Raw genomic sequence first — 72089 nt, 5'->3', positions numbered from 1 at the left:
GATTACATTTTGAGGATGAGGGCGTTTTGTATAGTTGTGCACCATTCTTTGTTCATGATCAGTCTTATGGGTGTTCCCAGTTCTCTTAGTATTGTGAATAATTCTCTACTATTGGAGCTGGCATTGGCGATACGGTTATTGTACATTGTAGCTGATTACAGGAGAGAATTGCTTTTTTTGTAAGAGCAGGCTGCTTTGACAAGTGCCAAAAAGTTCTCCGCAGAGGGAGGCTTTTTGCAGAGGTGTTCTAAAGATCTTTTTTCCCTGCGTATGTGGCAAGCTCTTCGGTAAACCAAGAGTTGTTTTGTTTGAGAGGTTTTGGGATTTTAGTTACGATCGGGGCATGCAGATCACGGGCCTGGAGCTGGCAGGCATGGTATTCAGTGGCAAGGCCGTGTGCTGTGTGTGTTTGAGATTGGACCATGGTATTGAGTCTGGTAAGGAGAGAAAGTTTAAGGTCCTCATGTTGTGACTTTTCCACCAGCAAGTCTTTTTAGCCAACAGTATCTTCCATGCTGGTAATTGCAGGTCCATGTTTAGAATGAAGAAAGTAGAACTACAAGTCCCAGCATGCAAAGATTTAGAAGGCTACAAAGGTAGGAGTGGAAGATGGTGACAATGCATGCGGCCATTGGGCAGCTATGGGAGAATACTCCATTTATGAAACATTATTAGTGTATATGCAGGATGTGTGCTAATTGCACAATTATATAAATATAAACCAGCATGTTTGAATGTGTTCACTCTAGGTTTCTTGGTAAAAGAAGAAAACATGAAGTCTATAAAATGCTCATCATGTACTACTGCGGAAAGAAGCAACAAAACAATAAGCATTGGCAAAGCCAATATATCTTGCTTTTCTTTTGCATGTGACTTGCAAAAGAAAAGCCAGACCTATTGGCTTTATCAATGATTGCAGATCCTAACCACTACACCACCAGTTATCAAGTATTGGGCTCAAATGCAGATGTCTAGCCTTGTTATATGGCCCTGCCAGCAAGGGGCGCTACATTTCCAACACAAGTAAAAATTATGGCCCGAATTCCTGGGAAAGGGGGAGGAATAGAGGTTCTGTGTATAAAATGATGCATTCAGCTCCCTATGTCACACTTATGTTAAAGCTTCAAAATGCTTATAGGACCTTAGCAGTATAATTGTACCTCATCTCTTTCAGAGTTAATTGCCAACTCTCATTGGAAGCACCATGCATAATGTATATCTTATACCTAAGAGAGTGTAACAGACACCTATAAATACTGCTAGGATGTCAACCTTGACTCTCTGACCGTGGCCACCATCTACAGGCTAACTGGCCAGGTCAGCCTTTTCCTCTCTGAATGGGCTGACCTCAACGCCTCCCCCCTTTCTTCTACCTCCCAGCTTCTCCTCCTTGGGGATCTCAACATCCACCTGGACTACTCAGACTCCTCTGGGCTTTTTTTAAACCTTTGCAACTCTCTTTCCCTCTCCATTCTACCCTCTGGTCCAACTCACTCTGCCGGCCACACCTTGGATGTTCTCATCTCTTCATCCATCCCCCTCTCTAATCCTCTCACTACTCCTCTCTGCTGGATTGACCACTTTCTTCTTTCTTCTGACTTGAAGCTTCCTGTTCCCTTGACAAAGACCCACCCAGCACTGCCCCCTCCCTGCACTGTCATTCGACCTATGAAGTGCGTGTCAGTGGTCGCATTTTCCTCCATTTCCTCTCCCCATCTACTCCTGCAGCTGACTCCCATCCTGACACTGCCCTTTCCAAGATCACCTTTCCATCTCTAACACTTTGGATATCCTTGCCCCTGTTATGAGGATCCAACTGAACCTGCCACCAAGTGCAATTGTTGGTATCACTCCAAGGGTGGAGCAAGAGAACCAATATTGTTCTTCTACTCCGATCTGGCCGCTCTGAAAGGCAAGTGCAGAGTAGCTGAACGGAAGTGGGGAGATTCGGGTGTTCCCTCTCACAAACTGGTCTACCGCTTGCTCCAAAGGCAATACAAACCCTCCATCTTCTCTAAGAGGGACCGTAGCCAAGCCTGCATCTCTGTGGCCTCTAACAACACTGCTGAACTTTTCAGAATCTGCAAAGTGCTGGCCAATCCTACTGCTGTAGTTACCTATTCTACACCTACCCAGGTCCTCTGCATGGCTCTGGCCTCTCATTTCAACACTAAAACCCAGGACATCCTGTCCGCACTCTCCTCCTCCACCTCTCGCAGGCTCTCCTTGGCCACTCCCCTCATCTCGTCCTCCCTCTCTCCTGTAACACCTGAAGATGTTATCAGACAAGTCCAATCCATGACAGTCTCATCCAAACAGATGACCCCAGGCTCCTCCAAAACCATTAAGAACAATATTGGTTCTCTTGCTCCACCCTTGGACCATTTCTGTAATAACAACTTCGCCACTGGATATTTCCCCTCTCTTCCCAAGCACTCCCTTGTGTATCCTGAACTAAAAAAAGCCTTCTGCCGACCCCTCCACTCCGGAAATCTCCAGCACTCCTTTCCTGGGCAGACTTCTGGAAAAGTTCGCTATCTCCCAGCTAACCCTCCATACTGAATCTGTTGGTTGTCTCTATGACCATCAGTCTAGCTCAAGAGCATCCAGAGACACGGAAACTGCACTCCTGAACACCCGTGAAGATCTGCTCTCTATTCTTGACTCTTGCTCTCCCTCTGTCCTCATTCTCCTTGACTTTTCCTCTGCATTTGACTCGGTCAACCACAAAATCCTGATTACTTGTCTCCACAAGACCCTTGGCATCATGGATCAGGCTCTGGTGTGGCTGACCTCCATCCTCTGGACCGACCTTCAGAGGTTCAGCTTGAGTCCTTTCTTCCCACCACCTCTCCCTTCACATGTGGTGTCCCCAGGGCTCTATCCTCTCTCCCTGGCTCTTCAATGTCTATTTGGCCCATATGGCCCTCCTGATCTCTACCTTGTCCTCTAACTTTCAGTGTTATGCGGATCACACGCAGCTCTCTTTCAGGCAACCCTCGGCTTTCATTGGCCAATAGGTCAAATACCACTGGGCACAGAGAGCTTACTCGGCAAAAACTCAAGAGGCCTGATTCACAGAATGTTTTCCAATGGGATTGCGCAATTATAAAAGGCTACTGGGAATCAGACCCAAGAAGTCTCGTCATCCACCATCTGTTCTACGGTGGTCCCACCGTTGCCTATTGTTTGGGCCCCAGATGCATGGAGGATGATACTATCAATAGATTCTTCAGGCTACCGGTCTTTCTCCATTGTAACAGCAGTGTTCACTAAGCTTGTGTGTTATGTACATGGCAGGTGTTGGATGCTGTTTAATGTTCCTGATAGCCACATTGGTGAGCATAGTTCAGGTGGAGGTACATGTGATTGGATTGAAGTACATGTCATAGATGCTCGGTCATCCAACCTCTCTTCTAAGTAGCTCATCATTTCATCCTTGCTCACAACGAGTGCATATTGCTCTGAGTGTTCATCCCTCTTCTCACTACCGTGCTTTAAAAAAATTGCTGTCTGCCTTTAAAGTGCGGTTTGAGCAATAAGGCCACCAAGATTTACATGTTCTACCCACTTCTTCCAGCAGAAAAGTTGAGAGCAGAAATCACACCAGCTACACTGTTCCTGGCCTGCTTCTCAAGTCATTCTTGCACTGTGTTGACCTGAATTAATTCCAGTAGGTTCACCTGCTACCACCTTGTTGAGTGGCGACATGCTGGGCGACCGCCGCAAACGGATGTAGCACAGATCAGACATTGGTAGGCAGTTAACACTGGGGTTTTGTGAGGTGTGCTCCTGGCTATTTCCAGCTGTAACTGTGACTTTTCATTCACAGCGTTGCTCTTCTCACTTAGGCTTGCCCGTACTTATAATGGATGGAACCCCAACATTTTAGCCCTGCCGCCTTTAGCTGGTTCATCACAAGCTGTGGCTCACCTGCACTTTGCGCCAACCCATTCCCAGCAGTGCGTTAGTGACGGAAACGAGAGTTGACCGTCTGTGCCACACTAATCTTCACATCTAGAGGATGGTGATGGCTGATAAAATGAGTGACAGCAAGGCGGAGGACCTGAGCATAGCAAGGGATATGCAAGGTCTTAGCACTCCTCAGTGTACTTATGACACTTGGACCCATCGTGAGCTGACGCAAATTCCAATTCCAACCCTTGTGGAATAAGCCATTGGACCACCATGCCGTCAACCTTCTGCCAGAGGTCTGCTCTGGGGTCAGATTGGCCACCAATCCCCGGCAGGAACACAATCGCCTGCTTTAGGATGGCGCGTCCTCTGCTGCAGCCATACGGAGTCTTGTGGAGTGGTTGGAGTCAAGGTGAACCAGCGTGCAGTGGTGGCCATGCAATCACTGTTCTGTTCAGTGGCCATTTCATGTTCCATAGGAGAGAGCCCACTCTTCAGAATAAGGGAAGTGCCCAGGGGGGATTTGTAGACTCTTCACCAGATATTACGGTTCTGGCCTATAGGGCAATAGGGCAACGCCCAGACCAAAAACACAAAATGCTAGTGTGGCCCAGTTTTTATTTTGGTCAAAGTGGCACAGTTTTATTCTTTAAATTGCGCAATTTGCATTACATTTTATCAAAAACCTCCCCCATGGGTACTAGTCTGTCACAAAAGGAATGAATTGCCATTTGCAACTGTTGTATGGGAACATTGCATGGGAGCCGGCAGGCGAATGCTGGCCTCCCACCTCAGGCCCACACACAAGGCCCTTTTTATGCCTTTTTGCACTGGTGGGTGCCAGGGTGACCGTCAACTTTGACAGGTACAGGTTGGAGACCCACCCATAGCATCCTATTCTTCATCAGAATCACTGCCCCAAGTTCAGCTCCTTTGTAACTATTGCGGGAGCACTCCTCATCCTCGCCAGTCCAAGGCACGCCAACTACGCACACCGACTCTGTCCATAAACTATTATTGCCCCTAGGAGATTGCCCAAACCCGCCGAGAGCTTACCCTTGGCAACCGTCACTGCTCAGAGCGTCTATCTGTTTTAACAAGAGCTGGTCAAAGTGCTCACTGTACTCGCAATTGCAGCGAGATCTTACACTGCTGTACTCTGACTGTGCACTGACCTATATGCAGCCTTGTATACTAATTGACTTTGCTTCATGCCACCAAGTGCATTCATCAATAGTCTAGTCATATCTGTTGACAGGAGTCGTTTCCACATCTAAATGCATCCCGCTATCTTCAAACTTTGAACGATTTATTTGCTTTGTCCTATACCACATTGCCTATGTAAACAGAATTTTCCTGCAAAAGTTTGCATTTTCTGTCTAGCAAAATTGCACAGGCTTCTGACTGAACGTTATATATGTCGCTGTTTCTGTTCACCTGTTTGCACTCCTGCCGCTAGCCTTAAACCCTCACCATCTGCCTCATGCGGCAGTGCTCAGTATTACTCTGTACACTTGTTGACTGCTTCCTAGTAGTATCCTACTTGCCTCGGATTATTGCAATTGAATCCATATCCTTAACATGTGCCGTTGTTGCTAGACGCGCTCTGTGTATTGCTTCCTTGTCAAAACAGGCCTATATTGCACTGTGATTTGCTGATTACACACGGGCTACAGCTAACCAGTCTCATCTTGCACTCTGACCATTGCATCCATGCTACTTTTAGCCAAATGGGCCGTAGCAGTTAGAGATGCTTGACGTTTTGCCCTCTTGTCAAATTTAGCTTGTTCCTACCAGCCTACCGGCTCCACCTGTGGCCTTTAACTCCACAGTTAACCCCACCAGGACAAATGCCTAATGATTTGCCTATTGTTTGTACTGTTTTAGCCTAACAAGTTGCACTAGACAATGCCTTATGATTACAATTAGCCTATGCATAATAATTAGCCCTTTGCTTTGTATTGTATTAGCTTATGCCTGCTGCATCAGCACATACCTGATTACCTGCCCACTGCGCAGATTGTAGTACTTCCTGCCCAACTATCAGCATTGGTAAATGACTGCCTTAATCCTTTGGCTGACTATTAGTCCACCAGACTCGAGTAATTACATAATTGAGAAACATGATCCCTAAGAACACCCATCGGTCCATATTTTCTCTCTTTATAGCAACTATCATCCTGCAGATTATAGCCCCTACAATGACCTACACTAAGAGCTCACCCTGCCCTCTATCTGCCAGAAACAACCGACTGAGGGCTAGACTATCCCGCCTCTATGAGCCTAGGGGCAGTACGAATATAAATCCCCGCCTTAACCACAACAACAATGCCCCTGGGCTTGAATCTGCATTCAGTCCAGTCAATGAGATCCTATCTAGAACTTCGACCGCAGCAGCCCACCCTCCTTACAAGACTTAAACTAAAATTAATCTACCAAAACCTGCTCTCAATAGACCACAGGATCCTAAACACATGACCACGATCTCTGGAGCTCCAATCAACGCCAGATCGTTGGTGGCACATGCCACTGAGATAGCAGACCTGATCTCCATGGACGACATTGATTTTCTGGCTGTCACTGAGTCATGGCTCTATGACACAGCTGGCCCAGCCCTTACGATAGCAATACCTGACAACTACCAAATACTCAGACCACATAGATCTAATGCTAGAGGTAGCGGTTTAGCCTTCATAGCTAAAGCCAACCTTGCTATAAGACTCATGCAAAACCTCCACTCAAATCCTGAGAAAGGCTCATTGCCAAACTCTCTATCTCCAATCGCCGCACTCTAACCATTTACCTCCTTTACAGACCTCCGGGCCCTATTGGTACCTTCAAGGAGGATATTTCCAGCATTCTTGCCAATAACACCAACAATTCCTCTCAAAATGTATTACTGGGTTACTTTAACCTAGGATTTAACAATCCTGTGGACGAAAATGCTCAGGCATAGAACAAGGACTGACCCAAAGAGTATCCCTACAGACCCACATCAAAGGGAGGACCTTAGATTGGGTGGCGGACCTGAACTGCAAACATTTATCACCACAATCATCCCACAACTGTGGACTGACCACCACCTGATTGCCTTTACCTTAGCAATAAACAGACAACTGGCCGGAAACAATGCCATGGCACCACCCTTCCCCACCAGAAGCAAAAAAAACATCACAGCGGAAAGGCTAATCCCACACATCCTACCCTCACTCAATTTACTCCCAAGTGCCTCTGACCTGAACCTCCTTGTTGAGGCATATAACAACACCATGTCCAAGGCCCTAGACATCATTGCACTCCTCAAAATGCACAGAAGCAAACAGCGTGCACATCTTAATGTCTGGTTCACACCACAACTTAAAACCCATAGACTACAAAAAAGGAAACTAGAATCTGTTTGGCAACATAATCCCACAGAAGAAAACAAGCTTCACCTGACCGACTTCGCAACAACTACAAAAAGGTAATCATTTTCCCAAAAAAGACCTTTATAACGAAAGAATCACCAATGCTAGTTCCAACACCAAGGAACTATTTATGATCCTACGAGAAATGGAATCCCCCATTCCTCCCACAGAAAACGTGCCCAAGGACAAACCATGGTGCACAGGCATACAAAATGTGCTAGCTTACAAAATAACACAACTCCAAAACAAAATAGCCAATAAAAAAGTCACCCTGCCTAATCTTGAACCACAATCCACCAGTCCTATTGAATCTGCCAGCACCCTCGAACCATTTAGATTCTCCAAAATATCCATCCTTGAAACTGAAAAAATGATCTCATCTTTGAAACCTTCTAACTGCCAGGGTGACAACTACCCTGCCCAAATAATCAAAGATGCAGCGAGAGACCTAGCGCCATTCATCTCAAAATGAATTAACTCTTCCTTTGCGAATAACATGATCCCTAACAACCTAAAAGAGTCCTGGGTCCTACCCCTGCTAAAAAAACAGACCCTGGACCCCTCAATCCCAACAAATTACAGGCCTATCACCACGGTGCCCTTCCTTCCAAAATAATTGATAAAGTAGCATACTTACAAATACAGAACTACCTCGCGGCTAACAATCTCTTAGCCAATCCGCCAATCTGGTTTTAGGGCACAACATGGCATGGAAATGGCACTAAATGATTTAAAAACCCAAATTGATGAGCTTAAGGACAAAGGGAAAACTGCTATGCTACGCCACCTTCGACCTGGTTGACCAAACACCTGGCCTCTGCGTCCCACTTCTCGAGTGATGCAATAGCTTGCATCCAATCCTTCTTAAACAACAGAACAATGAGAGTTTTCTCCCCATCAGCATCTGCAGACCTTATCCAGACTATGGGCCTCATTACGACCCAGGCGGTAAGTTACCGCCTGGGCCGTGACTTTACCACCATGGCGTAAACTACGTTTACGCCATGGTGGTTGGCGGACTTACCGCCCCATTCCGACCTTGGCGGGGCGGTAAGTCCCCAATCCCCATTTACCCTTCCCCATTCCCATTTTTGCCCCATAGGGCATAATGGGAGTGGGGAAGGCGTTAATTACGCCACCGTAAATTACGGTGGCGTAATTAACTCCATGGTCCCTTAGCGCCATGGATTTTAACACCTGCTAAAAGCAGGTGTTAAGTCCGCCATGGCGCTAAGGGACCTCGTACTCAGGCGGTAAGGGTCGGCGCTGTTTACGCCGCCGTAAAACCCTTACCGCCTGAGTCGTAATGAGGCCCTATATGTGGCATTCCACAAGGATCTTGTGTATCACCGACCATGTATAATATATTTACAAAGCCTCTGTTTGACAAATTGGACAGGCTGGGTGTCACCTACACTAACTATGCAGACGATTCACAGATCCTTATTCCCCTTTCAGGCAATTATGGCAAGGACACGGCTTTGGCAAATGAAATCTACCTCCTCATTCAGGCATGGATGGTAACCCATGGCCTCTGCCTGAATGAGGACAAAACAGAACTCCTGATACATTGATCTGCAGCTAACCTAAAAAAAATGAACACCAACTATTCTGCCTTTATCATAGACGGAATCACAATCAAGGTAGTCAAAGAAGTAAAAACCTTCGTTTTTTACCTTGACTCCGCTCTTTCCTTAAGCAAACAGGTAAACTCCATGGCATCTTCAACCGCCTACACGTGCAAGCTTATCAGGGCTTGTAGGCCTTTCTTATCCAAAACTAGCTGCATTATCCTTGCCAACGTACTAATACTCTCAAAATTGGATTATTGTAATACCCTATACTTAGGTGCCAACAAGTATATCCTAGACAAGATCCAAATTCTACAGAACAATGTGGTAAGAACTGCTCTGAACATACCCACTAGAAAACATGTCTCAGAAATCAGAAAAGAACACCATTGGCTGAAGATCAGCGATAGAATTTTGCTTAAAACAGTTTCCCTCACGTTCAAATGCCCTAACAATGCAGCACCTCCCTACCTAACTGAGAGAATCATTAGGAAAACCTCTACCCGCCCCTTGAGAGACGCTAAATCCTTCTGTCTGGACATTCCTAAATTTAAGCTAAAAAAATCTGGAGGAAGTAGCTTCCCACAGAAAGCCACCCAATCATGCAATGCATTACCTCTCTCTCTCAGAGCCGACCAATCCTTTCTTAGCTTTAGACGTAACTCTTTGAACTGGCTACGATCCAATGACATATGATCTTTACTGTACTTACACTCTGCACTTGTCCTACGTACGTACTGTATAATTCCTTTGTATTCCTCCCGAATTATTTCTGCTGCTTTCCCATCCTACTATGTAACCTTCCTACTATGTAACCATCTTACAATGTAACCTATATCTGTCTCACCTTGTAACCTAAGCTTTAAGTATTCTCGTACTCATTGCGCCCAGTTACCTATGGGTTCAGTGCACACTACAAATCAATAAAACAAACAAAACAAAACAAACTGTTGGCCACATTTTCATTGGTCCCCTAGACAATTTTATTCCCCGGTCTGGCCCTGCTGTTCTGTACATTTAAAGTGGGGCTCCTCAGTGATCAACAGTTATTCTATAAGAAGTGGAGACTCTGCTTTATCTTGTCCTCTAAAAATACAGAAGACGTAGCTTGCCACAACTAACAATCCCAATAGAGGGTAAGTGTTCACAGGTAGGTGATTAATATGGAAACATTGCATGAAGCAGGTCATATCAGGTGTTCAATACATTTTATTTTTAATACATACAGTCAACAGTTGCAGGCCATAAACTCTTTATATACAATGGGCATACAATAATGTATGCCCAAAGAACATAAGAAAGCAAACTGGGATGATAGACCGGTACATGTGCATTGACAAGAAAATACATCTCCTCAGAAGTAAGTCAATTTTCCCCAATATTGTCAGTAAGAGGGTCCTACTCCAAATGTAATATTTCTCCTTTGAAGGGCAGCCAACAACATACAGCAAATCTTGGCAGGATGCTTTTCTGCTCATAATATTTAAACAGCCAGCATAAGAAGTGTGAGGGGAGAAAATGGCGTCAGCGCCAACGTTTCGATGCAAACCTGCATGCATGTTAACTCGCCCCGTGGCATTCAATGGATGCTTATTCAGTTGTGGTTCTTTGCATTTTTGTATGTTTTTATGATGTTGACAACAAAACTACAAGTCTCTGAAAGGACATAAAAAAAGCCTGAAGAAGCATCTCCTGTATGAAGTGGAGCGAGTTGACATGTATCAACCAGTATATAATTTATAATTGTTCATTTATAATGCGCTTCATACCAACGCGTGATTTCTAAGCACGGGATCTGGATTCTAAACTGTGTTGCCAAGACAAGCGTGTTGCCCCTGAGCTATCCCTCTTCCCCCTTTAAGGCTTTAAGTCTTTAAAGCACTGGAGCCAAACTATGCCATGAAATGGTCCTGAAGCAGGACTGTTTTCTTTCTATGGTTGTTCACCTTTACGACACCTCTCACGACATCTACAGACTCATTCATGTTTCCACGCTATAAAATCCATCACTGTTACTGAGAATTGCGCAGAAACTCGGCATCAATAAACCATGCTATAGCAGTACTGCTCTTATGTCATCATAGAACTGTTCATTAACCCTACATCAATAACCCATGCAACAACCAAACTACTGTCATGTCACCAGGGAATGGGCAGGAAGCTACCACCAATAACCCATGCAACAACCAAACTACTGTCATGTCACCAGAGAATACCATCAATAACCCATGCAACAACAAAACTACTGTCATGTCACCAGAGAGTGGCCAGGATCCCAGCACCAATAACCCATGTGTCACGCCATTTACCAGGATGGCCTGCCACGTTCTTCTTCTGTGGCGGGCCCAATGGCGGCTTCCCGATCGCGGTCCCCGATGGACGCAGCTTGGTCTTTCCCCTCTCATGGGGCCACTATGTTGCCAACTATGCTCACGCGTCAGTGATTCTTTCGTTATAAAGGTCTTTTTTGGGAAAATGATTACCTTTTTGTAGTTGTTGCGAAGTCGGTCAGGTGAAGCTTGTTTTCTTCTGTGGGATTATGTTGCCAAAGCTTTGACAAGGAACTCTGGACATAGTTTCCTACGTTGGCAGATTTAAGCAGCTATCTACCGAATCTCTCTGGCCAGAAATCCCTCAACTCACCCTATTCTGGAGGGGCCTATGTGAAGAATATAAGGATGAGCGGGTACATATACCTGAGGCTTCAATTTACAGGGAAGGATCAATCAGGTCATCAGGATTGACCCCCGTTTGACTGAGAGAAGAACCAAATGGCAAACGAAGGGTGGATCGGCAGTACCCCCATACAGGGATGAGCTTTCCAGTAGCCTCAGTACCTACACCTCAAGGCGAAACTGCTGGAGAGCCTATGTAGATAGGAACCCTACATGGTTCTCTAACGGAAGCCGAGAGATGACACCCTAGTGCCAACCGTCTCTACATGTACTGCGGAAAGTCAGGATATTTTCTTGAAAGTTGTCCGGTACGTCCAGTTAAGAAATTGGAATACTAAATGGCATGCTCCAGAATGGGTAGCAGATGGTGGGCCCAACTGAATCTGAGAAAAGTCTTCCTTGGGTGTCAGAATCCCTGATGCCATCAAAACCCTTCTTTGTTCTCTTAGTACGTTTAACCTGGGGAACCAAACCATCAGAAATTGTCTTAGCATCTGCATTGTTGGACCCCAGAGCCAACAGCAATTATCTGGATCAGGATTTTTCATTGAGTTCATCCATTCCGCAAGTTCATAGGGAACAGGCTGCTGAAGTACAACTCATCAATGGTAGACCATTATCTTCCAGACCTATTGACCACCAATCCTTGCCTCTCCCTTTGGAAGTTAATCAGCACCACAAACAATTGGCTTTTGATATTATCATATCCCTGGTGTATCCAGTGTTACTGGGTCTACCATGGTTTATGACTCATAACCCAAGCATTAACTGGTCAACACATGCCTTGATATTTGCCTCTGACTATTGCACTACCCACTGTTGCAAGACGGATTGTGTTTCACCATTACAGGAAGTCTTCCTATCACTCCCAGAAAATGGTTCGAACCAACAGATCTCGTGTATTACTCTACCTGTTGTTTACCAGCAATTTCAAGATGTATTTCGGGAGTCTGAAACAATTCCTTTACCTCCACACGGGGACTTTGATTGCAAAATAAATCAATAACCAAATAATGCGCTACCCAACAGACGGCTCTATACCTTGTTTGAGACCGAGAAGATTGAACTAAAATAATACTTGGATAAGTGTCTCAAACATGGGTATATATTGCCTTCAAAATCACCACTGGGATCTCCTTTGTTTTGTGTCCCAAAAAAAGAGGGAACACTTAGATCCTGCATCAATTATCGCCTGCTCAATGAAATCACTGTTAAGTACTGTTACCCATTGCCTCTAATAATGGATGAACTGGAATCATAACATAGTGGCTAAAAATTCTCTAAATTAGATCAGCAAGGGGCATACCATTTAGTCAGGATAAAATCTGGTCATGAGTGGAAAACCGCTTTACAATGCCTTGTGGGCACTTTGAATACAATGTGATGACTTTTGGGCTCAGTAATGCTCCTGCTACATTTCAACGCTTTATGGACTCTGCGTTTTCAGACGTTCTTGGCCAGTCCATCTGGGTCTACTTAGACAATATCCTGATCTTTTCTTCAACTCCAGAGGCAGATATTTCACATGAATTGGAAGCCCTGAATTGTTTACGGCAAAACATCTTTTTGTTCAAATTGGAGAAATGCCAATTCTATGCTTCCACGATGGAATTCTTGGGATACTTGATCAGCACGGATGGTTTCCAAATGGATCCCAAGAAGGTACGGGCCATTCTATCGTGGATTTCACCTCTGGACCTGAAGACATTACAGTGGTTCATCGGATTTGCTAACTACTATAGGTGTTTCATTTCCATTTTCGCCCAGAAGAATTTGGAATTGACAAAATGGATGAGTACCAAACAAGGTTTAGAATAAATGAGAAATTCAGCCTCTAAAGTGGTTACTGGCGCCCTTATGTTTTGGTAAATATATGTTAGTTGAACATAGAAATTTAGAGTGCTAAGTTAGGCTGCTAATTCAAACTTACAGATCACCCTAAGGCTGACCAGGGTATAAATAACATAAAAAGACAAAAAACTGCTGTAATGTTTTGAATTGTGCCTTTGAATTGAATACAACACATTCACTGAATTAGTATTTTCCATTCAGTTGGTTTGCTGGGTATAATTTAGATGAGTATTCCTCTTAAATTGTTGCAACTCATGCACTGAATTAGCGTTTTCATTCAGTTTAGGTTTTTCTTTAAGAGTCTTTTTTGATAGGTATTCCTCTTAAAATTGACTTTTGATGCTGTTGGTACTTGCTTCAAAGTTCCTCTTTCTTAAAGAATCATCCTCTGATAGGTATTCCTCTTAAATTGACTTCTAATGCTGTTGGTGCTGTTTTTGCTTTTGCTTCAAAGTTCCTCTTTCTTAAAGAAACCTCACTTATAATGCTGTTGGTGCTGTTTTTGCTTTTGTTTCAAAGTTCCTCTTTCTTAAAGAAACCTCGACACGTGTTTCCCCGTCTTTTGTTAGGACGGTTCTTCAGGAGGTTCTTATGTAGTTTTGTAATTATGTTGTTAGAGGGTCGTTTCCATTGTGTTTCTTTGGAATCTGAGAGGGAGTGAACCCTTAGGTAATTTGTGAAACTTCCATTTATGTTCAATAGCTGCGATAGGCTTCTAAATATTTTTTCACTCTGAAAAATACCAATCAGTTGTTTCCTGTTATTTCTTTATGCGGACAAATGCATCAACATTATAATATACGTTACTTGTAGTTTACTTGAAAAATCTCTACAACGTTGGATTTATCAATGATTTAAATTGTCATATATATTTTGTTTCATTGGATTAATGAACATGTCATTTCTTAGCAAATTGCGAAGAAATATAACCATTCAAATTCAAAAAAAGGACATAATGTAGATACCTTCACTTGTGGGTTGTACACGCCTTGTCTAAAGGTTCCTCCTTCTGGTCCTGTGTGTCTGTTGAAAACATTTCGCTCATGTTTACTTATATAAAATGGATCGCCGTTTTGCAGCAGTATACATAAACTGTAGCCTTCTTACTCTAATTGAATGTTTAGAAAACTGCCTATATGCAGTGTTTTGTAAAGAAAAAGTTCCTTAGTTACTTTGTTTCCTGCTGTACGACACACATCTTGCTATGTGCCGGTCTTCGTTGGATCTTCCTTTGTCACATGACTCGTTGCGTTCTTATTGCGCAATGACGTGTGACGTTGCGTTATTTGAACTGTGCCATTTTGGATTGGGACTGATTACGTATTTTTCCTTTGAAAGGTGAAATGGAAAACGATTTCTCATGGTGGAATATTAAGTCGAAAAAATGCAATAAAATTGAAAAGATGAATTTTTGTTGATATATTACTCCTCGAATATTAGAAATTGTGATTTGATTTTGTCAATGTCATTTTCGACCAGACAGTATTTTTCCCTTATTGACTATAGTTGACTTATATCACTATTTGTTTTTAAGCGCTTAACCCAATGGATACGATTCGACTAATGATGCCTCTTTTTGATGAGGCAGTGTATCATTGATATGGTCTTGTTGATTTAAAACTTATACCAATGTTCACAGGAAGTGATGCATCTCCTGATCTTTGTTTAGACCAGTGAAACATGTGTCCATTGAGCAGATCCAGAAAGCTTCTCTTTTTCTTAAAGTTTTTTCAATGTCCCCTCCTCTCGGATGTGGCAGTATTTTTTCAATACCAAAAAATGTTAACTTTGTAAGTTCTTGCTCTTGATGGTTCCATCGAAAGTGGTTCGATAATGGTGTTTGTGAGTCTTGGTTCTTAATAGATCTTATATGTTCTCCTATTCGTGTTTTCAAGCTTCTGATAGTACTTCCTATGTAATGTTTTCAGCATATGCATTTGATTCCATATACAATATATTTACTATTGCAGTTGATGAATTGATTCATCGTTTTCTCTTGTCCATTGGGCAATGTTATTCTGGATTTTGCATTGTCCGAATATTGACATACACTGCAGGTCCCACATTTGTAATTCCCTTTGGTAGGGGATTTGAGCCACATTGTTTGTTGTCGAGTACTGTTGGGTTCACGAAGGATAAAGCGAGATGGACATAGCAGGTTTTTGAGATTTTTTGCTCTACGAAAAATTAGACTTGGTTGATTCTCCAAAACTGTATCTAGATCATTGTCTGTTTTGAGTATATTCCAATCCTTTCACAAGATCTTCTTAAGTATTTTATCATTGCTGCTATACGTGGTGATAAATCTTGTTGTGTCAGTTGTTTTGGTTTCTATGGATTTATTCATCAGCAGTTCTGTTCTTGTTCTTAAATTGGTTTTCAAATAACTTTTATTCAGAACTTTTTGGCTATAGCCTCGTTGTTTGAATGTTTTGATGGATCCTTTAGCGTTTGTTTCAAAGTCTTGTAGTTTAGTAGCAAATAAATATATTGTATATGGAATCAAATGCATATGCTCATTACATAGGAAGTACTATTAGAAGCTTGAAACACGAATAGGAGAACATATAAGATCTATTAAGAACCAAGACTCACAAACATCATTATCGAACCACTTTCGATGGAACCATCAAGAGTAAGAACTTACAAAGTTATAATTTTTTGGTATTGAGAAAAATACTGCCACATCCGAGAGGAGGGGACATTGAAAAAACTTTAAGAAAAAGAGAAGCTTTCTGGATCTGCTCAATGGACACATGTTACACTGGTCTAAACAAAGATCAGGAGATGCATCACTTCCTGTGAAGATTGGTATAAGTTTTAAATCAACAAGACCATATCAACGATACACTGCCTCAACAAAAAGAGGCATCATTAGTCGAATGTTATCTATTGGGTTAAGCGCTAAAAAACAAATAGTGAAATAAGTCAACTATAGTCAATAAGGGAAAAATACTATCTGGTTGAAAATGACATTGACAAAATCAAATCACAATTTCTAATATTCGAGGAGTAATATATCAACAAAAATTCATCTTTTCAATTTATTGCATTTTTTAGACTTAATATTCCACCATGAGAAGTCGTTTTCCATTTCACCTTTCAAAGGAAACATACGTAATCAGTCCCAATCCAAAATGGCGCAGTTCAAATAACGCAACGTCACATGTCATCACGCAATAAGAACGCAAGAGTCATGTGACAAACGAAGATCCAACGAAGACCGGCGAATAGCAAGACGTGTGTCGTACAGCAGGAAACAAGGTAACTAAGGAACTTTTTCTTTACAAAACACTGCATATAGGCAGTTTTCTAAACGTTCAATTAGAGTAACAAGGCTACAGTTTATGTATACTGCTGCAAAACGGCAATCCATTTTAAATAAGTAAACATGAGCAAAATGTTTTCAACAGACACACAGGACCAGAGGGAGGAACCTTTAGACAAGGCGTGTACAACCCACAAGTGAAGGTATCTACATTATGCCTTTTTTTGAATTTGAATGGTTATATTTCTTCGCAATTAGCTAAGAAATTACATGTTCATTAATCCAATGAAACAAAATACATATGACAATTTAAATCATTGATAAATCCAACGTTGTAGAGATTTTTCAAGTAAACTACAAGTAACGTATATTATAATGTTGATGCATTTGTCCGCATAAAGAAATAACAGGAAACAACCGATTGGTATTTTTCAGAGTGAAAAAATATTTAGAAGCCTATCGCAGCTATTGAACATAAATGGAAGTTTCACAAATTACCTAAGGGTTCACTCCCTCTCAGATTCCAAAGAAACACAATGGAAACAACCCTCTAACAACATAATTACAAACTACATAAGGACCTCCTGAAGAACCGTCCTAACAAAAGACGGGGAAACATGTGTCGAGGTTTCTTTAAGAAAGAGGAACCTTGAAACAAAAGCAAAAACAGCACCAACAGCATTATAAGTGAGGTTTCTTTAAGAAAGAGGAACTTTGAAGCAAAAGCAAAAACAGCACCAACAGCATTAGAAGTCAATTTAAGAGGAATACCTATCAGAGGATGATTCTTTAAGAAAGAGGAACTTTGAAGCAAGTACCAACAGCATCAAAAGTCAATTTTAAGAGGAATACCTATCAAAAAAGACTCTTAAAGAAAAACCTAAATTGAATGAAAACGCTAATTCAGTGCATGAGTTGCAACAATTTAAGAGGAATACTCATCTAAATTATACCCAGCAAACCAACTGAACGGAAAAATACTAATTCAGTGAATGTGTTGTATTCAATTAAAAGGCTCAATTCAAAACATTACAGCAGTTTTTTGTCTTTTTATGAGCACCAAACAACTTTAGATGTGGCATCAGAAAACGGACAGACGTTTCAGGACCTAAACCTAGGATTTACTCGTGCCCCCATCCTACAACATCCGGATAATACACATTCTTTCCATTGGTTGAAGTGTGCAAAAAGAAGTAGTGGAACTATGTTCCCTGCTGGTCTGTCCCTGTTCCGCACAAACACCATCACCACAACCCCTCCCACACGCAATACAAACCCCTAAACAAATGTGCATGCTGTTTAAGGGAACGTTCAATGCAGTGCACTGTAGTGGAAGTTTCAACTTCTTCCCACACTTTTATTTTAAAACGAAACCATTCTGGGGCGGTTTTGTTTTTAAATAAAAGTATAGGAACAGTAACACTTAATTAAAAAGAGTAGAGGAGCCTAATCCCAAACGCTCCCGGCCACTTTGACCACTGATCCTTTCAATGTGAAAGCTGACGCATCAGAACAAGCAGCCTTTTGTTCTAGAAAACTGACACCCTGCAAATAGAACTACTTAATAATCGAGAAAGAGTTATTAGCCATTAAGGTTGCTTTTGAAGAATGGCAGCAGCGTGAAGAGGGGGTCTCTGGAATAGCCCTCATATCCTCTATGGGAATGTCATTCCGCAGAATGAAGAATGAAAGATGTAACTCGCTGTTCGGTTCAGCACCAACTGCACCAATGTATCCTACATGTGCAAAGAGATATTCTCTCAGGCGACCTTTCAAACCATATCCAATTGACGGCTTCGAGGAGACAGGGGTCCCATCAATGGACCAAGTTGACTGACGTGGAAGCCCAACTGTGATGACGTCACTAGTGACAACATGATATAACAGCGTTAGTCTTGAAGCAAATTTGCGCTCCTGCATGAAGATACACAGACACACACAAGTATACATGAAGAACATGCTTATACCTTCTGTAGATAGAGGACAGATACAATCACATACTGCTAAAAGCTTTTCTTTTTCTTTAGTCAAATGCAGAAACGCAAGAAAGCCAAACATACGTGAACCAAGCTTGAAGCCGCTTTATTGCAACTTATCAGAAGGAGCTACGGGAACATATAAGGAGCCTATAGGGCACTATCGCAACTAATTCCTCTAAGAAGATATTAGAACACAAAGAGAAACCATAAAATTACTGTAGTGAATACACATGAGACCACAGGCCTTAACTACATGGAGGGGGAGATACAGGCTCTGCAGAATGAAGCACAGAGACTATGTTTGCAGCCAAGGACAAGGGCGGGTGGAAAATTCCTGATTTCTGAGACAGTGAGCCACCTGCAAGAATTCAGAATAAAATCCTCATAATTGCAGACAGGAAAGCTTTGTCTTGCGGTCTTCGCACACGTGACCCGCTGAGCCAAACTATAGCTATTTACTCATGGTGAGAAGAGAAGCAGTTCCCAGTGAAGCAGAGAAAACTGATACATGAGTTACCAACCAAAGCGTGCAACCTGAAGACACTCTCTCATGGCTATGTGATAAGACCAGTGGTAACAATGGGGACATATAGGCCTTCCCATTACCATGAAAAGGTACACCGAGCGATGTGAACAGAACAGGGTCCCAGGCCTGGGAGGACCCGCTTTAAGCTAATCCAGATGCTCTGATCATGGGGTGGTGTAGAATGCTGCACGGGGCAATGGTCTTCGTGCGACCCTGCAGCAATGTAATAGATTGTTTTTGGGGAAGTCTCAGGCAAAGCCACATGGCATGCTAGACCAATGAGGATTCATATGTATAATGGCTCTATAGGTAATAGACTCGAGCTAACCAATTGGGATACCCCTTAGGTTTTTTGGGATGGAGTTGATGTTTGTGACGTCACTGGGGTACAAAACCGGGTGACACCATCTCAGGAGCTGTGATTGCTGGAGATTTGTGATTTCCTGTATGATCCCTGTCTATTGGAGGATAAAGATAGTAAACTTTGCCTCATGGCTGAGCCTTCCATTATTGCCAGGGGAGGTTTTGATGGGCCTTAAATACTCTTCTGACTTGTAATATCATTGATGAAACCCCCCCAGTCCTGTGGCCTATTACAAAGAGGTAGCAGATAATAGCTACGATCGATCAGCACAAAGCCGCATCGCCCTATCGCAATGCCTGGAGGGCTGCGAGGTGACCCCTGGAGACCGAGAAAGACACGAGAGGGGCACACTGTCAAGAGGTCTTCAGGTGCTGCCCTGGAGAAATTCCTACCCACTTTCTGTGGGTCGCCCTGCAGACCGGAAGGGTGAAGTGGCAGGTTGTTGGAGAGTTGGTGGCCGAGCGACATCTGCTGATCACGGAGTGTAAGTATAGACTCTGCCATACGGCAATCAGGGGGGATGGGGTGGACAGATGTTGGTTGCTGAGTGGTGATTGGGTGATTTGGGGGTGATAAGAAGTGGAGGTGGGTGTTGTTTGTTTGTGGTTAGGGAATATTCGATCTTGTGGTAATCAGCTTTGGCAGGTGGCCTAGATGATTGGCTCAAGGGTCTGGATGAAATTATGTAAATGGTGGATTTACTGTGGGTTGCGGCGTTGTAGCTCGAGTCATTGATGATGGTATTCCTGTGTATCGGGCTTAGCAGGTGAAGCGAGCTTGTATCGCAGAAGGTGTTCTTGTGCATAAGTCTCACGGGGCGTTTTTATCTACAAGGCTGTAGGTACAGACTGTACACGTGGAGCATTGGTTTCTTCTATTAGGAGGCAGGAAGACGGTTGTGTATATATTTTGTGTCTTGTTGGGGTGTTAGCACGGGCGGAAGGTTTTGTGGTAAACCCATTGAGAGGGCAGCTATCTGCGATTTCTCTTTTTTCTCCTGTGTTGTAGAGGTGAGATCATCAGCCATGGTATTGTATAGCATTTGGAGTGCACGTGGGGTACAGAACTTTATGGGTGGTTGTGAATGAAGATTAAGGTTTGAAAAGGTTATCCTGCTTTTGGGAAGTACGCGTAAGGCGCATGCGCAGGACTGTTGGTTTCACCTTTGAGGCAGAGAATTGCAGAGGGGTGGTGCACGGAGCGCTCCTGGGTTATTGGTTGAGAGCCGGAGAGGCTGGTGATTTTTGTGGCTTTGAGAGCTATTTTGACATTTGGTGTCAAGGTGAAATAAAGAGAGTGTATTTGATAAAGGAGGAAACTCTGACTTAGGATCAAGTACATTTTGAGGTAGTGTATTTGAGAACAAGTATGGTGGATACACCCCTGCAACACATGTGTAAGTCCCTCACACACTATAAGGACACAATTTGTAAATGTAGCGTGGAAAGGTCACGAGGTTCAGAGGGAAAACTGCCAAAACCATGTACAAAAGAGTTGAGCTTCTCCAAATGCAACCATTACATGCACACGAGGCTTACAGTGGGAAAAAGCTGAGCAAGCTAATGGCTATATTTGAGGTGTGGAAAATGTTTCAGGATGAGGTGGACTTGGCCCAGCAATACTGGATGTTGAGCCAACAAGAGGCCGGAGTTGAAAAACCTTCGGCCCCTCCTCCTTCCCCTCCGCCTCACTGTGAAAAAAAAGCATATAGCATAAGGGAGGGGCAAGACAAGACCAAACAAGCGATGAGGGGAGCACAAAGGGCAGGTGGCGAGAACAAAGAGCACAGTGAGATTCAGGCACGATTGAAAGAAAGGAACTCAGTGAAAGAGGGAAGCATGGAGGAACAGGAGCCCATAGTTCTAAAAAAATGGGTGGGTGGATAGATATTGCTTAAACTAGATGGTAAGGTAGCGGGAGAGACGGGAGGGAATAACAAAGAAGCTGTGGGCTGTAAGGACATTGATGAAGCGAGAGAATGAGCAGCAGTCATGGAAGAAGTACAGAGACAGGGAGAGAGGAGAAGGAAGAGAACGAAAGAGTGCATAGGGAGAATCAGAAAGCAGAGGCGCAAGAGGAGCGGGAAGTATGGAGACAGAGAGAGCTTGAGTACATAGCAAGGAGAAGGGCAGAAGAAGAGAGGGAAAGTCAAGTGCAGATAAAGAAGGACAAGAGAGGTAGACCAGCCCCTTATATAGTGACGGCGCAGAGAAGAGGACAGGTGCACTGTAAGAGAAGTGCAAGTGAAGACGGGTTTAGCACGTTTTAGTGACGACGAGGAGAGAGAGATGCAAGGGAGAAGAGAGCGAGACTGAGGTGGGAAACACAGCAGGGTTACCCCGCAGATGGATAGAGATGAGATCACTTCCTCCATGAGGTGGGAGTGCAGAAGCACAGGTTACTTAGAAGAGAAGCAGCAGGAAGGTGCAATATTGAGAAGGCTTAGCTTCCAGGAGAACTTCGACAGCACCTTTGGGGACACGGGATCCAATAATGACTTATTGGGGAGTGAGGACAGGTGACCCTTCCACCGTTCCCAAGGGAAGAGCCCAGACAGAGACACATGTGGGTAGACAATAAAAGCATGGACGGACTAAGGGAGGACAGAGGGGGAAGACAGCAGCATTCTAGGGATATATCGTGCAGCGCAGACAGCGTTACCCCATACACACAAAGGCTGAGATCTTCCAGGATGAAGGAAGAGGGAAATGACCAGGGGTTTTACTACCACCAAAGGCACAGGGAGACAAAGTGGAGGGGTAGGACTGACACAGTGCCCACTATTAGACAAGGTGAGGGGGTGATCTCAATATATACCAATGCAACAGATCTACAAGGATAATTAGAGCTTTTAAGTTATCATTATTGACCACGGGAGCTGGGAAGTGAATATATGAGATAGGTTGACAGCAGGAACACATTAGCGGTGGGTGACATGAAGAGCTTACTTTCAGCCATTCTTGGGACGATGTGTGGAAAAGGGTTGGCTACCCCGGAGTAACCGCACAGAACACAGTGCACAATGGTTCGCCATTCAACAATTGCTGAGCAGCCGTGTGGCATGCTATAAACTGACAGTATCCAGACACTTCGGACATTAGCACAATTATGGCATGCAAAATGGGGGAAGACAAAGACCCCCTTCATTATATTCAGACTATTCAAGGGAAATGGAGACTTGAGATGTGGGAACCGTAGGATAAAACAGTGGGATTACTCTATCATATATTATGTCAGGGGTTACCTGAGCATGGTGCAAAGACAGCTCAAGATGTTAGTGGGGATGGAGGCCAAATCTTGTTCCGAAATCCAACTCACTATAGTACACTATTTTAGACTAATGCAAGACAATGTGAGAAAGAAGCGTAAGGAAAGAAAACAGGAAGAAGAGACAAAGTTAGTGCAGAAGAAACTGCCAAAATATACTATGGAAGGGGCGATTTTAACAAGCTCAGAAAGAATAGGTACGCCGCATGCACAGTACAGACAGCCACCCGCAGGAGTAGGTTTCATGAAGTGGGTCAACATGCACCACAGGTTCAGAGGGAGAAGAGGAGCATCTAGGGGAAGAGGATATGGACATCACAGGCAGCAGGGCCAAGAGGGGTTTTCAGGGGAGCTATCAGAGACCAATGGGAGGACCACCTCAGTGGTGGGTGTGTGGAAAGATAGAAGACATCTCTCAAGTGTGTAGAAGCAGAGGGGGGTGCAACAAAGTGGGAAAATGCAATACCAGCCCACATATCAGGGGGGGCAGACTGACTATTATGCCCAAGACCAAATACATTGACAGGTACAGACTCAAGATGTGTGCACGCAAGCGTACCAGCCTATGGCGCAGACACCCCAAGTGCAAGGGCCCGCACAGTCATACCCACTGGCACCTCAGATGCAGAGTAACTTGCAGTCACCATAAGTGGCACAGCAGAATTACAGGACATTGACACACGCAGATTCGATGGGAATATCTCCCATTCGGAAGTTGGACCGGTAAGTGTAGTGGAAGGCAATCCATTCCTGGGGAATGGAAGCATTATACCCACAACAGGACAGCCCACAGATGGACCTGATGTGTTCAATCCTATCGATTACACCAAATCCGGTAGTGGAACCATGTATAGGGGTGACGATAGGTGACAAGACAGTTTCCTTTCTCGTGGACACAGGGGCAACTAGATGCTGTATCAGGGAGGGAAGATACTGAATGTCAGGCAATTCCATGAATGCATAAGGATTCTCTGGGGTGACTGATTTAGTTCCTTTTACAGACAAACTTACACTTTCCACAGGGGAGCATGACTTAGCTCTACCACTATTGTATTCCTCACAGACACAAGTGACATAATCAGAAGAGACATCAAGAGAAAACTTAACATGACCATTTCATGTACAGACCAAGGGACAGTGTGTTCCACACCTGGAATTCATTTCCTGAGCGTAAGGGAGATTATTCAGGATTATTTTGGGCACAAGGTATAGAGGGGGGTGCCAGCAGATTTAGAGCTATTTCAATATGGAGTGGAAGTAATGATAGCATGGCTCCCGGGGATTCAGGGAAAACTATGGCATCTTCCATTATATGAGCCAGAGGGGAAAGAGACCTCACTAGAACTGAGGCAGTGATAGTGGGAGAAGACAGAAGACCATTGCATGGGACAGATGAAAAGGGATGAGCTTGGAGTTCAGTGATTGCAGTGGGGGAGGGTTACAGGTTGACTGACGTGATCGACAAGGAACTTTTCCAGGACAAATGTTTAGATCACAAAATGGTGTTTGACATTAGCATCACATATTGGGTGATAATACATTACAGGGAAGTGCCACAGAGAATGGTGATGATACTGCAAGCACCGCCACCGTTTTTCGAGGAAGATTCGGCAAAGCTACCCAGTGTCTTATGGACCATGAGTCCCTATGACGTGGGGCTCTTGAAAGGGGTAGGGACAGTGAAGATGAAGCTCAAACCAGGAGCAAATCTACCGACGGCAAGGCAATGTCCCCTGTCCAGAGAAGCAGATGAGGGCATTAATGAGAAAATGGTGGTATTAGTTAAACAGGGCATTATGGTACCATCACAATTGCAGTGCAATACTGTGGTGTACCCTGTGAAAAAGGCAACAGTGGGATTCAGGTGTTTTATACAGGATTTACACCTTTGAGCCAGATTGTAGAGGCAGAATTGCTGTTAGTTCCAAATCCTGCACCAATTTTGAGTAGCATTCTTACAGAATCTACCCATTTCACGGTCATAGACTTAAAGAACGCTTTTTTCTCCACACCATTTCACCCAGAGTCACAGGACTTAACTTTGTTTCTATATAGAAATAAAAAGTGGAAACATACTAGGCTCCCACAAGGGTACTGTGAGCCTCATTCCATATTCAATAGGGTCCTTGAAATGCACTTTGGCAATGTACAATTGGAAAGTGCCATTATACAGTACACGAATGACATTTTGATCTGCAGCAAATAAAAAATGCAGTGTAGAAATGACTCAGTTGATCGTAGTAAAAGAAAAGGGATACAAAGTAGACAAAGCCAAATTACAATAGTACCAGAAAGAGATGCTATACATTTGACAGTTGACATTGCAAGAAGGACGAAAAGTGACACCAGAAAGGGCAGGGGCAATTTGCAAGACACCGAAGCCCATGACAGTGAGACAAATGCAGCAGTTTGTAGGTCTCTGCAACTATTGCAGGGCGTGGGTATTTGATTGCAGCACATACACAAGACCTTTGTTAAGTGCAGTGAATGAATCACCAAGAGAGGAAGGCACCCTCCAATGGACAGAAGAAATGGCTGCTACATTTGTGGAGCTAAAGACAGTGATATGCACAGCTCCAGTTTTAGAGATCCCAGACTATCAAAACAGGTTTAATTTGTATTCGCACTCCAATGGAGTGGTAATGACCGTAGTGCTCAGACAGAAAACAACAATGGGTCACAAACCATTAGCTTACTATAGTGGGAAATTAGATCCAGTAATCAGAGGACCCTACTCTTCCAAACAGGCACTGGCTACTGCTACATTTGCAGTAGACAAGTCAGCAAGTATTACCATGGGTTGCAGCACCACTCTCTTTGTGGAGCATGCTCTCTTGAGAAACCGTAACGACCCAAGAGCACATTGACCACACAAAGGGTGTTGGGGTATGAGGTGATATAATCAATCCACCTATAAAGGTTGTGAGATCCAGGACTGTGAACCCGGCTACATTTGTTGCCGAGCACATAGAGGAAGGAGACTATGTACACGATTGCACCACAAACATAGAAAATTGTGATGACATTCAGAGAGTGAGAGAGAAACCACTGGAGGGGAAAGGTACTTTATATTGATGGTTTATCAACGATAGACCAGACCATGCGATAATGACATACCGGGAGGGCGGTAGTAAGGTCAAAAGCGGATGGAACAAGTGAAGTAGTAGTAAGCATATGGTTACCGTCACATTTCTCACTACAGGTTGCAGGGTTAGTGGCTCTCATATTGGAATTGGAGCAGAGTAAAAAGCGGGAAGTGACAGTATATTCGGATTCAGCCTACGCGACGTCCACTCTGGGCTGTCACACTGGCTGAGGAGGGGCTTGTGACGTGCTGATGACCCGCCGGTGCAACACTCACTGTTATTGGGTAGACTAATAGAGGCACTCCAATTTCCAATAGGCAAAGCGGTCGCAAAGTGCCAGGCCCATGCGAGGGGGGAGGATCCCATCTCCAGAGGCAACTAAGCAGCAGATGCAGAAGCGAAGCGCGCAGCATATTTTTAAGTTATCCTAGACATGGATACCCCATCGCAAGCACATCATTATGCACGGACAATGGTACTAAATGGTACAATCCGTTACCAGTGACACAAATAATGGAGCTGCAAGGGAATGTGTCAAGGGAAGAAAATGAGTTATGGAAGGGTGTTCTTTATCTCCCTCGTATGCCCTGTGGTGACAGGAAAGCACGAGCAAACTAGTGATGCCATTGTCTATATTACACACTGCACTGACACAACTACACAACCAACCCACATGTGGAAGGATGTACTTGCTGCTCACATTGGAGAAGATTGGTTGTGTCCCAATTTGGGAGAACATTTGTAGAATGTATTTTACCAATTGCATTAACTGTAAGAGTTTCACAGCAGGCCATACATTGAGGATAGTGAGATGCGCCATACCTCAACCACTGGGTCCATTCCAACACCTTCATGTTGACAATGTTGACATGCTCCAAGTATGCCAGGGCTACTGCTACATGATAGTGGATAGTGGCTGTTTGCCCATTTTCCCGATGGATCAAAGCTGGTCCTTGTTTCCATCCTGATGCCCTTAGGGCAGCAAAATTCCAGGTTATGGAGATTTTCCCAAGGTGGGTGCAGGGCCATCTTAAGCACTTTTGGGGCCCTGGGCACGGGCCTCTTTGGGGCCCCCCTCCACCAAACGAAAGAAATGAAGGGATCAAGAAAACTGTCACGCCCCCCACCCTTCCGCTCGCAGCATAATAAGCATGTTTACTCCCTTTAAGTCCCCTTACCCTCTTCATTCAGAATGATAAACAAGTAGCATTTGAAGACCAACATTAGCAGTCTACAAAGAGGTTACTGTTCTAGTATATACAGGATACTTTTTATCAATAACATCCAGGAAGGTATGCAGCCTGTAGTATTAATGCAGGACCGTATGTAAAAGGTACTTGTAAGCCAGAATAGACAGATAACTCACATTAGCTGCCTCACAGAATGCAAAAGTGCTCATGCATGGATTGAGACCACCAATTGGAAGGAAGGAGAACGCTACATATAACGTAGCACGGATAGTGGCAGCAGATTAGAAACTACCAGGAAGATGTCTTTATCGAGACAGACTGAGATTAGAAGTGGGATATGGCTTTCAAATAGTGTTGTCATTAGATATCAAAGGAACAAATGCCTGTGGTGTGCAATATAAATATCCTCACTATTAACACAGTGAAAACATGAATAAGGCTTTTATGACGATCATACCATGAAAGGTTTAGGGACTGGCAATATTGAGAGGTTAGGCAATACAAGAATAAATGAGATGCCCAGGATGACACATTGGTTAAGGGGTGAAGGAGTGAAGCTGGGATTTTTGCCAACTCTGCAATTTCTGCAATTGATGGACCTGGAAAGTACACAAATCACAATACCAAACATGACTATTTTTAAACAAAATATTTTAGAAGGGTGTTATGCAAAATAGGAAAGATTCTAGCTTCATTCTCTCCATCATCAACGGAAGTATATAAGAATCAGCGTACCAATCGATGTGATTTAACTCATTTAAGCTGAGTTTGTCTTTTGGATTTTAAAGCTTTAAATACTTCTAAAACAATGGCTTGTGACATTTTCATTTATAAACATGCATAACAACCTTTGACTTTTACCAAAAAGCAAACCGTTTTTTGTGTCAAAGAAGCATACCTTAAAATATGCTTGCCTGATGCATGCAACATATGGTCCGCTCTCTTCTGTCTACCATCCCTTCCACCCAAATGGCCTACATAAGAAGAAAGATCAAGTAATGGGCTAAACGATACCAGCCGCATGCAAGAAGGCAAACCTCACAGAAGACAGCTCAGTGATGTAAGATATATTAGATGTTTTGACCAGGGTCACTGTATCGTCTGCTGGCAAATCCAGGATACAAGCATGAACGCTTTTGTTCCATAGCCTTGAATTTGGATACTTATACACCTCTTGGACTAACAGTTTATGTCATCGTTGGAGGCGATTGCCTAGGTTTTACAACACCCCATCTGAAAAAAACAATTTCTAGACCTTCACCATACGGATGATATGTTAGTTTTTATAGCAACCCCTATCTGGTACAAGTTCATTGCTGATAATAGCAAATCTGCAAAACCAAGTACACATGCAGGCAGGTTATAAACTTCAGACATAGGAAAGGCTCAGCCAGCCTTGCTGGAATGTGATATTCTAATTGTGCATACGACCACATATCTCTGCCATGGGTGCTTCACACACTGAGTTAACCTCTGAACAATTGTGGCACTCAATTTATCAATATGCATTTCACCATTGCCTATTGCACATGATCAACACAATTCCCACAGGAAGGAAAGAATGCTACAGAGGTGTGCCATAAGGAACACACTCACTATGTCTACCACAGTGAAAACAGAAAGCAATACATGATGAATTGATCATGGCAGAATGCACTTGTCTAAAGAGAAAGGCAATGGGTTTAGGGCCTCAGCAGCACCCCATAAAATATCCCGACCTGTGCTATTTAAGACTGGTGAACAATGGAAACTGACTTCTTCAGATTAGCTACACTTGTGGGCCCCCCCTCCAAGGTGGGGGCCCTGGGCAAGTGCCCTTTTTGCCCTCCCATAAAAACGTCTCTTGGTGTGTGTGTGTGAGGTCATGTGGTCTAACAACGGCCCTCACTTTGCCAATTAAATGATTCAACATATTGCAAACCTATTGGGGATTCAACACAAGTTCTCCGGTGCATATCACCCACAAGTGAACAGGGTGTGCGAGCACCTCATCAGGCTACTTAAGGAGATGATCACAAAAACAAAAGCAACCTTGAACAAATGTTGGCTCCATTGTTTGCCTTTAGCTTTGTTCGCATTGCGCAATAAACCAGGGACCGACCACCACTTAACCCCACATGAGGTGGCAACCGGACAGCGCATGCAACTTCCCCTGGCTCCTGCCACTAGGGAATTAACTGATGCAGAATCGGTGTCTAATGTATTGGGGAAGGAAATCTATGATTTCACTGCTGCCTTGATGGCTAGTGCGTCTTTTATTTATCACCAACTGCAGGCATAACGGGAGAGGTACAAGAAGAAGGAAGAAGATAACAGTACGTAGAGTAGTGAGAATCATCTCAAGCCACCACAGCTCTACCCAAGGGACATAGTCCTGCTCGGAAATTGGTTTGGACCTGATACAAGCCCAGGGTTATGGTTCCCCACACTGTAGAGGAACTGACTGACAGAGCTGTGAAGATATGTGGAAATAAAGCTTGGAATTTCCTCGGGTATGTGAAAACCTGTCGAGCAGAGGCCTCTCCTAGCAGCGATGAGGAGGGAGCCAACATCATGCAAGAAGAAGAACAAAACGCTCAGCAAAGACAGTCACAACCCGATGAAGTTCAACCAGGGATCACACGCTCTAGCGCAAGAGAGGTAGGGAAAGGACTTCCCACACATCCAGAGTAAAGGCACACTGTCCTTTTCTTTACACATAGCTATTCATTGCGAAAGGGGCACCTCTTATTCTTTGTGTCCCATGATTCCCCAGAATCCCAAGCTTATGACCTATCAGGGTCAATTTGTCAATTTCGTTAGAAGGGCCGAACGAGAAAGAAGACCATCTACCAGTTTATTCTTTTGTGCCTTTCTGATCCACTAGGGCCAAACATATCCACGACTTTGCAGGGGAAGTCCCTCAGTAGTTGAAAACCTTTATGACCCTAGAGTATGCATTGTGTGGGAACGGTTATTTTTTATCGCACTAGCACAATATTATACCCACAGGGCTTGAGCTAATATGTACTAACAACGTAATCACACATTTCTGGGGAATTTCAGGCGGGTCAATCATCACACTTGGAACTACACAAGAGTCCAAAGTGGAGTAAGTTATGGGTATCATTATTAAAAGTGTAATAGTGATGGTTTGTGTTTTCGTTTCTCTGTGCATCTTTGCCCTCATTTCTTGTTGAAGATTACTTTCTATAGGAGGGCAGGCTGTGCCCCGTACTGACAAGATCCCAGTTACGGGAGTTATGGCTACCATGTCAGGTCAGTCGATAAGCGAAGTAGGTGCAGTGCTGATTTAGATATACGAGGGGTTGGTTACTATTGAAATGATACAGCCCGGGTCTCTAATAACATGTGGTACAAGCACATGACCAAAGTAGGAAAACACGCCACAGGAGAAAGCTGCTATGTCTGCTCCTTCATCACCTATGCCATGAGTTCCTCCGGAACGTTTGTGGCAACTGAAATCCCAGCAGCAAGAGCAGAATGTCTCATGTACCTGTCAATGTGCACCACAAGGGTAAGGTTCAAGGGGACAGAGCAAGCTTGAGGTGGATGTCTCAGAAGACCTTTCCATATGAAGACAGCTACGTAAAGACCCTAGACAATATCAGGCCATAGAATACATAACTGAAGTTCCACAAAGGGGAGAAACAAGAGCAATAACATTAAAAGAGTTACCAAGTCTCAAGAGTGGACCAGCAGAAATAGGGGGAGGACCAGGATGCTGGCAGAGACCACAGATGCTGGTGTATGGTCAAGTATACAGAGCTGATGGGTGGAAATAATGGGTGGTGAGGAGTGAAGCACACACGCTCCTAACAGTTCCAGTTCATATAGTACAAGAAGAAAATAACAAATGCTTAAAGGGATGGGAAGCAAGTGTAAAGTTGCTAACAAGGGTAGACAATGAAGCAGGGCCCATGCCCATAGTACCAATCAAAGGACCAGCATTATGTTTCCAGATTGATGGTCCAGTGAAAGTAGGAGAACACAAGGAATGCAAGCAGACAATAAAAGTTCCATGCATTAAAGTTGGAACAGCAGTATTAATGGATCACTATTGGGCGTGTACATCAAAGGCGTATTAGAAGTTACCACCTAACTTGGAAGGGGTGTGCTCACTGGTGCACATCAACACACCAGCACTGGTAGTACCACAAAAGGACATCAAGGTGGATGGATTTCCTAGGATGGACTCTAACAGAAGGAAGAAGAGATCTGTAGAGCTAACAAGAGTGAAAAGAGGAAACTATGCATCATTGAAAATGGAAGAGTCCCTGGATGCGATACCACCCAAGCATAGACTGTTCAGCAGAATGGAAATATTTTTTGCATCTATTGTTCTTGCAGTGCAGACCAGCACCAACGCAAAATGGCTTAAAATTACTAGGTGGGAGCTGAAGCAGACAATAAATTCAACCGTCAAAGGGTTCAATGCAATAAAGGAAGAGCTCTCAGCAGTAAGGTTGATAGCGTTCCAGAATAGATAAGTTCTGGACCTCCTGACACCCATGGTTGGAAGAGTTTGTGCAAAGATCAGGTCTTCTTGCTGTACTTTTGTTTCAGCAAATGACAAAAACAACGGGACACTCACTGAAGCAGTACAAGATTATCAGAGACGCATGACAAAATGGAAGCAGAGATGAATGCTGCAGGAAAAGATAAAGAATGGCTATCATACATCTTCTCATGGATACTAACATGGATAACCAATGGACTGAAGGTGTTAATTGAAGCATTACTACTGGTAGTAGTGACTCTTTGTGTCATCAGAATATGCATCACACAATGCCTAAAAACAATCGAAAAGACTGTAGGAATGAAAGTACTGGTAGATACGAGTTCCAAAGATGACAAGATAACAGTAGCTTGGTATGCCCTGAGAGCCCAGATAACAGATTGTCCTCTGTTCCCAGCTGGGGTAGTGTTCACGGACCCCTACAACACCAGAAACTATTGGGGAAAATGGGTTTAGCGCAACCCTGGAGGAGATTTCTGTTACCTGACATGGAGTTATGATGACCATGCAAGATTCTATGGACACCTAGGGGGAGTGATGAAGATTTGACTCCCAAAGTTGAAGGTGAATACGTTTGGAGGAGTAGTCAACAGGTCGACCAGAAGGGGGACTGAAGAGGGGGCCCCTGGAATAGCCCTCATATCGCATATGCGAATCTCATTCCGCAGAATGAAGAATGAAAGATGTAACTCGCTGTTTGGTTGAGCACTGACTGCACCAATGTATTATACATATGTAACAAGATATTCTCTCTTTCAAGCTTTCAAACCATATCCAACTGACAGCATCAAGGAGAGAGATGTCCCATCAATGGACCAAGATGATTGACAGCGAAGCCCAACCGTGTTGACATCACTAGTGACAACACGACATAGCAGTGTTAGCCATGAAGCAAATGTGCACTCCTGCATGAAGATAGGCGGACACACACAAGTATACATGAAGAAAATGCTTACACCTTCTGTAGATAGAGGACAGATACATTCATATACTGCCAAAAGCTTTTCTTTTTCTTTAGACAAATGCAGAATTGCAAGAAAGCCAAACATATGTGGACCAAGCTTGCAGCCTCTTAATTGTAACTAATCATAAGGAGCTACAGGAGCAGATAAGGAACCCATAAGGCTCTATCGTGGCTGACCTCTAAGAAGATGTTAGAACACATAAAGAAATCATAGAATGACTGTAGTGAATACACATGAGACAACAGGCCTCAAATACATGGGGGGTGATACAGGCTCTGCAGCACAAAGGACAGATACAGTGTTCAAAGCCAAGGACAAGAGCCGGTGGAAAATTCCTGATTCCCGCGGCAGTGAGCCACTTGTAAGAATTCAGAATAAAATCCTGATAATTGCAGGCAGGAAAGATTTGTCTTGAGGTCTTTGCAACATGACCCAACAGAGCCGAACAATGGCTATTTACTTGTGGTGAGAGGAGAAGCAGTTCCCAGCGAAACAGGGAACACTGATACATGCGTTGCCCACCAAAACTTGCAACCTGAAGGCACTCTCTCAGGCTAGGTGATCAGACCAGTGGCAACAATGGGGACACATAGGCCTTCCTATTACCATGAATAGGTACACCGAGTGCTGTGAACAGAACAGAGTCCCAGGCCTCGGAAGACCCGCTTTAGCCAATACAAATTCTCCGATCATGGGGTGGTGTAGAATGCTGCACGGACCATTGGTCATTGTGCGACCCTGCAACAATATAATAGATAGTTTTGGAGGAATTCTCAGGCGAAGCCACCTGACATGCTAAACCAACGAGGATTAAAATGTATACTGACTCAATAGTTAATAGACTCGAGCTAACCAATTGCGATGCCCCTTATGTTTTTTGGGATGGAGTTGAAGTTTGTGATGTCACTGGGATACAAAACCGGGTGACACCAGCTCAGAAGCTGTGATTGCTGGAGATTTGTGATTTCCTGTATGATCCGTGTCTATTGGAGAATAAAGGCAGTAAATTTTGCCCCAGGGCTGAGTCTTCCGTTATTGCCAGAGGAGGTTTTGATGGGCCTTAGATACTCTGCTAACTTGTGATATCATTGATGCAAGCCCCTCAGTCCTCTGGCCTATTACATTGGTGGGCGATTTAAGGTAGAGGTTCAGACCGATTATCAGAATCTGCAGTACATACGTAGCCTACAGTTCCGAAATGGGAGACAGTCAAGATAGGTATTCTTTTTATTGCAGTACCATTTATATGTGACTTATATTCTGGGATCACAGAACATAAACGCTAATGCCCTGTCTCGCTCCTCAAGTATCAACAGAAGCAATGAACATACTGGTTATATTCTATCACCCACATCGCACTTCTTGACTAAGCTCCAACCATTACTGAATACATTTTTGAGTCAAATCGCCAACGACACCACAGTTCTGGACCTGCTTCAGGATGCATTGAATACCATGAAAGATGGACTGCTTTTTCATGAGAATCGACTCTACATACCAATATCCAGACTACAGAGCACCGTTCTATCCCAGATGCAAGATTCTATTCTGGCGGACCATAGGGGCATTCGATCCACTGCTGAACTTATTGGTCGACAATTCTGGTGGTCTGGTCTGCCAGATAATGCAAAAGAACATGTGGAATCCTGTCCTCTCTGTGTCCAATCTAAGTCAGTATGTCAACGGCCGGTTAGTCTCCTGCATCTCCTCGATATACCTCCCTGACCATAGCTGCGTATTTCATTGTGGATCTCCCTCCTTCCGACGGATCAACCTTATCTTTCCAATATGGCACATTTCATGCCGTTTCCCGGTCTTCCATGGCACCTCAGACGGCCATGTAATTTTTTCCCCACTCTATCGTCAACATGGTTTACCTGAGGGGATCATCTCTGGCAAGGGTACACAATTCTTTTCTCACTTCTGAACTTCTTTGTGTAAACTCATTGGCATTTCCACAGCTTTCAGTTATGGATACCAGCCGCAATCTAATGAGCAGATTGAGCACACCAATCAGACGCTTGAGCAGTACCTCTGTTGTTTGGTCAGTGGTATGCAAACAGATTGGAGCAAATTTTTACTTATGGCAGAAGTGGCATACAACAACTCCGTTCATTCTGCTACAGGTGTCAGCCCTTCCTATTGTTGTATGGGTTTTCATCCTATTCTGTTGGCTTCAACTGCACTCGCTCCTGGATTTGTGACCTCCAGCGCCTCCCAGATGCTTCATCTGCGTGATGTTCATCGACATGTCATGTCAAGCCAACGTCAAAAGAGCAGCTGACTGGCATCAGTCCATTGACCCTGCCTATTAAGTTGGGGATAGGTGTGGCTTTCGACCCAGAACTTCTCTTTGCGGAATGTCCCTCGTAAGCTCGCCCCTCGTTTTGCTGGACCTTTTCAGATTGTCCATCATCTTTGCTCTGTGGCTTTTCATCTTTGGTTGCCTACCTCCTTGCAGATCCACCCAGCCTTTCACGTATCCCTGCTGAAGCCCTACCATTCCGTTGCTTTCTGGCGCAACAGTCTGTGGCCTGGTCCTCTTCTGGTGGACAGTGCTCCGGAATATGAAGTTGCCGACATTTGTGATGCCAAATTCCTTTGTGGTCGTCTCTTCTGTCTGGTGTCCTGGAAAGGGTACGCACCCTGTGACAACTCCTGGGAACCAGCCTCTGGTTTCAATGCCTCCCTTTTCGTTCACCGATTTTACCTGCATTGTCCTTGGAAACTCGGTGCTCCTTCTGGTCCTTAGGGGTGGGCGACATGTCACACCCTTACCCATATGGCCCAATGGGGGCATCTCGATCATGGCCCCCGATGGGTGGAGCTTTGTAGTTTGCCTCTCATGGGGGCCACCATGTTGGTATCTGCGTGCACGCGCCAGAGACCAGCGGCTGCCTTCCGCAGATTCGCCGTACAAGCAGCATGCTCCGTTGCCATGGTTAATCAGTACACTAGTGCTCAGACTCCTGTTGTATGTCACACACTATAAGAAACGCTGGGAACACCAAAACTGGTGGAACACAACATGTTCTGTTCTTGCGGTCACCCTGCTGTGCTCTTGTTGAGCTCTGCTCAGTTCTTCTTCCTGCTTTCCTGATTGCTGCTGCTGTTTTCTTCCTTGCAGCCTTACCTTCCTTCCTAGCTGACCAGTCAGGTACTCAGCCTATGCTCTCCTTCCCAGCACCTATTGTTGGGTGCAGGGCTCTACAGTCCTCATGTCTTTGCCCGTTCTTGAACTAGTTCTTGCAATTTTGACTCTCCATGCTCAGTGCTTTGCATTACCTGGCATCACGTACATCGTGGGGGCCTCTCATTCGTCGTGTTGGGGAACAGCTTCCTGCTCCTAACTTGTTCACACTCCTGGTTTGGGGGCAGAGGAAGGACTCCCGTATCACACAGCCAACAGGAGCAGATAGGACTCCATTTTCATCCTTATCCTTATCCTGGACCACCGGCTATGCTGACAAACAGGTATTCGGGAATCACGGGGGGCTCACCTTGATACCATGCAGCAACAAAATTACTTTGATCAAAAAATCATGCAATAACAGTACTGCTCTCATGTCACCACAGAACTGTTCATTAACCCAACATCAATAACCCATGCAACAACAAAACTACTGTCATGTCACCAGAGAATGACCAGGAACCTAGCATCAATAACCCATGCAACAATAAAACTACTGTCACATCACCAGAGAGCGGCCAAGAGCACAGCATCAATAACCCATGCAACAACAAAACTACTGTCATGTCACCAGAGAACGACCAGCAACCCTGCATCAATAAACTATGCAATAGCAGTACTGTTCTCATGTCACCATAGAACTGCCCATTAACCCAGCATCAATAACGCATGCAACAAGAAATCTACTGTCATGTCACAAGAGAATGGCCAGGAACCTAGCATCAAAATCCCATCCACGGACTGCACAGATCTCATAGCAACAGAGGAGAGCCCTGGCACCCAGAATCAATAGTCCCTTAAATAACATTGCAAATCACTGTCATTAGAGAAGAAAACAGTAACCCAGCCTCTTAGAGGAGCAGGTAGACACATGTACCCTACTCCCACCCCCTCACAGCCATCATACTGGAACAGCAGGAAAAGAGCTGCATGTGTTGTCCATACACCTCATTGAGTGTATGAGAGATGCTATGCACTCAAACACCCATACCGAATGTACCCTCATGTTGAGAGAGTGGATTGATGTCTGCACACACCATTAGACATCAAGGAGCGCTGAGTGACATCTGACGAGGGCAGAGTGATGTCATGAAGAAGAAGTACGAGGACATGCTGAAACGATATGAAAATACTTAAGAATGATGATGTAACTGAAGCTGTTATAGAAACATATATGAAATGATACAGTAATCATGTATCCAAAAAGAAGATGAAGTAACCTGTGGACCTGTGGATCAATAAGTGGAAATACACAGTAACGCAAGGTAGATGAGACGTATAGAAGCTGGCTATAGAGGAATATATAACATGGCTAAGACGGCCATGATTGGAAAATGGACGCCGGCTCTTGTGAAGATCCATTCTAACTACCTCAGAAACAGATCAGAGCTGAAGAATCAGGAGATAATGGAAAACAGCTTTGTGCGCGAACAAAGAGGAGTCTATGTTGGTTTAGGATCAAGGATGCTATTTCAAGAAATAACTGCAAGCACAATGGGGGTACAACGGGGCAGACGGATAACGTCATGAACATGAGACACATTTCTCTTAGATTAACGAAGATGAATGGTTGGACAAAAATTAAAGGCAACTAACAAATAAATAAAGAAGAGGTTCTTAAAATATTAATGATAGAACAACAATATACTAACAATTGATCGAAAGTGTACACAAAGGAACAAAAAGAACATTGTTGCATAGAATTTTAAAAGCAAAAAGCAAATAAAATATTTAGATTTTTGGATAATTAAGCAGTGTCTGCTCAAATTGATCAGTGTGGTATATTTGACATAATAAAGAAATTAATATAAGGTCCGGTAAGTATAGACAGTCAAGGTCATGGGAGACATTCCACTTCTACACCTATGCAGGACATTTCAGAGATACACAACAAAGATAAGGAAATATCATTCCAAATGGGTGAGAGGCACAACTAATAAAACACTCATGCCGTGGCCTCTGGAGGGTTTGTTGTCAAAAGCAGTATTGCAACATATGATGACATATTTGCATGCCACATACAAGGTAAAAAAGCTGCAGAAAAGGTTATTTTAGAGTTATGGAAAATGTATCAGAATTAGAAAGAAGATCCAGCAGAGAAGAATCAGCATCAAGAGGAGGATAAAACACCTCCGGCTTCCCTTTCCCCTCCTAAAGACAAAAGCGCAGAGAGAAGGGATTTGATCCCTTAAAGGAATTGAAAGTAGCGGCGGGGTACGTTAATCCAACATATGAGCCCCCCGCTTGTAGCGGTGAGGACAATGTGAAAGAAAGCAGAAGCAGAGAATGCAAGTATATATTGACATGCAATGAAAGTAAAAAGTGTGAGGAGAGGAAGGACAGACAAGATAGACAAATGGAGATGGAGGGAGAAGCGAGGAAACACAAGGAAATAAACGACAAAGCTAAGGAAATAACTATAGTACAGAATTAGTGGTTGGGAGGACACATATTACTCAAGCTGGACGATAAGGGTATTGATGGGGTTTGAGAATTAGAATACGAAGACGAGCGGGAAAAGAAAGAAAAGGAGGAAGAGAGAGTATATAGAGAAGAGAAAGTAAGATAATACAAGCAAAGCAAAGAACAAAGAAGATATGAGTCAAAGAAGAAAAAGAAAAGACTAGAAGAGAAAAGGCGAGAGGAGATAGGTGCAAAAAGAATGAAAGAACAAAGGTTACAAAGAAGGCAAGAGGAAGATGAATTAAGGGGGACGAGGAAAAGGGAAGAAGAAATTAACAGAAGTAGGGGACTAAAAGACGACCAGATACAATATATATATCATAAAAGCATAGTGCTGATCGCGCCTTGAAACACTTGCGTATAGGCGCAATGTCATTTCATATCATATCACAAGAGCGACTTGAGGAAGAGAGAGGGTCACAACAGCCCGCAAGGGGAGTACCAAGAGTACCAACATGGGCTGATGAATGGAACACGGAAGGTATAGAGAAAAGACTTGGGGAGTTATGTAGGCAGATGAGAGATAAAGAAGGGTGTAAAGCCCAGGAGGACATAGAAGTGTCTCTTTTGATGGAAACGGGAGGAAGATCAAATGATGCCATATCAGATGAGCACAAAACACTGTCTTTAAGTAGACTAGATCTTGTTGATGCGAAAAAGGATGCGCAAAAGGATAATAGTCATACAAGCTGGGATATAATGATGTCAGGCGAAGAAAGGGAAGAAAAAGAGAGAGCGCGAAGAGAGGGCACGTGCAGATTTTTAAATGAGTCAAGTATAGAGAAGGGGGTAAAAAAGTCAGATTTACAGGACCCCAAAGAGATAACACCAGCATCGACACCATATAATGAGCAACCACAAGAACGATCCCGCAGTAAACGGATGTATCCCCGCCTTACATAAGCATGTTAAGGGCACTACCAGAACGAAGACAAATGGACGAGACTAGCCGCACCTGGAAAACAAGGAGTGTAGGCAGGTATGATTATGGACCGGGATTCTCACAATTCCCATTATTAGTGAAAGGGATGGGCAACCACAATATACACCATGGCCACAAATGGATAAAGATAATTTAAGTTGTAAATTACTGAGTTTAACTTCTGGGGCGGGTATATCGATTAATGAGTTAGAAAGAATGACATCAGGAATGATGTTAGTCATAGGGGTCATAAAAGGCTTGCTGGCAGCCATCATAGGAGAAAGAGCTGACAACATTTGGAAGCAAGCAGGATACACAGGTGTGACTGCACAAGACACGACACACAATGGAGCGCCATTTAATAATAATTGCAGAACATATGTATGGCGGCCGATCGAGTGCAACATCCTGATAGATCAGATATGGGTGCAATTATGGCTAGGAAGATGGGGAGGATGAGGTCCTGTCACTTATATTCAAGATATTCAAGAGAAATGGCACCTTGATTCATGTGAACCGTGGGATAAAACAGTGGCATTATTTTACCACATTTTGTATCAGGGACTGCCCGAGTATGTGCTACGGCAGCTGAAGAAATAGATGGGAATTGAAGTAAAAACATGGTCAGAAATACAATTGCTGAAATGTTCAATGCTAGCCACAGACGGAGCGTTATTGACGAGTAATGAAGGTGGAGTGACACTGGAGATGCAACCAGCACAGCAAGGCAACGTAATGTATCCCCGAGATCAGAGTGGGTATAACTATTGGTCAAGAGTAGGAGGGAATCGGCCTAGAGGTGGAGGAAGAGGTGGATTTCAAAACCCTCAGGGAAGGGGCAGATTTAATGGTGGACAGCCGCAATAATGTTGGAATTGCGAGAGGATAGGACACAAAGCGAGAACATGTAGAAGCAGAGGAGACATGCAGTAAAACTGGCAAATTCCAAGAAGGGGGATGGGCTATGTTCCACAATATAATACAGAACCACAGAAGTGTTATGCCAAAGATCGAATGCAGATTCAGGCATATGCGCTGCAACCACAGCAAATGAGGCAATCACCATTACAAACGCAAATGCCAGAAGGGCAGTAACAGCAGGTGCCCATGCAAACACAACAGATACAACCTCAGCAGGTGCAGACACAACAGGCTATGGTACCACAATGGAATATGAATGCAGCAGTTCAACAAGCACGTACACCCAAATTGGGAGTGTGTCTGTGGTAAGAGGAAATCCTTTCACAGGTACAGTGATGAATGTACACCAACAATAGGACACCCGACAGAGCGACCTGATGTATTCAGTAGTATCTGTGACACCAGCCCCCAAAGAGGAACCAAGGGTCAAGATGATATTAGGAGACAAAACATTTTCATTTCTTGTAGACACTGGAGCAACCTGTTCCTGTGCCTGTGAAGGAAATGATCCAATGTCAGGTATTGCCATGAATGCACAGGGATTCTCTGGGGAAACAAATTTAGTTCCTTTACAGATGAATTACCAATCTCTGAGGAGATCATGACATGTTGATGTCATTTTTGTATTCTAGGTAGATGACAGTTAATATATTAGCGGTGTAACTTGATGACAAAACTCAACATATATATCTTTCACTGAGGAAGGAATAGTGTGTTCCACCGCAGGGATACATTATCTGACTGTGAAAGAACTTATATTAGCCTTTACAGGACAGAAGGCATTACAAGGAGTTCAGATGCAGAAGTATTTTTGTATGGAGTGACTGTTGTATTATCATGGTTGCCCACACTGTTAGACAAGCTATTAAGAATACCTGATGAGTTTTTGTTCAGACCAGAAATCCCTATGGATGATGAAGAAGGGCAGATTATTCCCTTAGAGTTAGAAGCAGCAGTGGTCAGAGAAGAAAGAGTGGTTCTTCATGTGACCGATGATGAGGGAAGATAATGGAGAGCAGTGATAGCTCTTAGTGAAGGATGACAGATTTGACAGATGAAGAGCTGTTTAAGGATGTATATTCCGATGATGAGTTAGTATTTTTCATAAGTCTCACTTATTGAATTAAAGTAGAGAATAGAGAAATACTACAGTCAATGGATGATCGTAAAAAAGGTACCAACATTTCTCCAAGAGGATTTAGAGAAAGTAGCAATACTTTATGGACCACAAGTCTGCATGCTGTGGGTCTATTAAAAGGAGCAGGAGCAGTTAAAATCAAACTCTAACCAGAAGCTATTTTACCAATGACAAAGCAATACCCTATGTCTAGAGAAGCAGATGACGGTGTATTTGAGACCCTTTCCTCTTTAATGAAGCAAGGCATATTGGTGACATCTGACCATCTGACTCTCCATATAACACAGCTGTGTACCCAGTGAGAAAACCGATAGGGGGGGTCATGATGATTTATACAGGACCTTTACCCTCTAAACAATTTAGTCGAAGCTTAGTTTCCGTTAGCTCCAAATCCTGTGACAATATTGTGCAACTTCCCAACCAAGGCCAAGTATTTCGTAGTTATAGATTTAAAGAATGTGTTCTGTTCAATTGCCCTTCACGAAGATTCACAAGATTTGACTTTTCATTTCGAAATATCTGCCTGAAACATACTCAACTGTCCCAGGGGTACTGTGAGTCCCCCTTGATGTTTAACAGAGTCCTTCAGATGCACCTTGGGAATATCCAGCTCAAAAGTGCAATAGTTCTAAACGTGGATGACATTTTAGTGTGCAGTGAAACAGAAGAAAGATGTAGAGAAGATTCAGTTAAGCTCATGACTATACTCTTAGACAAATGGTATAAGGTGAATAAAGATAAGTTACAATATTGCCAGAAAGAGGTCTTCTACATAGGACATTTGATCTCTCGTGAGGGGAGGAAAATGATTCCTGAGAGAGCATACGCAATGATAAAAACTGCAGAACCTAAAACAGTGCTGGAAATGCAGCAGTTTCTAGGCCTATGTAATTATTGTAGGGCCGGGTTTTTTTATTACAATACTTACATTCAACCACTTTTAAAAGGACTTAACGAAGCACAGTTGGGCAACAGTAAAATAATGTGGACTAATGAGATGACTGAAGGATTTGAAGAATTGAAAAAGGCAATCAGTACAGCCCCTGTGTTGGGAATTTCAGATTATCATGAAGAGTTTTGTCTATTTTCTCATTAAAATGGTAAAGTCATGATAGCAGTACTTACACAGAAACAACATTAGTTCACGGGCACAAACCATTGGCTTATTATAGTGGGATTTTAGATCCAGTTAATCAGTCTTTAGCTGAGGCTGCATTCATGATCGAAAAAGCTTCAAGTATAACAATGGGGTGTTTATTAACATTATTTGTAGAGCATGCATTATTTGCGATTTTAGAGAAGCCCAAAAGTACATTGACCACATAAAGAGCATCAGGATATGAGGTAATTATATTCAAACCTGCCATTCAAATTGTTAAATGCAAGACAGCAAACCCAGCAACGTTCATAGCCGAACCAGTCTGGGAGGATGATTATCTACACAATTGTGCAACGTACATTGAAAATTACAACGAATTTCCCAAGTTAGAGAAACTGCTTTTGAAACGAGAGAAGTTGTCTTCATTGATGGTTCTTTGAAAATTGACCAAATGACTGGTGAAAGGCATAATGGGTCAGCGGAAGCAAAACTGAACCGAGAGGGTGAATTTTAGTAGTAACAAGCGTGAGATTGCCTTTGCATTACTCAGCACAGGCTGCACAATTAGTGGCAATTATTGCTACACTTCAGAGATTCGAAGATGAGGAAGTGATGGTGTACTCTAACTCCGCCTATGTGACGTCAACTGTACATGCAGGTTTGTCACGCTGGAAAAAGAGGGGATTCCTCCACGCAGACGGCACTCCAGCGCAACATGCAACCCTATTGGATAAACGTATTGAAGTATTAGCACTCCCATTGATGCTATAAGCCAAAAAAGCAGCCTATTTTTCAGAGATTAATAATTTTGAAATTGAAAGTATCAAACAGATGACAGGATGATGCATGTTGGTAAGGGAGGGCTTTAACGTGATGTCTATTGTCCAGCTAATTGAGATACAAGGACGAGCACCACAAGAAGAAAAGGAGTTATGGAAGATACAGGGGTGTTCTTTATCCCCCACTGGTGCAATTTAGACACAGGATAGCACTGGAAACCCAGTTATGTCTCTAGCATGATTGGGGATAGCATTGTAGCAACTCCACTATCCTGTGCATATGACTCGATAGAGTTTAGAGAGTCTAACTGCTATAATTGCAGAAGAATGGTTCTCGCCAAATCTGTTAGAACATGTGGCACATTTTATTGTAAATTGCATTGTGTGCCAGAAGTGTACTGCAAGGCACACTTTGCGAACTATGAGAGGAACAATTCCTAGACCCAATGACCCAATATCAGAATTTACATACAGATTATGTGGATATGCAACGGTTACAGATACATGCTGGTCGTGGTATGTCCTTTTTCTAGAAGGATCGAGGCAGGTCCATGAACACACCTTGATGCCACGTGTGCTGCCAAGTTCCTTGTACGTGAAGTCTTCCCAAGATGGGGTGTGTGAGGTTTTGCGGTCTAACAATGGACTGCATTTTGGAAAATGAGCTTTTTGAGCAAATAGTTCTCCTATTAGGTATTAAGCATAGGTTTTCCTCCTAGTATAACCAACAGGTGAATGGTATTTGCAAATGATTAAATGAAGTGTTGAAGGAGAGGATAGCGAAAGTCAAAATGACTTTGAAAGAGGGATGGCTACATTAACCACCAGTTGCCCTACACGCCCCAAGAAACCAGTCTGGCTCAGATATCCATCTAACTCCTCACGAGGTGGTAACTGGGTGCCGAATGAGAACTCCCCTTGCGCCTCCAACTAGATTAAAAACTGATGCCCACAGTCTAGCAAGGGTATTAGAAGATGAGATGCATGATTACCTAAGAACAATGACAGCAAGTGTTTCTTTCATGTCTCAACAGGTCAAAAACAGAAAGGAGGGGTCAAAACGAAGCGATAAAGACAATCAATCCATTTAAGTAGAAGATTTGTTAAAAACAACTCAGCATCTAGGCAGGGGATCAGATGCTGGTGCAAAAATGTGTACACATTTGGAGCACACCACGTTTTGCGGCTCCATACGAGGTGGAAGAAGCTACCCCAACAGCTGCAAAATTAAAAGGAAGGCGAGCTTGGCTACATCTGCACGCCAACAAATCATATAAAGGAGAAACTCTGACCTCTCTTAAAGATACTGAAGGTGAAGCAAGAGAAGAAGTTTTGCGCATGCAGGCTCGATCGATGGCTAGGAGTAAAGACAAGGAAAATGAAGAGCATGACAGTATTTTGAACTAAGGGACAATATCTTGCAGCATTTGATAAAGAGTAAATAGACTTGCAGTTATCCTGAAACTTTCTCTTTGGACAGGCCCAATGAACATTACATTGAACTATCATACTTGCCAGAAGAAAAGCACACTGTATCTTTTTATGTTACATAAAACAATAACATTACACACATTTCTGTTGGCTGTTTTTACCTACATGTTACAGTCATATCCAGCTTTAGTGAGAAGATACGTGAATATAGTGACATTTATTGTTGGGTTTCTTGGTCTAAAATTGTGCTTTATAAAGAATTACAGAGTTACATTTTCAGAATTAAAAGCAAAACTAGGAGGTTTCAAATTTAAATAGATTCATTGACATGAAGCTAATCGATGGGCTTTCATTTCCCTCCTGATTATTATGGCATTCAGACATGTTATGAAAAATGATGCAGACATGATGGAGAACAATGAGACAGTTACTATTATTCCTGATGGAATCACAAACAGCATTTTTATCATGTTACTAGGCATCTATTTCGATTTAAAAGGGATTTAAAAGGGATGTTGGGGAAAATAATGAAGATATAAATACATATTTTGAGAATTCGGCTTGTTGAAAAAATAACCTATGGTATCAGCACATGAAAAAGGTGGGAAGACAAACATCAGATGAAAGATTGTATGTGTGTTCCCTAATACCTTATGCATTGGGAACTTCTAAAATATTCATAGCCACAGAAGTATCAGTGAAAAAATGCAGATACTACCCCTGAAGAATGTGCCCTTATGTTTCAGAAATAATGGTACAGTGAAAATTGGAGAGAATCAACAGTGTGACCGAGTTTTGATGTACCTGGCATGAAGGGAGGAACACCAGTCCTCATGGATCATTAGTGCGCCTGTGGATCAAGAGCATACATAAAGTTGCCACCAACATAGGGAGGAGTTTGTTCATTGCTGCTGATAAGCATACAAGCATTGGTGGTACCACAAAATGACCTGCAGATTTCACACTTTCCAAAAATGGACACACACCTGAGGAAGAAAAGACCCTTCCTACGAAACAGACAGAGGAGAGATAATTACTTCTCAGCAAAATAAATAGAAGCCTATTATAACATTCTGGATGAGCATAAGTTGTTCAGCAGAACAGCAGTGATATTCACTGCAATATTCCGGCCAGGAATTCAGACTGCACTGAATGCTAATTGGTTACCGATAACCAGATGGGAGCTGCTGCAAACAATCAACATGACAATTAAAGGATTTAATGTGATCAGAGAAAAATTGGGGCAATCGGGCCCATGGGCCTCCTGAACTGGTACGTTCTGGACTTAAACACAGGAATGGAGGTGTGTGCGCAAAGATCGGGCCTTCCTGCTGCACATTTACACCTGCCCATGATGAAGATAATGGGACTTTGACAGAAGCAATAACGATGTTGTCAACCCTGCACACGAAGATGAAAGATGAAGTTGGTGAGCCTAAGGATGATGGCTGGTTTTCGTCTCTGTGTTCATGTATTCCAACTTGGTTGGCGGATGCCTTCAAATTACTTTGAACAGTACTAGTGTTTGTACTGCCAGGGTTTTGTCTTATAAGGATCATCTTGGGAAAATGTAAGAAGACAGCAAAAAAAGCTATTGGGATGAAGATCATGATTGACATAGATGCTGGAATTGGTGAGCAGATGCAAAATGAAGAGAGTACTTATGGGAATATAAATAAAGCAACCCTGCACCTCCAGGAACGAAGTTCTATTACCCTCAGGATCATACAAAATATGTAGGATGCTGTATATTTTGTCCACCATCAGGAGATTGTTGCCACATGACCTGGAGTGTGGATGAACATATAAAGAATGCAAGTCGCCGAGGGGGGTGACAAAGATATAGATCCCAAAGAAACAACAGTATGAAGAAAAGCTGAAGGAGATTGAAGAGGAGAATGTGGTTGAGGACTCGACCAGAGGGGGGAAAGTAGAGGAGAAGGTAGATGCATATACCCTAACTCCCGCCCCCTCACCGCCATCATACTGGAACAGCAGGAGAAGAGCTACATGTGGGATCCCTTGTGTTGTCTCTATACTACATTGAGTGTATGAGACACGCTATGCGCTCAGACAACCATACTGAATGTGCCCTCACGTTGAGAGAGTGGATGGATGTATGCACACACTATTAGACATCATGGAGCACTGAGTGACATCTGACAGGGGCAGAGTGATTTCATGAAGAAGACATACGAAGACATGCTGAAACGATATGAAAATGCTTAAGAGTAACAGTGTAAGTGAAGCTGTGAGAGAAAAATGTACGAAATGATAAAGTAATCAAGTTTGCAAAAAGAAGATGAAGTAACTTGTGGATCAATACGTGTAAATACGCAGTAACGCAAGGTAGATGCGACTTATAGAAGCTTGCTGTAGAGGAATATATAACATGGCTAGGGTGGCCATGATTGGAAAATGGACGCCGGCTTGTGTGAAGATCCATTCTAACTACCACAGAAACAGATCAGGGCTGAACAGTCGGGAGAGGCTGGAAAACAGCTTTGTGTGCATACGAAGAGGACGCTCTGTTGGCCTAGGGTCAAGGATACTATTTCAATAAATCACTGCAAAGCAAAAAGGGAGGCAAATGGATAACATCAATGCCATGAGACACATTTCCCATAGATTAACAGCGATGAAAACATGTGCAATAGCCAAATATTGGACAATTAACAGTGAATAAGGCTCATACAAGATGGAGTGAGCAAGTCTCTAGAGGCCAAAAGAGCAATAACACCCAGCTAAATTGAATCAAATAGCAGTAAATAGGAGGTTGAAGATAAATGATGTGCTCATACTCCCTTGAATGTCCTAGAACAGAGAGCAATTGCAAGGTCAACTACAAACAGGAAACTTTGGCTTATGGTCAAACTGATGAGAGGTGATGGACTAATTGGGAAAATGGGGAGTAAATTGACGCGACTCAAGCACCTGGGTTTCAATTTCCTAACATGCTGCTAGTGAGCCGGAAGTCCAAGGTTGGGTGGGATGCCAAACAATCAGTGGGTCTATGGGGCAAACCTGCTATACAATGTTTCATAGACCAATCCACTGCTATTTCTGTCTGCTATAATCAGTATTAAACGTATTTGGAGGTAGTTTGATGTGTGTTTCAGAGATAAGAGACCCCCAATGAAGTCCTAACCCATATACTTTCTATAAGTAGACATGTTCCCTTAATCAATCCCACCTGCCAGTAGGTTTTACAGTTTGCCATGTAGGATGACGTCAAAATTGACACATATTCAGGTATAAGACCTCTCTGTAATAAGGTTTGTTTGTGTGTGCAAATGTCAGTCCAATGATTGTGTACCCTGCTTTATTAAATTGAGAATAATGTAGTAATTTGCCATTGTCTTTGATTCTGTCTGGTTATTTGGTCTGAGATCTGTATTGGTAATTCCATCTAGCACAAGAAGTTGCTTCAAGGTGCTAGAGCACACATCAGTGACCATTGTCATGAAAGTACTGCTCCCATGTCAATGGGGACAGGGTTATAAGCCCAGCATCAAAAACCCACCCAGTACTGCTCTCTTGCCAAATAACAGCCACAAGTTCAGCATAAACAACCCTTTCAATGACAGCCCTGACCTCATGCCCATATCACCAGAGAATGGCCCAGCGGCCCAGCGCCAACCACCCATGCAAGGACAGTACTGATCTCATATCACCAGAGAAAAGCTCAGCAACCCATCATCAACAACGCATGCAATAACAGTACTGATTTCCGGTTACCAGGGAACGGTACAGGAATCCAGCATCAGTACCCCGAGCAATAACAGTACACTCGTTTGCCACCTGAGCACAGCCAGATACTCTGCATTAATAACCCAAGCAATGCCAGGACTGTTACTGTGTCTTCAGAGTCCGACCCAGGAAGCCATCATGAACAACTGAGACAATAACTGTACCAGTCACATCACAAGAGAATAGCCCTGGAGTCCCACATCAGTAATTCATGCAATAACAATACTTCTCTCGTATCCATAAACAACATTTTACTACAACATAGAGTTAGTGCAGCCTTTGGTGCTGCACCGATGGTGAAAAAAACCTCATGAAACTGATGTTGACCTCATGGCCGTAAATCACTGTGTCAGCAGGGTACCTAAAATACTGCATTCGATAATTAACTCAATGCAGATACAGCCGAAGGTCAAGAAGGGCAGCGAAGAAAGCAGAGCGTGCAGGGAGGGGGAGGGTCTCGGCAAGGCAACTGCTATAAAGATGATTTAAATGCATTTTCAAATTGCACTGCTGTACACTGGGGATGCCCTTTATTACAGGGGAATGCAACCACTCACCTCTGGGAATAAGTGAATGCTTGAGCTACAGCAGGATTGTAATCGCAATTTGTTATCTACAACGTGCTTGATACCCAGAGGTTTCTAAGCGCTGACCCATGGATCGAAACCGTGTTGTACTGCGTCGATTTGCTTCTAAGAGTGCGTTTCCCCTGAGCTATAGAAACAGGCGAGGATATGTTTCTCTGATGAACATCACTGCACAGCCTGAACAGGACCAGTTTAAGCACTTTTGGGGCCTTGGGCACGGACCTCTTTGGGTTCCCCCTCCACCAAACTAAAGGAATGAAGGGATCAAGAATACAGGTCACGCCCCCTCCGTCCGCTCACAGCATAATAAGCATGTTTACTCCATTTAAGTCCCCTTACCCTCTTCATTCAGAATGATAAACAAGTAGCATTTGAAGACCAGCATTAGCAGTCTACAAAGAGGTTACTGTTCTAGTATATGCATGATACTTTTTATCAATAACATCCAAGAAGGTATGCAGCCTGTAGTATTAATGCAGGACCGTATGTAAAAGGTACATGTAAGCCAGAATAGACAGAGAACTCACATTAGCTGCCTCACAGAATGCAAAAGTGCTCATGCATGGATAGAGACCACCAATTGGAAGGAAGGAGGACGCTACATATACTGTAGCATGAATAGTGGAGGCAGATTAGAAGCTACCAGGAAGGTGTCTTTATTGAGACAGACTGAGATGAGAAGTGGGATATGGCTTTCAAATAGTGTTGCCATTAGATATCAAAGGAACAAATGCCTGTGGTGTGCAATATACATATGCTCACTATTAACACAGTGAAACCATGAATAAGGCTTTTATGAAGATCATACCATGAAAGGTTTAGGGACTGGCAATATTGAGAGGTTAGGCAATACAAGATTAAATGAGATGCCCAGGATCACACATTGGTTAAGGGGTGAAGGAGTGAAGCTGGGATTTTTGCCAACTCTGCAATTTCTGGACTTGAACACTTTCTTTTCCAGTTCTTACCATGAACTAAAACAATCTCATTTTATGAAAAACGGACCTGGAAAGTACACAAATCACAATACCAAACATGACTATTTTTAAACAAAATGTTATAGAAGGGTGTTATGCAAAATAGGAAAGATTCTAGTTTCATTCTCTCCATCATCAAGGGAAGTATATAAAAATCAGCATACCAATCGATGTGATTTAACACATTTAATCTGAGTTTGTCTTTTGTATTTTAAAACTTTAAATACTTCTAAAACAATGGCTTGCGACATTTTCATTTATAAACATGCATAAAAACCTTTGACATTTACCAAAAAGCAAACCGTGTTTTGTGTCAAAGAAGCATACCTTAAAATATGCTTGCCTGAGGCCTGCAACATGTGGTCCGCTCTCTTCTGTCTATCATCCCTTCCACCCAAATGGCCTACATAAGAAGAAAGATCAAGTAATGGGCTAAACGATACCAGCCGCATGCAAGAAGGCAAACCTCACAGAAGACAGCACAGTGATATAAAATATATTAGATGTTTTGACCAGGGTCACTGTATCGTCTGCTGGCAAATCCAGGATATAAGCATGAACGCTTTTGTTCCATAGACTTGAATTTGAATACTTATACACCTCTTGGACTAACAGTTTATGCCATCGTTGGAGGCGATTGCCTAGGTTTTACAACACCCCATCTGAACAAACCAATTTCTAGACCTTCACCATACGGATGATATGTTCGTTTTTATAGCAACCCCTATCTGGTGCAGCTACATTGCTGATAATAGCAAATCTGCAAAACCAAGCACACATGCAGGCAGGTTATAAACTTCAGACATAGGAAAGGCTCATCCAGCCTTGCTGGAATGTGATATTCTAATTGTGCATATGACCACATATCTCTGCAATGGGTGCTTCACACACTGAGTTAACCTCTGAACCACTGTGGCACTCAATTTATCAATATGCATTTCACCATTGCCTATTGCACATGATCAACATAATTCCCACAGGAAGGAAAGAATGCTACAGAGGTGTGCCGTAAGGAACACACACACTATGTCTACCACAGTGAACACAGAAAGCAATACATGATGAATTGATCATGGCAGAATGCACTTGTCTAAAGAGAAAGGCAATGGGTTTAGAGCCTCAGCAGCACCCCCTAAAATATCCCGACCTGTGCTATTTCAGACTGGTGAACAATGGAATCTTACTTCTTCAGATCAGCTAGACTTGTGGGGCCCCCTCCAAGGTGGGGGCCCTGGGCAAGTGCCCCGGGCAAGTGCCCCTTTTACCCTCCCATAAAAACGTCTCTGAGCCTGAATCGCAACATCATCACAGACCTGCTGACCCTGAGTGAGTCTGACCTTCAGATATGCATCAGGACTGCCATCCCACCTTGCTGAACCTGGAGGCCGGCCAGCATGTCTGTGGTTTTCTCCGAAGTGGTTGGCTCGCTCAGGAGACATATGCACAAGCACATCTCCCTGCCCACCACCCAGGCCCAAGTGCATGCTGCAAAGGCATGCTTCTAACCCGTAGCGCACTACCCAAGCGTGATAGCACCAGTGAACGGTATACATGTGGCTTTAGTGCACCCCTTTCCAGACAGTGGCACTGGTGTATCGTACCAGCCTCATGCCTCACCAGGCAGATGACTTGTAACGCTGATCCAACCATCAGCCACTGCTGGGCCCGTTTTCTGGGTTCCGCGCCTGATGTCATGATCCTAAGGAACAGCTCCCTCCAGGATTTATGAACACCCACAGAGGACAGCACACCTTGATTTTAGGTAAGTAGTAAAACTGCCAAAGAATAACCCCGGGGGAGCACAGTAGGCGTTAGGGATGAGAACAAACGTAACTGAACTACAAGTCCCATAATGCCTAGACCAAGATGCAAGAAATAACCCAGGGCCCATTACTCACCTCCCCCACATGCACAGTGTGGCCTGAGCAAACAACATGTAGGGTAGCTAGGTATGAATTAAAGAAAAAACCCCATTCCTCGCATTTCTCAAGGTCTCTGTCACATACTGCAAGGCATTGCCAGGCAATGTAACAGACCCCATAGACAGCAGAAAAGGCACAGATAACCGGGGATAGGCCAGAAAATGACCAATCACTATGCCCAGAGTTGTACCCATTAGGGTGATGTCCGAAAAGGTGTCACTCTGTTAACCATGGTGCAGAATAAACTGCCTCTTCTGCATAGGCCAATACAAACTAGGTGGTGTAACAGGAGGGCATCCACAAACATGTCAGCGCACAAAGGCCACCAGCCCAATTGTAATAGTGATGAGCGTACATGCCCATTTCTTCACAGGCCCCTTTGTTCGCAGCCCATTTGTTCGCAATTTCTTAACACATTTCCTCACAACTATATTTATGGGGGGTTGTGTTTAGGTATTTAATTATGGGGAGGATAGCTCAAGGGCAACGTATTTGTCTTGGAAGTAATACAACGCAGCTCACAGTTTCGAATCCTGCTCACTTGGTATTAAGCGAGTTACAAAGGAATAATTATGGAGGATGGGATGTGAGGAGTTGCAGGCCTTTTATTTGAGAGAAAAAGTGTTCATAAAAATGAATTACGAACAAATGGGCCTCAGGCACATTTTCACGACTAAACATCATAGAACCGTGATTAATACTTCGACAGTAAACAGTCCCGTTAAATTATTTCGTTTCTACCTATGGCAGGTGACTCAGGCCATCCGCGGTTACCGTGGTGGATGACACCTGTGAGGAATCCTTGCGCACCAGAGGGAGTACCCTATAATGAGGCACTATTGGGGACCAAGGGGTGTACTGAGTGTGCATCTGAACTGCTAATGGGAAGGTTCAGGTGACTCCACCAGACAGGTGGGGCACTCATATGCAGCCAAGTAAAAGTGGAAAAAATGGATGTCGTCTGTGCAATCCTGCACAACATATGTACAGAGGACAATAATCACGACTCCAGATGTGAACAACACACCCCCTAACTCTGAGGATGAAAAAGATGCAGGTGAGACCATGAAACCACAGGATGGATGAGAGGAAATGAGAGAAGTCTACCAGGAACTAATTTAATTACACACCTGTGCACCTGTCACTGTACTCTACCTTTCACACAAATGGCATCTACCACTGACATTGAATGACCACTGCATTCATTACCTATGTGCTTTAATTGACACGGACACGCCCTTGCCCTCCCCACATCCTCACTCATCGCCAAAACCCCTTTCCTCTTCACACCCTCATCCCCAAACACCCTACGCACCCACAACCTTATCACCAGCACCCCTGCCCTCCACACACCCTCACCCCCAACATCCCTGCTCTACTCTCTTTTTCTTCCTCCTATTGTCATGTTACCAGGTTGGAGTAGTGGAACAAGAGATGTGTGAGGCACCCCGCACACATCTTCCATTGCCTGGGAGTAGCCCATGTGCTCTTAGACGATGTGTTGCATGCGCTTATGCCACTGCTCAATCTGTGTGAGCCTCGCCCAGATATCATCCAGGTTGTGTTGTGGAACTAGGGTGGGTGGGTCATGGCAGTGCCTACTCTCAGATCCACGTGACTGTGCACCTGCAGAGTCATCATACTTTAAAGCTGTGGTGCCAGTGCAGTGCAAGGGCAGAGGATATGTGGACGGCTGGTGTGCAGAGATGATGGACTAGGAAGCGGAGAGGAGTCATTTGGGAAGAGATCTACTCCAGCAGCTGCAGGAGTGTATTCAGTGTTACCTGGCACAGGTGCTGTGAGGCAGGTAGGTGAGGTATTGGTGGCCTCCGCAGTGGCCTGTCAAACAGGCTCCCTTGACTCAGAGGTGATGTTGGTGGTTTGCACCACAGATGTGATGGGGCATGGCTGAGTGGAAGGCACTTCTGCAGGCTGCCCTGTACCTGCGGGGGCTTTCCTAAACAGTGGTAGCTGTGCCAGTGGCCCCCAAGGTGGCTGCAGTGGAATTCGCAGACAGTGTGGTTCTTGATGGTGGCTTGTGTCATGTCTCCTTGATGACGGCTTGTGTCATGTCCCATGACTCCTTGATGGTGGCTTGTCTCATGTCCCATGACTACTTGCCTTCCTGGGCGCTGCCTCAGCTGCAGTGGAGCTCTCAGACAGCGAGGTGCTTGATGGTGGCTTGTGTCATGTCCCATGACTACTTGCCTTCGTGGGCGCTGCCTCAGCTGCAGTGGAGCTCTCAGACAGCGAGGTCATTGATGGTGGCTTGTTGTATGTCGCATGACTACTTGCCCTTCTGGGTGCTGCCTCGGCTGCAGTGGAGCTCTCAGACAGTGAGGTCATTGATGGTGGCTTGTGTCATGTCGCATGACTACTTGCCCTTCTGGGTGCTGCCTCGGCTGCAGTGGAGCTCTCAGACAGCGAGGTCATTGATGGTGGCTTGTGTCATGTCGCATGACTCCTTGCCTTCCTGGGCGCTGCCTCAGCTGCAGTGGAGCTCTCAGACAGCGAGGTGCTTGATGGTGGCTTGTGTCATGTCCCATGACTACTTGCCTTCGTGGGCGCTGCCTCAGCTGCAGTGGAGCTCTCAGACAGCGAGGTCATTGATGGTGGCTTGTGTCATGTCGCATGACTACTTGCCCTTCTGGGTGCTGCCTCGGCTGCAGTGGAGCTCTCAGACAGTGAGGTCATTGATGGTGGCTTGTGTCATGTCGCATGACTACTTGCCCTTCTGGGTGCTGCCTCGGCTGCAGTGGAGCTCTCAGACAGCGAGGTCATTGGTGGTGGCTTGTGTCATGTTGCATGACTACTTGCCTTCCTGGATGCTGCCTCAGCTGCAGTGGAGCTCTCAGACAGCGAGGTCATTGATGGTGGCTTGTGTCCTGTTGCATGACTACTTGCCTTCCTTGGCGCTGCCTCAGCTGCAGTGGAGCTCTCAGACAGTGAGGTCCTTGATGGTGGCTTGTGTCATGTCCCATCACTACTTGCCTTCCTGGGCGCTGCCTCAGCTGCAATGGAGCTCTCAGACAGCGAGATCCTTGATGGTGGCTTGTGTCATGTCCCAAGACTACTTGCCGTCCTGGCCGCTGCCTCAGCTGCAGTGGAGCTCTCAGACAGCGAGGTCATTGATGGTGGCTTGTGCCATGTCCCATGACCTTGCTTTCCTGGGCGCTGCCTCAGCTGCAGTGGAGCTCTCAGACAGTAACGTCCTTGTTGGTGGCTTGTGCCATGTCCCATGACTACTTGCCGTCCTGGGAGCTGCCTCAGCTGCAGTGGAGCTCTCAGACAGTGAGGTCATTGATGGTGGCTTGTGTCATGTCCCATGACTACTTGCCTTCCTGGGCGCTGCCTGAGCTGCAGTGGAGCTCTCAGACAGCGAGGTGCTTGAAGGTGGCTTATGTCATGTCCCATGACTACTCGCCTTCCTGGGTGCTGCCTCAGCTGCAATGGAGCTCTCAGACAGTGAGGTCATTGATGTTGGCTTTTGTCATGTCCCATGACTACTTGCCCTTCTGGGCGCTGCCTCAGCTGCAGTGGAGCTCTTAAATAGTGAGGTGCTTAATGGTGGCTTGTGTCATGCCCATGACTACTTGCCTTCCTGCACGCTGCCTCAGCTGCAGTGGAGCTCTCAGACAGTGAGGTCCTTGATGGTGGCTTGTGTCATGTCCCATGACTACTCGCCCTTCTGGGCGCTGCCTCAGCTGCAATGGAGCTCTCAGACAGTGAGGTGCTTGATGGTGGCTTGTGTCATGCTCATGACTACTTGCCATCCTGGGCGCTGCCTCAGCTGCAGTGGAGCTCTCAGACAGTGAGGTGCTTGATGGTGGCTTGTGTCATGTCCCATGACTACTTGCCCTTCTGGGCGCTGCCTCAGCTGCAGTGGAGCTCTCAGACAGTGAGGTCCTTGATGGTGGCTTGTGTAATGTCCCATGACTACTTGCCTTCCTGGGCGCTGCCTCAGCTTCAGTGGAGCTCTCAGACAGCGAGGTGCTTGATGGTGGCTTGTGTCATGCCCATGACTACTTGCCTTCCTGGGCGCTGCCTCAGCTGCAGTGGAGCTCTCAGACAGTGAAGTGCTTGATGGTGGCTTGTGTCATGCCCATGACTACTTGCCTTCCTGGGCGCTGCCTCAGCTGCAGTGGAGCTCTCAGACAGTGAGGTCCTTGATGGTGGCTTGTCTCATGTCCCATGACTCCTCGCCCTTCTGGGCACTGCCTCAGCTGCAATGGAGCTCTCAGACAGTGAGGTGCTTTATGGTGGCTTGTGTCATGCTCATGACTACTTGCCTTCCCGGGCGCTGCCTCAGCTGCAGTGGAGCTCTCAGACAGTGAGGTGCTTGATGGTGGCTTGTGTCATGTCCCATGACTCCTTGATGGTGGCTTGTGTCATGTCCCATGACTACTTGCCCTTCTGGGCGCTGCCTCAGCTGCAGTGGAGCTCTCAGACAGTGAGGTCCTTGATGGTGGCTTGTGTAATGTCCCATGACTACTTGCCTTCCTGGGCGCTGCCTCAGCTTCAGTGGAGCTCTCAGACAGCGAGGTGCCTGATGGTGGCTTGTGTCATGCCCATGACTACTTGCCTTCCTGGGAGCTGCCTCAGCTGCAGTGGAGCTCTCAGACAGTGAGGTGCTTGATGGTGGCTTGTGTCATGTCCCATGACTACTTGCCTTCCTGGGCGCTGCCTCGGCTGCAGTGGAGCTCTCAGACAGCGATGTCCTTGATGGTGGCTTGTGTCATGTCACATGACTACTTGCCATCCTTGCGCTTCCTCGGCTGCAGTGGAGCTCTCAGACAGTGAGGTCCTTGATGGTGGCTTGTGTCATGTCCCATGACTACCTGCCCTTCTGGGCACTGCCTGAGCTGCAGTGGAGCTCTCAGACAGCGATGTCCTTGATGGTGGCTTGTGTCATGTCCCATGACTACTTGCCCTTCTGGGCACTGCCTCAGCTGCAGTGGAGCTCTCAGACAGCGAGGTCCTTGATGGTGGCTTGTGTCATGTCCCATGACTACTTGCCTTCCTGGGCGCTGCCTCAGCTGCAGTGGAGCTCTCAGACAGTGAGGTGCTTGATGGTGGCTTTTGTCATGCGAATGACTACTTGTCCTTCTGGGCGCTGCCTCAGCTGCAATGGAGCTCTCCGACAGCGAGGTCATTGATGGTGGCTTGTGTCATGTCGCATGACTACTTGCCTTCCTGGGTGCTGCCTTAGCTGCAGTGGAGCTCTCAGACAGCGAGGTCATTGGTGGTCGCTTGTGTCATGTCCCATGACTAGTTGCCGTCCTGGGCGCTGCCTCAGCTGCAGTGGAGCTCTCAGACAGTGAGGTCATTGATGGTGGCTTGTGTCATGTCGCATGACTACTTGCCTTCCTGGGCGCTGCCTCAGCTGCAGTGGAGCTCTCAGACAGTGAGGTCATTGATGGTGGCTTGTCTTTTCGCATGACTACTTGCCCTTCTGGGTGCTGCCTCAGCTGCAGTGGAGCTCTCAGACAGCGAGGTCCTTGATGGTGGCTTGTGCCATGTCCCATGACCTTGCTTTCCTGGGCGCTGCCTCAGCTGCAGTGGAGCTCTCAGACAGTAACGTCCTTGTTGGTGGCTTGTGCCATGTCCCATGACTACTTGCCGTCCTGGGCGCTGCCTCAGCTGTAGTGGAGCTCTCAGACAGTGAGGTCATTGATGGTGGCTTGTGTAATGTCCTATGACTACTTGCCATCCTGGGCGCTGCCTGAGCTGCAGTGGAGCTCTCAGACAGCAAGGTCCTTGATGGTGGCTTGTGTCATGTCCCATGACTACTCGCCCTTCTGCGCGCTGCCTCAGCTGCAGTGGAGCTCTCAGAGAGCGAGGTGCTTGAAGGTGGCTTATGTCATGTCCATTGACTACTTGCCCTTCTGGGCGCTGCCTCAGCTGCAGTGGAGCTCTCAGTGAGGTGCTTGATGGTGGCTTGTGTCATGTCCCATGACTACTCGCCCTTCTGGGCGCTGCCTCAGCTGCAATGGAGCTCTCAGACAGTGAGGTGCTTGATGGTGGCTTGTGTCATGCTCATGACTACTTGCCTTCCTGGGCGCTGCCTCAGCTGCAGTGGAGCTCTCAGACAGTGAGGTGCTTGATGGTGGCTTGTGTCATGTCCCATGACTCCTTGATGGTGGCTTGTGTCATGTCCCATGACTACTTGCCCTTCTGGGCGCTGCCTCAGCTGCAGTGGAGCTCTCAGACAGTGAGGTCCTTGATGGTGGCTTGTGTAATGTCCCATGACTACTTGCCTTCCTGGGCGCTGCCTCAGCTTCAGTGGAGCTCTCAGACAGCGATGTCCTTGATGGTGGCTTGTGTCATGTCACATGACTACTTGCCGTCCTGGGCGCTTCCTCGGCTGCAGTGGAGCTCTCAGACAGCGAGGTCCTTGATGGTGGCTTGTGTCATGTCCCATGACTACCTGCCCTTCTGGGCACTGCCTGAGCTGCAGTGGAGCTCTCAGACAGCGATGTCCTTGATGGTGGCTTGTGTCATGTCCCATGACTACCTGCCCTTCTGGGCACTGCCTGAGCTGCAGTGGAGCTCTCAGACAGCGATGTCCTTGATGGTGGCTTGTGTCATGTCCCATGACTACCTGCCCTTCTGGGCACTGCCTGAGCTGCAGTGGAGCTCTCAGACAGCGATGTCCTTGATGGTGGCTTGTGTCATGTCCCATGACTACTTGCCGTCCTGGGCACTGCCTCAATGGACAGTGCAGTGGTTTTGGGTGCATTAGATGCACTTGCAGGAGCTGGGGTGGCAACCTTGCTGGAGCCTTCAATGGCCTCCTGACTTTCTCGTGTGCCTGTTGAAAAACATGGAACATGTTATGATTTGCTTTTATTGTATTGGTGTCGGTTGAGAAGAACTTGGTCGGAATGTCGGGCATGGGGTATGTAGGAATGGCATGCAGTGTCACATGTGACTGGTTTGAATTTTGCATGGAATGGAAAATGTTGGGACGGTGTAACTTGGCTGTCTATTGGTCTTTTGGACCTTTCACTTTGCCCATGCTCGTTGGTGCCTATCTACACCATATTGTTGGTGATCTGTATTGTCCTCTGATCTATAAGGTGTGGTTTAATGAGTCATAGTGTGAAGGTTAAATTGTGGGGATTACACACTGCACGTATGGAGGGCTTACTTCTAATGCTATTTTTCACATTTACTCGGCATTTGCAATGGCAATATGTGTGCACAAAACCATTGCATGCATGAACCTACACTTGTTAGATTTGTGTTGTGTGTTTTCTGGATGGGGGCTCTTGGCTGGCATGTGTTGTAGATACATGGGTGTGGTGGCTACTGCCAATGGAAGTTGGTGATGGGGTTTAAAATACACAGTCACTTCAGAGCTCTTGTGGTGGAGAGGCAAGATTTGGTACCCTGGGCAATGTTTTGGTTGGAGGAGCTCAGAAGGCAAATAGTGTTGTACGGCTAATTCCGGGTGTTTGGCTATACTGGGGACCCAATGTCATGTTTGCTATCAGCCGGTCCTGATTAGGTTTTTTTCAAGAATGCAGCTGTTACGGTGCGGTGAAGAGTCTCCTGCTCCGAGCATGTACCTCCCACCATGCACTAGCCACACTGGTTACTACTAGTGATTGCTTTGTTTAATTCAAGATGGCCGCCATTGCCTTCATTTCGTTAATGTATTGATCTTGGTGCACTGAAAGTCCGCGGAGGGTTGTGTGCTCCAAGGTGAGATCTATCTACTCACCCCCACAGTATTTCCTCTGACTCAGTGTGCCTTGATATCGCTGAGTGCAGTTATAGCTTTGGAATCTTTCCCGCCAGACCTAGTATGTGAACCAGATCTCCACATATTCTGTTCATTTTGCAAAGCAAGCATACCTGTTATAGTATTTGATTCTTATAGAGCGCAAACTTTCACCCTCAAAAGAGCACCATGATGCTTAAGTGATTGGTTATATAGTTTTACAAATAATCAAAAAGATAATTATTTCTTTAAAGTTAATTTATGGAAAAGTAAAGCTATTAATCTTTTGTGAATCACAGAGCAATTGTGAACGAGTGATCTTGTTTACACAGAGGTATACACTTCCTCATCACATTCCTTTCTATGTGATGACACAGTCCCTGAGACAGTGTTTCCTAACAACCCTGTGAACTCAACAGGGAGCTGAAGACACCTGACTTGTCCTAGTACTTTCCCCATGTTTAGTTATTGTTACTTGCTGGTCATATGACCATAAATAGTCACTTTCCTTTCACCCAAACCTGTGAGTACCAAGCCATTCCCACTTGGGTGGGAGGGAGGTAAATAGGACTGTGACGAAGAAGATTAGGAGTCAGTGTAATGAAGATTATCAGTAAGTAATGGTGCCATTACCCCCTCATCCGCCTTCCTCAAGACAGCCCTTATTATGTGAGGGTTTACCAAGCGCATTCCACACAGGGTACAGAATTAATTTTAATTGTGATAGTTTAGCCAGACACAGTGGCCATCAGAGCAGAACCAACACCTGGAGGACCGCGCTCACCAGATGTTTGTAGCATCTAGTAGAGTTCATCAAAACTGCCCAGGTGGCTGTCTGAAAGGTCCTATATGGAGCCCCACAAGCAGATCTATGTGATTACTGAGACCAATTAACTGCGACCACCAAACATGTTGACTTTTTTTATTTCAACCCCCTTTTCACCCATTAAATATGCGGGGGGAAAACCCTGCAGCTCCCCAAGCCCCACATGCATTATATACTATACCCATCCCCAGGCATATATATAGGAGTTAAAAAAGGGCGATCTTTAAAAAGAAATTCAACTTTTTCGGTGGTTGCAGTTAATTGGTCGCAGTAATCGTATGATGACACCCAAGCCCAGCACATGACATCCAACAACCTCGTTTGAACTGATGGAGCAAGGAGTGGGGGGATCCATGAAGCAGCATAGGTAGAAGAGCCAGCCAACCTGGTCCTTCTGAAAATGAAGATAGGGCTCGTGGCATAAGAGTGTTTCCATACGGAAGTGATGGTTAGCAGAAATGTTACCGTCACAGAGTGCATGTTAAAGAGGGAAGGAACTGGAAGGGATGCGAGTAGTCATGGGACATGACACAAGCCACCATCAAGGACCTCGCTGTCTGCGAGCTCCACTGCAGCTGAGGCAGCGCCCAGAAGGGCGAGTAGTCATGGGACATGACACAAGCCACCATCAAGGACCTCGCTGTCTGCGAGCTCCACTGCAGCTCAGGCAGCACCCAGGACGGCAAGTAGTCATGGGACATTACACAATCCAGCATCAATGACCTCACTGTCTGAGAGCTCCACTGCAGCTCAGGCAGCGCCCAGGAAGGCAAGTAGTCATGCGACATGACACAAGCCACCATCAATGACCTCACTGTCTGAGAGCTCCACTGACCAGAGAGAGGTCCCATTCTGGAACTAAACTTGGGACCTGTAACTTCTGAAAGTCAGAGCTTTACAACAGTTTTGATGCAAATGGCTCAAGCTCAGTGATTCCCTTCAGTTGGAACAAAATACTCTGATGGCCACCCAATGACATCTCAAAGAGGAGGGGTAAATAGCCAGGAAAATACCATCCCGGGGGACATCTACAAAACTAAAGGGTTGTATCTGAAGTGGGGAACATCCCTTTTCTGAATAATTATTTTAAAGGTTTGCAAATGCCTCTGATAGGCCTGAAGGGCAGAAGGTTTCCTGGCCTCTTGGATGCAGTGTTCCACCCCTTTTCAGCAGACTGCAAGCTCTATTCATACAGGCAGACAGCCAAGAGAATTTCTTCAATGTCGAGAGAGGTAGAAAGGGAATGTTATGGGGAAGAGGGAAAACAGGAAGCACCGAAGGGTCGCTCATGGAAAGGGCACAGACGAGAGGATACCATATATGTCTGGGCCAAAGGGTAGACAGTTATCACCTCCAGCCTTTCCTCCTGGATCTTCTGGGGATGGAGGCAAATCCATAGAGGAGGCATTGGGTTTCTGGGAAGATTGGGCAACTATCTTCCAGGATGACGAAGATGGCGTTGCTGCAACAAAGGTCTGTATCAAATGGTCCTGTTCTGAGCCGAAGTGATCCACCACTGGCATCCCATAATGCTGGGTAGTCTGAAAAATGCCTGGATTCCGTCAAGAATGAACCCAAGTGGGAAATACTCTACTGAGAAGGTCTGCACACGTATTATCCCACCCGGAAGATATGCTGCATTAAAAGGGAACTGGTTGGCTTCTGCCCATTGAAAAATTAGAGATGCAGTGGCCACCAAAGTCCTGCTCTAAGGACTCCACTGTCTGTTGATGTCTGACTTGGATACCTGGTTATCTGAACTCACCAGAATGGCCTTACCCTGCAGAAATGGTGAACAATGGAGAAGGGCTCTTTGAATGGCTGCCTCATCCATGTAATTGTCTTACTGTTGTTTCTTAAGCTGTCCTTCTTTCCTGTACTGAATCCTGCCCTAGGCTTGACCCCACCACAGATGACTGATGTCTATTTTTAGAATCCTGGGAGCTGGATATGGGAGAATAACTCCAATCATGAGATTAGAGGGGAACAACCCCCATTGGAACTCAATCCCGAGGGCCTGGGCCCAACGAATAGAGATCTTGTTCTGTACAAGATCTTTTGACCAGCTGCCTAGGCGATGGCGGCATAACATTTTTCCATGATGTTGCACCACCAGAGCTGTTGCCGCCATTTCGCTCTGCATCCCAAGCCGCTGTCTTCTTCTGAGAGAATCTTGCTCTAGGAGATTTGACAGTCTAGCCTGCAGCTTCTGCATTCTGTCCTCTGGTAGAAAAACATTCCCCTTGATGGTATGGAAGAGGGCCCGGATAAAGGAGATAGATTCATCTGGAGTCAGGGGAAATGTACCCAGAATTCTGTGGGGCTTCACAAACCTTGTATTGTATTGTATTGTATTGTATTGTATGATAATGGATAAAGTGCGACATAGACCCGGAGGCATCAAGGCGCTAGAGGAAGAAAAAAACACCAGAAAGGAGAGCAACACATATTAAAACAGACATCTGCACTGCCTCACCGGGGGAGGAGGAGATCCTGGAGTGCTGCTGGAGCAGTGACCTCGTAACAGATGTGATGTTCGAAAATACTCAGACCCACATGGTAAGAGTATGGCCCAATTCGTATGCTGCTACTGCCACGCTTTGAACTTCATCTGAAATTTATTTGAATCGCTCCGCTCACACTGCGTGAGCGTTCGAAGCAGTTTTGTACAACTACAACCCACGGAATTGTCTTTGTTGCTCATTTGTGCTGATCCTGGCATTTTTCACCCTCCATTTGCCACCACGAGGCTGACCACTCCAAGATGGCCGCCCTGCACCAATTCCTGGTTGTTGATGACTAATCCACACCCAGGCAGGTAACCAGACACCCGTTTGGCCGCCTTGTGCTACTTTTGCTCCTATCAGGAGCCGGCAGGCGTAAGCCGGCCCACCATCACGAAGGCCCAAGGAACCAAGGCTAGGCCCTGTCCCAAGCCTGTCCATAGCCTTTCCTCGCCGCTCGCCAAGGCATTATGCCAGATACTGCTTCATCCTTTTGACTACCTGACCTGTGCATCCTGATCCGGACGGAACACCAAGCTACAGTAAGACTCACCCCGAACTACTTCACTAAACTATTTGTTTCCCCTAACATTCTCGTGCTAACGCTCCTGCACTAATTGTCTTAGAACTTGTGCATGTGCACTGAATATCCCTTTTTTTGGGTTCCGGTGGCCAAGCCCTCACCGTTATGCTGCCTCTGGTCGCTCACGCTCACTCCGTGCCTCGCCCGTGCCCATTAGGCACTACTGCCACCATCCGACTTATTCCCATCTCTCTCACCGCCTTGCCAACGGCGCTCCTAATCATAGCACCTCGGTCGCCTGTTCCCTCTGCCCTCCAGCTGGGTCTGTATCGACCTCTGAGTAGCGTGCTGCCGGCACACTGCTTCCTCAATGTCGTACCGTGCACTATGCATATTTGCTGACACCACGCTATTATTGTTGGATCTGTACATGTTCACGTGTTGCTTCCGTTTTTGATATTGCATCTACCTTTGAATTGCCAGTGCCTTTAAACTGCCCTATCAATGCTGCACTTACACGTCCTCACGTGTTGCCTCCGCTTTTGATATTGCATCTACCTTGAATTGCCATTGCCCTTAACTGACCTAACAACGCTGCATTGGGTACAAGCCTAATGGTTGCCACTGTATTTAACACTAAGTAGCGATTACCATAATTTGTTTTTAATCCCCTACATTTTTGGCCCCCTCAGCCAAATTCGAACCTATGTATGTCTGTTTTATGTATTTTTTTTTTTTTTTTTTTTTTTTTTTTTCTTTTATTTTTGTTAGGTTGTATTACAACCCTTTAAAAACAGAGAGAAAACAAAAAACAAGCCAAAGTTTCTACATTCATCTCCAATCAATGCCAGGCGTCATCTCTACATCGGTTCCCTATGTCATGGCTTATGTTGCGGACATCGAAAGCGGCCCAACTGTTGAATCCGCCGAGGCATCGCGTAGATAGTCTTTTATAATGCGAAGGAAAGAAACCAGGGCATAGAGCACCCCTCTGTTAGACCCATCAAACAGGGCTCTCCACCAGTCTTCGCGGGTTAGGCACTGAAAATTCTTTGTTATTGGGCTGAAGATATTAGCTCTTTTAGACTCAAACTTTGGACACATTAAGATTAAATGTTTAAGAGTTTCCTTAGAGGTGGAGCAGAAACGGCAAGTGAGGTCCAAGTCCGGGGATTGGGACCAGTAGCAAAGGCGTTCTTTGGTTGTCATGACATTCAACCTGAAGTGAAGATAAGAGGCCCGAACCCACTGGTCTGGAAAACAAGCCAAGTACGATGGTACACATCCATATGCTCTTGCCTCGGCTGGCACTTCACGCATAGACCTAGAATTGGCTCGTTTATCACAGGTCTGGATCCAGTCATTTCTCCATATCTTTAATTTCGCGGCATCTGGGTTTTCAAGCAGCAGTTGCATCGTGATATCATACGTGCTAAGCACGTCATGGCATAGCTTGTTCCATTGAAATGCAATTGAGGGGGCCTTGGCAGACTGTAAATTGTTTAAAATGTCCAACTGGGGCAGTGTGATGTTTGCGTTTAATTTCCTGAAAACGCTTAGGAGGTTCCAAGCGACTCTCACTTGCATAGATATGTATCCAAGTTCATATCTAATACACACTGTGGCGGTGCCTTTTGGAAGATTAAGCACTCTAGACCAGAAGATGTTTTCCAAGGAATTCCACACCTCAAAGCCGCACCCAAAGGCGTTTTCGCCAGCGTATATCAAAGACGGTACCACCTTCTGCTGGAAAAACATTAGCGTGGGTCTTAAGCTAAATTTTCCAAATTTTTTGTTAATTAAAACTGCTTGGCATGCCAATTGACGGCATTTGTTCTTGGCTGAATCAACCCAGGGGGCGTCATTTCTGCTAGCACTTAGCTGCATTCCTAGGTATCTAGTGTTGAACACACGCCCAATGGGTTCTTTGTTCACATACCATTTAAGGTTCTGCCGAGTCGAGTTGAATCCTTGGAGTCTTTCAAGGACCATGACTTCGCATTTCCCTCTGTTGATAACCAACCCGTTATTTGTTAGGTATTGTTCTACGGCATTCAGTTTGCGCTGTAAGCCTATAGGGGTTAAGTCTATTAGAATGATGTCGTCTGCATAGACTAAGTAGTCAACATGAGAGCCGTGTAGTTTTGGCGGGAAAGTGCGGAGGTCACGAAATACATCCTTGATGTCGGATATGAACAAATTGAATATGATTGCCGCAAGCGGGCACCCTTGCTTGACACCTCGAAAGGTGTCAATAGGTGAAGAAAGGTTGCCCTTTTGGTCTAGGCGAACTCTGATGGTCGTGTTCGTGTGCAGTTCATGAATGGCGGCCAGCAGGCTTGCTGGGCAGTTCCATTTGGTCAATTTAGACCAGAGTAGATCTCTATTAATACTGTCAAACGCCTGGGACAGGTCCACGAAGGCGAGATATATCTTGGCATTGGATCGTAATGCTTCCATTTTCAATAGGTTTAATGTTAAAAGGTTAATACCGCAGCCCAATCCTTTTACAAAACCGGTTTGTCTAGGGTCCATCTGATTGCAATTTGTTGACCATTCCGTCAGTTTTTGTTGGAGGAGAGTAGAGTAGACCTTGCCCAATACATCAAGAAGAGCAATTGGTCTGTAATTCTTTGGATTCCGGCGGTCGCCTTTTTTGAAAATGGGTATAATCACTGCTGATTTCCAGGACACGGGAGTCTTGCAGTTCATGGCAATCCTTTTGAACAGTAACTCACAAAAGGTGGTCCATGTTTCAGGGTGAAGCTTGAGCGTGAAATTCGTTAGGCCATCAGGACCAGGGGCTCTTGAATTGTGCAAGTTCTTAATGACTCTCAATATATCCTCGTAGTCGAAGACCAGGTCCCAATGTGGTAGTACGGGAGGCCTCCAAGCAGCGACCTCGTTGTTATTGCAGAAAAGGTTTGCATAAAAGGATACCCACTCAGCCTCAGCAACCAAATTGGCCTGAAGAGCATGTTGAGGCGCAAGATTGTCATTTATCAGTCTCCAGTATTCAGCGGCGTTTGAGCTCTTCATTTTTGATAACATTAACTCCGCGTCATTCTGCATTTTATTCGTATTTGAACTTGTGCCTCTCTGCATCTTTAATCCACTGCATTTTTGGCCCCCTCAGCCAAATTCGAACCTAGGTATGTCTGTTTTATGTATTTGAACTTGTGCCCCTCTGCATCTTTAATCCACTGCATTTTTGGCCCCCTCAGCCAAATTCGAACTTAGGTATGTCTGTTTTATGTATTTGAACTTGCGTCCCTCTGCATTTTTAATCCACTGCCCTTCTGACTAGAATTGAATCTAGGTATCTAGATACCTGTACCTAAATATACTGCTACCGCGGCTACGGCTGCCTTACTCTACGATGGTCACTGTTTTGTTGTTTAACACAGTGTGCAACTACCCACGACAGCACATCTACCTCAACCTTGCTTGTTTCTTCTTGTGTCTATAGTTCTTGGGCTCCCACTAGCAAACAGCACCTAGACTGCTTTTTTCTGCCACATGCAGTAATTGTACCAGCATTCTAACCTGCAAGTTTGTGCCTCATAGCTTTGTGCTCTGACACACGACTACTCTCCGTGCATATTATGACACCTTTGGTGCTATAGCTTTAGGTACGACTCGGAACATAGTTGCTGCCCACTGCATTATTAGCTCAAGCATCCTACCTGAACCCAAGCGTTGCCTAACCCCACCTCAGCTTATGTCCTATTTTGAACCTGGATGCTGCCCCACTGCACTACGTGTTAAACCCTAGGGTGCTAACAGACCACATTGATTGCGGTGTTGTGCCTCATGGTCGCTAACAAACCACATTGATTGTGTTGTGCCTCATGGTCGCTAACAAACCGCATTGATTGTGTTGTGCCTCATGGTCGCTAACAGACCACATTGATTGTGTTGTGCCTCATGGTCGCCAACAGACCACATTGATTGTGTTGTGCCTCATGGTCACTAACAGACCACATTGATTGTGTTGTGCCTCATGGTCGCCAACAGACCACATTGATTGTGTTATGCCTCATCGTCGCTAACAGACCACATTGATTGTGGTGTTGTGCCTCATGGTCGCTAACAGACCACATTGATTGTGCTGTGCCTCATGGTCGCTAATAGACAACATTGATTGTGTTGTGCCTCATGGTCGCTAACAGACCACATTGATTGTATTGTGCCTCATGGTCGCCAACAGACCACATTGATTGTGTTGTGCCTCATGGTCGCCAACAGACTACACTGATCGTGTTGTGCTTTATAGTTGCTAGCCAGCTACTACCTGTATCCATATCTGAACTATGCCAGCCTGGCTAGTATTCATCATGTTCCCTTTCTGCATTATGCCCGATTGCACGCCTTGTAGCAGAAATAGTTTTATCCCATTCAGTAATGGACTTGCCAAGCTTGGCTGTCCTAGACACCACCCCATTCCCTGACCCACACTCTTCCTACCCTCCCTACCTCCTTTCCCCCACAGTGCTCCTACAGACCATAGTACTAAAATTAGCATTACTTTAGGTAACACTCTACCTAACCTCGCCACAGATGACCACTCAGACAACATCCAGAACTCACGCAATCTGGTAGAAAATCGCCCTACAGCCTACCCCAACCTCATGACACGTAACGACAGACTAGGTTATAGACTCCCTAGCCTACTTAACAAAATGACCAACGAACCCACTACTAAAATCACTAATAAAAACACCATCGCAAATTCTGTGCCACTTAAAGGAGCCTTACTCAATGCTAGATCCCTTGTGGCTCACCCCACGGAAATTGCAGATATCATCCGCTCAGCAGACCTGGATTTCCTAGCCACCACAGAAACTTGGCTTCATGCCGGCGCAGGCCCCTCTCTATCTCTCGCAGTTCCAGACAACTACTCCATCCTCAGGGCCGACAGACCTAATGCCCGTGGAGGAGGTGTAGCACTTATTTTCAAATCCATGCTTGACATTAGATCTGTGACCTCCCTTCCTCTAAATTCCTGTGAACACCTATCTATCAAAATTCAAACCTCCCCTAAGAACTCCATCACCCTGGAACTATTATACAGACCCCCTGGTCCCACAGGTTCCTTTGAGGAAGATATAACCTCCCTCATAGCCGAAAAATCTAAACCTATATCACAGAATATTATTCTAGGTGACTTTAACTTGGGTTACAATGATCCTCACGACACTTCAGCATCCTCCCTTGCCAATGTACTTGGCGAACATAACTACTTTCAACTTAACACCCTACCTACACACCAGAAAGGTAGAACCTTAGACTGGCTCATTGCCCACAACTGCAACATTACCTGTAAGGACCCCGAACCACTTATATGGACCGACCATTTCCTACTCTCATTTGTCATTAGTACTAATAACCCTCTCCACATAGAGCGCCCACCTGCACCAGCATGTCTGACAAGAAATAAGCGGAACATCACCGCCGAAGCCCTCATCCCTCTGGTTCTACCCACCCTAAACATGATCCCTAATACATCAGACCTCAATTTACAAGTAGACACCTACAACAACGCCATGACCAAAGCTATTGACCTTGTTGCCCCTTTAAAACTACGCAAAAGTAAACCTAAAGTACATCGTAACTCCTGGTATACACCTGAACTCAAAATATTAAGAAATAAAAAGTCCAAAATGGAAACCCTCTGGAAAATGAATCCATCAGAGGAACACAAAGTCAATCTCATAAATGCATCTTCCTCTTATAAAAAAGAAATTATTTGCACTAAAAAGGAAGCCTGCAATACAAGAATAAGCAATGCTAGCTCCAGTACCAAAGAATTATTCACTATCTTGAAGGAGTTAGAAAACCCCAATCCACCTATGGGCACGTCCGTGAAGGACCAACTCTGGTGCACTAGCATCCAAGACGCCCTTGCGAACAAAATCACTGGCCTACAAACAAAAATCGAAAATAAAAGACTTCAACTCTCCAATAGTAGCCCCACCCCTAGCCCCCCTACTCCAAGCCCACCTCCCACCCCTAACACCAACCAGGGCTTCACATTCAAAAATGTAACTGTACTAGAAGTACAAACAATTGTAACATCCCTCAAACCATCAAACTGCTAGGGGGACAGCTGCCCTGCGCAGATCATAAAAGATGCAGCAAGAGACCTCGCCCCCTTCATTTCTAAGTTTATAAACGTGTCATTCTCCACTAATTCGGTACCCAATAATCTGAAACAGTCGTGGGTCCTCCCGCTACTAAAAAAACAGACCTTGGACCCTTCCATCCCTACAAATTACAGGCCTATCACAACTGTTCCCTTCTTGTTAAAAATCCTTGACAGAGTTGCTTACTTGCAAATTCAGCATTACCTAGAGTCTAACCAATTACTCGGATTGCGTCAGTCTGGCTTCCGGCCTCAACATGGAACTGAAACCGCCCTTGTTGACCTTAAAAGTCAGATTGACGAAATTAAAGATAAGGGCAAGGATGCCATCCTACTCCTTTTAGATCCCTCAGCAGCCTTCGACCTGGTCGACCATAAAATACTCTGTAACCACCTCTCCTCTGCCGCCCACTTTTCTCCCTCTGCTGTTACGTGGATATAGTCATACCTGGCCAATAGAACCATGAGGGTCTTTCCTCTGGAGGCAGCAGCAGACCCTATCCCCATCACCTGTGGTGTCCCACAAGGATCATGTGTTTCACCCACCCTTTACAATATCTTTACAAAGCCCCTCTTTGATTAACTGGATTGTCTGGGTGTCACCTACACAAACTACGCGGATGACACCCAGATACTCCTCACCATCTCGGGCAATTACAATACTGATGTAGCCAGGATCAATGAAATCTTCTCCGTCATTCAGGCATGGATGGCCACACACGGCCTCTGCCTCAATGACGAGAAGACTGAACTGCTCATTGGTGGCTCACCGAACAACCTACAAAAACTTAGTCCCAATAACTCTAGCATCATAATTGATGGCAACTCTATTGCGGTCGCTAAAAACGTGAAAACACTCGGCTTCTATCTTGATGCCAATATTAACCTCACTAAGCAAGTAAACGCGACTGCCTCTGCCACTGCCTATACCGGAAAACTAATCAGAGCCTGTAGACCATTTCTCTCCCCCAACAGCTGCCTCACGCTAGCCAGAGCCCTTATACAATCTAAGCTAGACTACTGCAACAGCCTCTACTTAGGTGCCAACCAAGCGATAATCAATAAACTCCAAGTCCTTCAAAATAATGCTTTACGGGCAGTGCTAAACATTCCCAGGCGTGAGCACATCTTTGCCACTAGAACCACTTGTAAATGGCTCACCATCCAACATAAAATTGATCTAAAACACTCTGCCTCACTTACAAAGCTCTCAATTATTTAGCACCACCCTACCTGACTAACAAATTTACCATGAAATCCTCCACTAGAACTACAAGATCTTCCAATACCCTATGTCTCATAGTACCTAGATTCACCTCTAAAAGAGCCGGAGGCTCAAGCTTTACCATCCTCGCCTCCCAACTTTGGAACTCCCTGCCACTGAATATTAAATCTTCCAAATCTTTCCAGTCGTTCAGGAAACTTGCCATTGGGTGGCTTCTGACAAAAAGTCAACCTTGAAGTTAGACCTAGATATAAACTGCACTTATTGTTTATGCCTCATTTATGTCATTACTAGGTGCTATCACCCCACTGCCTATATTTCTTGTATATAACTGTTGTTCAAATTGTTCTAGTATCACTGCTTATTACCATGTACTGTGCCTTGTAACCTGTACTAAGCGCCCTTATACGCCCGGGTCCGGAGCGCTATAGAAATAATAAACATAAACACACACAAACATGTTTTTAGCTTCTTGCGGAAAAAAGATCTGAGTGTCATCCGCATTCACATGGGCGTAGGAAATGGGGGGGCAGAGAGGATACATCCACCCACAATTTTAGGCAGGGGGGATATAATATGATTTATCCCCCCCACAATCTGGAGCAAGGGGAATTTTCCAATTGCAGTGCAGGGCATCTTTTTGGGAAATGTGCCTCTCTTATTCCAAATGCTTGAAATATATACAGACACTGCTTACCTTGCAATGAACGACCCAGTTTTTATTTATTTTTGACATTTATTTCAGCATACAAAACCGGAGGTATGTAGGCACTAGTTACAGAAAGTGCATATTCAACTTTGGAAGTTACAGGTGGTACAATTTGATCACAGCGCTAAGCTGGGTGGGTCACAATTACGCAGTTACATATAGGTACAGTTCAGTCCCAGCGCAGAGCTGGGTAGGTAAAATTAGGTAGTTGCATATAGACGCAGTTCAGGCACAGTGCAAGGCTGGAAGGGTCACATTAGGTAGTTACTTGTAGGTAGGGTTCAGTCACAACGCAGGACTGGGAGCGGTAATTACATATAGGTACGGTTCAATAATGGCAGTCGAATGTACGGGCTGGGAAAGCCTCGCTTCTAGATACAAGGGGCTACATCAGGCAACAATTAAGACAAGTTGGCAAGGATATGCAGACTGGGAGAGCCTCTCCTCATATTGCAAAGGGCTGCGCAAGGGAGCAGGACGTCATGTTGATCCGGTAACGTGGGTTAGCAGGGCTTCTCCTCCTATTAGAGGGGGTTACTTAAGGAGCAAAACTAAGGTCATTGCATTCGTGGAACAGGGGGTGACTGGATGCACAGCTGTCACAACCCCTCCACCTTTATGTAAGAGGCTGCAGGGCAAATCCCAGACATCAATGATAATCTGCAGAGC

The sequence above is a fragment of the Ambystoma mexicanum genome, chromosome 2q, assembly GCF_040938575.1.
Source record: "Ambystoma mexicanum isolate Mex_15411 chromosome 2q, UKY_AmexF1_1, whole genome shotgun sequence".
NCBI lineage: Eukaryota > Metazoa > Chordata > Amphibia > Caudata > Ambystomatidae > Ambystoma > Ambystoma mexicanum.
Note: the sequence above shows the minus strand (reverse complement) of the source record.